The sequence below is a fragment of the Phyllopteryx taeniolatus genome, chromosome 1 (assembly GCF_024500385.1).
Source record: "Phyllopteryx taeniolatus isolate TA_2022b chromosome 1, UOR_Ptae_1.2, whole genome shotgun sequence".
NCBI classification, from domain to species: Eukaryota; Metazoa; Chordata; class Actinopteri; order Syngnathiformes; family Syngnathidae; genus Phyllopteryx; species Phyllopteryx taeniolatus.
Window position 1 is genome coordinate 45,580,566 of NC_084502.1, and position 72,089 is coordinate 45,652,654.

Genomic DNA, 72,089 nt, shown 5'->3' on the forward strand with positions numbered 1-72,089 from the left:
GTTTGTATGTGCCCTGCGATTGGCTGGTAACCAGTTCAGGGTGTACTCCACCTCCTGCCCAATGATACTTGGGATAGGCTCCAGCATGCCCACAACCCTAGTGAGGAGAAGCGGCTCAGAAAATGGATGGATGGATGGATCTTGTTGCAAATCATATGAGCAATATGAATTTTTTAACAAACAGTTACATTGATTGAAACATCTTCTCCATATCCACGGGCCAGATTGGACCCCTAACGAGCCGGTTTATAAGTTTAGCCGCTCTCAGAATACAGTCAAGTAGTGGTAGATAAACCTTTTTTTCCGGGCTAACTTGGGGCTAACATTTCAACCAAGCACTATATGGTTCTTAAACCTTTCGAGCTTGTAAAAAAATGACAGAGTGGAAAAAAACTACTGTAAAGATATCTAAAATTTTGGCGGTGCTTTTGTTCACTTTAAGGGTCTGTCAGTACCCCAAAAAAGGGGCTAGACACGCCACTGCAGTGTGTACAGACGCTCCGGTCAACCGGCAGCCGCTTGGTGCAGCGACAGGCTGCCCTAGCCGGGGAGAGCGGAGCTGGGGCCGCAAGGTGCGTTCTAAGTGTTGATGTTCAGTGTTTTCTGCAATTCACATTAGTTCTTGGAGCGAGGTGTGTTCTTCATAGACACACAAGCCGAGTGATCACCTCCAAATGTTGTTACAGTTTGGTTGGGTTGGGCCTGCCGTCATTGGCTGGGTCCCCTTTTTTGGACGATCATTTTTGGTTTGTGTAGCAGTTTTGAGAAGCAGTTTTGTATTTTTTTTTATTCACTTTATTTACAGCTCAGCACACAGAGTTAACATGGTATTCATTAATTAATTAATTTCCTGCTCCATTCGCACCTGCAGCAAAAGTGAGCGAACAGAAAAACTTGAACACTTTTACAGCCAGAAAAATTTGTAAATATAATGAGGGATAGAGGCACAGTGGACGACGATGAGCACCTTAAGATCTTGTTGCAAAGGCAGCACGGTGGGCGACTGGTTAGAGCGTCTGCCTCACAGTTCTGAGGACCCGGGTTAAAATCCGGCCTCGCCTGTGTGGAGTTTGCATGTTCTCCCCTTGCCTGTGTGGGTTTTCTCTGGGTACTCTGGTCTCCTCCCATATCCCAAAAACATGCACGGTCGGTTAACTGAGGACTCTAAATTGTCCGTAGGTATGAATCTGAGTGCGAATGGTTGTTTGTTTCTATGTGCCCTGCGATTGGCTGGGAACCAGTTCAGGGTGTACCCCGCCTCCTGTCCGCATTTAGCTGGGATACCCGCGACCCTAGTGAGGATAAGCGGTATACAAAATGGATGGAGGATGAATATGAGGGATACTTTTCAGTTTGGTGGCTAAAATGAGCATTGCTGTGTGCCACTTTGCACCCGATCAAGTAGCTATAATACCAAAATTAGCTTCCACTGTTTTCCCTATCCTCCGCGCACAAATTTATTGTACTGCTAAGGGTAGACGGGTTGTAGTCACAAGCACCATACGATCAACTACAACAGCATCAACATCACTATGCCGTACATTTAAGAGTTCGACAGCACAAGAGAAGAATAGTTGCTTTAACAGGGGCAAGTAAGTTTCTATATCAAAAATTGAGACTGCAGCATTCCAAGCTCTGGTAGACCCCTTTTGAGAATATTTGTGTTTAGATGTTAGTGGGTATGAGAAGGGTAAGAAGAAATGACATTTAAACATCCAACATACATAATCCATGTAGGCTCAGGTTGAATAAAAGTACCTGTATGAAGATTTGACATGGCTGGGCCAAAGAGGGTCTTGAAAAATCTTGTGCCAAGTCAGCCAGGTCCTGCCACTGTTCCCACTTTATTTCAGCATGTCCAATCCTCTTCTAACCTGCCATATTGGAACTGAGAGTGGTGTGATGGTCAAGGGAGGAGGTGGAATAAATGGCTTGATTTGATTAGAAAGAATAAGGGCTTTTTATAATGGCTATTTTTGCAAAGTGGGGCTAATTTACCTGGAGCAGTCTAAACGGACGAAAAAAAATTGTCCTCCAATTTGGAGCAGACTTTCAATGTTCACAGTGGCATCAAAGGGTTTGATGTGGGCTTGTTCACTTGATGAGTCACTTCAACCTGGAAATTCAACAAAGCTTCAAGGTAATCCAATTTTTTTGTGTTACTCTAAACACTTATACCCTACAGTGTAATGATCATCAGGCATAATGTTTTTTCCATTTTTGTTCCAATAAAATTACTTAATGTTTCCCTTCATTTTCTTTATTTTTGGCTCCACTGTGGATCTTGATTGGGACCATTTCAGTTGGGGAGAAGCTGTCAAACCATTTTTGTGTACAGTAAGACCACACTGAATCCAATGATGCACACATTGTCAACAGAAATGGTTAAATCCATCCAGATGTCTGCAGAGCCTTTACTGATTGTGCACCTACATATTTAAGTTCACATTGCTTCCTTTGACAAGGTGAGGCATTAATCAATTGACTCATTTAGAGTTATTTGGTTTGATTTTAAAGGAGGTATGTGGCTGTGTGCATATGTGCGAACGTATGTTTTTTTTTGTTCTTTTGTTTTGTTTTTCAGTAGTATTAGCGGTATTGTTTACCTCAGACATCACTAAAATCCGCAACTCTCTACCTAGAAATGGGCCTCCACAGGGCTACACATTGTATGCCCTACGTAACAATTCAGACGGGCAGTATTTCCATTACTAAACTGAGCCAAGCAAGTGAGGGTATCATTTCTGCATCAAAGCACTTGCTGGATAGAATTGTGCATTCCGTCTGCATTAATTCCACAGCATACCTCACGATGTTACATCTAAATCTCATCCGCATTTCAATGTTGCAATGAAAAAGTGGCAAATAAATGAGATTGTCCTCCATGTTGGAATAACCTTATCAACATCAATACAGTTTTTTTTCCCATAGACAATAAACATAGACATAAACATCACATATACAGTACTTACGAACAACTCTTAGACTCGACATCACACTGGCATACTTTTCAGTGCTGTTGTGGTTGAGCAAAACAATGCCAAATTAAACTGTTGTTTAATTATGGATTTACATTTACAATTAGAGAAGTATATTTTATTCTAAAACAATTTCATTATTATCTTTGTGAACCAAAATACACTGTAAAAAGTAGACTTTACGCCGATCTGATCGGTTTGATCGGTATCGGCCGATAATTAGCATTTTATGCTGATCAGCTGATTGGCTTTTATGTCATAATTCACCGATCCAATCAATGACATCATCGATCGGCTCCGCACAAGACATTTAACGCCGCATCTTCGTTGTTATTTTCAGCCTTGTCACGTGTCTTGTGGTGCAGTATTGTAACTATCTGACTGCCAATAATATTTTTTCAACCTTGTCAGTGAAAAAACATCGTCGGTGTGGTACTATTTTGCGGTGTCTCAGACAAACAACACGTAAGTTATTTCCAGTCTGTGCACAACTGAAGTACGTCGTGGGGAACATCATCTAAATGCTTCAACACAACTAATTTGATCGGGCACCTGAAGAATGTACTCAAGGAGGCGCATGCCGCGTTCAAGCAACATAGCGTGGGGAAAAAAACAAAACAAAACAAAACAGGACAAGTCAAACAGACGCAAACTCTGGACAACACCATGGACAGTGAGAAAGTTAGAGTAAGCATGTCATTAACAGTATTTGTTAAAGTAATTTTATTACAGTAATTTAGCACCCATTATTTCTGTCATGTTGTAATTTTGATTTGACCTACACTTATGTCAGTGGCCAATCCTTTAATGCCCCCTAGTGGTCATGGATGTTTTAAATTTTGTCTAAAATGCTAGAGAATAATTTTGAAGGTACAATACTCAGTATACAGTACACAAGTATATACAATAAATGAACAAGTCATACAGCACACAAGTATATACAATAAATGAACAAGCCATGTAAATAGACACATTGCTTGCACACACTTGTTGGTCAATGACCATTGATCCATTGTTGTGTTGTAACAACCGGTCTCGAGATCACATTTCTAAAAGTCTTAAGGCCTCTTTCTACTCCCGCGCTCGCGCGGCCAACAACGCCCGCATTGCATCACGTGACTGACGAATTGGCCCGCGTGGCCCCCTCTGCTTGACATGCACATGGCAAAAATTGTTGCTGCGCGTAGAACACCGCAGAGATCATCTCTCGTGATTGGTCCGTTTTCGTCCCATGCTGTGATTACGTACTCAGCATGCTCCTTGGTTATACCATCTACGCCGCCGCCTTCTTGATTGATTTTGCAGCATAATTAAACGTATCGTCTGGTCATCTAGATCCATTTGTTCTAGCAGACTCTGTTCCACGGTCGCCATTGTTGTTGCTTTGCTCCTTGTTACGGAAAGAAAAGCAACGGCTACCGGAAATGGCCAAAAAATGCAGAGGAAACTCCACCGTGGTGTCCTAGTATTCAGACCTGAAATTTTTCACTCTTTGTTATATTGCAGGCGGGACGGTGGGCGACTGGTTAGAGCGTCTGCCTCACAGTTCTGAGGACCGGGGTTCAATCCCCGGCCCCGCCTGTGTAGAGTTTGCATGTTCTCCCCGTGCCTGTGTGGGTTTTCTCCGGGCACTCCAGTTTCCTACCACATCCCAAAAACATGCATGGTAGGTTAATTGACAACTCTAAATTACCCGTAGGTGTGAATGTGAGTGCAAATGGTTGTTTGTTTATATGTTCCCTGCGATTGACTGGCAACCAGTTCAGGGTGTTCCCCGCCTCCTGCCCGATGATAGCTGGGATAGGCTCCAGCACGCCCGCAACCCTAGTGAGGATAAACGTCTCAGAAAATGGATGGATGGATGTTATATTGCAGCCATTTGCTAAAAGCATTTAAGTTATTTTTTTCCTCATTAATGCACCCCATATTGACAGAAGAAAACGGAATTTTGGATATTTTTGCAGATTTATTAAAAAAGAAAAACTGAAATATCACACAGCCATAAGTATTCAGACCCTTTCCTCAGTATTTAGTAGAAGCACCCTTTTGAGCTAAGACAGCCATAAGTCTTTTTGGGAATGATGCAACAATTTTTTCACACCTGGATTTGAGAACCCTCTGCCATTCCTGCTTGCAGATACTCTCCAGTTCTGTCAGGTTGGATGGTGAACGTTGGTGCACAGCCATTTTCAGGTCTCTCCAGAGATGCTCAATTGGGTTTAAGTCAGCCACTGTGCTCTTAGGAACCTTAAGTGCAGCAGAATTTTTTTTGTAACCTTGGCCAGATCTGTGCCTTGCCACAATTCTGTCTCTGAGCTCTTCAGGCAGTTCCTTTGACCTCATGATTCTTATTTGACAGGCACTGTGAGCTGTAAGGTCTTATATAGACAGAGGTGTGGCTTTCCTAATCAAGTCCAATCAATATAAACAAACACAGCTGGACTCCAATGAAGGTGTAGAACCATCTTAAGGATGAAGAAATGGACGACACCCGAGTTAAATATAGTGTCACAGCAAAGTCTATGAATACTTATGGCTGTGTGATATTTCAGTTTTTCTTTTTTAATAAATCTGAAAAAATATCAACAATTCCACTTTTTTTCTGTCAATATGGGGTGCTGTGTGTACATTAATGAGGAAAAAATGAATGTAAATTATTTTAGCAAATGGCTGGCGGCACGGTGGACGACTGGTGAGAGCGTCAGCCTCACAGTTCTGAGGACCCGGGTTCAATTCCCGGCCCCGACTGTGTGGAGTTTGCATGTTCTCCCCGTGCCTGCGTGGGTTTTCTCCGGGCACTCCGGTTTCCTCCCACATCCCAAAAACATGCATTAATTGGAGACTCTAAATTGCCCGTAGGTGTGACTGTGAGTGCGAATGGTTGTTTGTTTGTATGTGCCCTGCGATTGGCTGGCAACCAGTTCAGGGTGTACCCCACCTCCTGCCCGATGACAGCTGGGATAGGCGCCAGCACGCCCGCGACCCTAGTGAGGAGAAGCGGCTCAGAAAATGGATGGATGAATGGATGGATAGCAAATGGCTGCAATATAACAAAGAGTGAAAAATGTAAGTTGGTGTGAATACTTTCCATCCCCACTCTATATTGTAAATAATCCTGAATTGAGCTGCATCTTATCCACAGGACATCATGCAATGCAACTTATTTATAATTATTAATATTTATTATTATTCATTTATCAGCTATTTATGAATGATATGGATCAGTATCCACTGGGCTACATATTGGTCTTGGTCTTGTCTCGGTCTTGGCTTGTGTTGGTTTTGGTCTTGACTCGGTCTCGACTCCCAAAATGTGTGTTTCTTCTTGTTGTTGTTGTTATTGTTGTCGTCATCGGAAAAGGATCTTTATAGGTTTGCTGAAACTGTTGGCAAAGACGTACACTAAATAAGGGAAGAGAAGAAAAACAATTACGCCTTGAAGCTTTTTTTTAAGTGGTGAAGTTTGTAAGATCTCAGCTGAAATTTCAATAAAGTAAAAGGAAAAGAGGCAAAACAAGAACTGTCTTTTAATGTTTTAAATTGCAAATCCAATTATAGTCAGTGGCAAACATTTAAATGCATCACTCAGTTATGTTCTGTCAGCACACATTTCCTCCGCAGAATTATGCTGTTGCTACAAATAAGCTCGGAATACTTTGTTTTACAGCCAAATGTACTGTGATTTGTTGAATTGGAGTGTAATGCGCTCTTCCCTAAATGCCTTAAATCTGGCATGGCAGTGTTTCAGAAGTTTATTGCAAAGATTGTTGGCTTCAAACACACAAACGCAAATGGATACATGCATGGAAGCAAAGCACAGCGGCAGGAACATTACTAGTCAAGGTGTAGCCAGTGTATTTACAGCATTCCCTCAAGCAGTTGATGTTCCATGCCAAAATGCAGTTTATAGAATAACTCAGGCTTCGTCTCCAGTGTTAAAAAGGAAACTGAGATTTATGTACTGAAAATGTGGGATGATTTGGGTAAAAAAGGGGCTTGGAGTAGGATCAGTGTGATGGCAAAAATCTCCACCTTGGGCGGCCTCTGTTGGAACAAGAAAGAAGTGGGTGGAGGAAGCTTGGCAAGCTGTTGCATGCCAGAGACAGGCAAATGGTCCCAAGCATCTTGTTTTCCATTGTCTTTTGTTGCCATTGTTGGTTGAATGTCATGTAGGAGCTCCCAGCTCTCAGTGGGCAGAGGAGGGGGAATAGGTGGCTGCTGGATCTGAGTACTACGACAGAGACTCACATGTGTAAATATGGACCTTTCAGCTTCATTAAATGCTGATAAGGGCTGGCTAAGTAACAGCCATTGTTTGCAAAGACTCAACTAAAATGTGGATATTGCTCTCTGCTGGTCAAACTGTGGAAACTGCAGCAGTTCAACAGCCAAGGATATCTGGACTTTAATACATACAGAATGTTAGTGAAAGAGTAGCTCAAAGTCGTAATGCATCTAAAACTCTTCTCAGATGACACATTTACATTTCTAAAAGTAGATTCTATAAAAGATGAAAGCAAATTATAAGGCATCTTAAGCCTTCAAAGATTTTTTTTATTTTATTATTATTATTTTTTGTACTTTTCATGTATGTACAGTATATTTGTTACATTTTAATGAAAAAAGGAAATATATAAAATAATATAAATTGGATCGTGGCAGGATCCTGTTTGTTAATGGTAATGTTAGTGGTCAAAGATGTGATCTTAGACACTGAACGAATTTTGGTATGTCGTTAATTCAATTAATCAATATGCAAGTAGGGTGGGACAGTGGACAACTGGTTAGCACATCTGCCTCACAGTTCTGAGGACCCATGTTCAAATCCGGCCACGCCTGTGTGGAATTTGCATGTTCCCCCCGTGCTCCAGTGTCCTCCCACAATTCAAAAACATGCACGGTTGGCTAATTGAAGACTCTAAATTGCCCGGAGGTGTGAATATGAGTGTGAATGGTATATGGGCCTTGCAATTGCCTGGGGACCAGTTCAGGGTGTACGTTTCAGAAAATGGATGGATGGAATTATGCAAGTAGCAAAAATGTAACAACTACTATTCTGTTTAGTGTGAGAAAGAGCTGTCCCCATCTCTCGTAACACACTGGAGACCACAGTTTTCTATTTTTATTACACACTTTTCTTGCTACACAGTCTTTGCTGGTTACTCTTGGTGACAACTATATGATTTGCAAATAAATGATAGTTCACCTTCAGTGGATAAAATTGTAATTTGATGCTTGTTTCCTAGATAATATCCACAGCTCCATCGATTTCACCATAATGTTTAGAACACATTAAATTGCGAAATCCCTTACTTCGAGCCTATAAAATAATAAATGTGATTTATTTAGAAATCCATACAGTTGCAGTTAAATCTAAGTGAACAAAAGTGCTCAATAATGAAAGATTCATTGTCATAAGAGTGCATTTTTGTCAAGCTCTTATATATTACATGCCAACAGTATCACGCACTGTAAGTCAGAAATGTGACTTACCGTATTTTCACGACCATAAGGCGCACTGTACTAAAAGACGCAGCCTCAGTCACGGAGTCTATTTCTGTATTTAACACATGCATAAGGCGCACCATATTATTGGGCGCAGGCATGGTAAAACATACGCTAGCTTAAAACATACAGTAGCATCCATGCACGCTAAAACAATGTTTTAAAAAAGGCAGCGGGAGCAAAGCTGAGTTCGGTTGTACTTTATTGAAGTATTTAACAATGTACTCACGTTATTTTTTGATGAATCCTCATCCACAAATCCATCAAAGTCCTTATCTTCTGTATCCGAAATGAACAGCTGGGCAACTTCTCCATCAAGGTTCCCTCTTGTCATTGTCAGAGTCAATCTCGTTGCCGTGCGGCTCCTCAGAAATGATGCCGGCTTTTACGAAAGCTCGAACAACAGTGCAAGCAGACACTTTAGCCCAAGCATCCACAATCCATTCACAAATTGCGGCGTAACTTGCCCGGCGCTGCCTCCTCGTCTTAGTAAAGATGTGTTCGCCATCTGTCATCCATGGCTCCCACGCCGCTCACAACTTCACTTTGAACGCTGCTCGATTTCCATGTTCCTCTGCGTAACTGATAGCTTGCAGTTTAAACTGTGCTTCGTAAGCGTGTCTCTTCATTGGTGCCATTTTCGGGGTCCTTAGCCAAACCGATGCACATACCGGAACTATATACCTACTGAGGCGTGTCTTTAGCGTCCTCTGTCACGCGCACCCTTCCCTCTTTACGTCCGCATGCTGTCCTCAGTCACGTCCACCTTCCTCTATATAAGCAGCGTGTCGGCAGCAAATGCTCCCAGTCAGTCAAGCGGAGCGCTCATTAAAGTCACACAACAACATTTACAGATTTTGGAACTCGGTGCACACATAAGGCGCGCCACATTATAAGGTGCCCCGTCCATTTTGGAGAAAATGTATGACTTTTAATTGCGCCTTATGGTCGTGAAACTACGGTAATATTACATGAGCAATTTCTTTATTGATTTAACTGAAACCGTAATTAACATTTGTTGTAATATTTTAGCCTCCTTTCTTTATTTAGACTTCGGATGATAACCGTACAATAGCTACTAACTACAGAATGAGGGATGGCTTGTAATACAACATTTGAACTGTGGGATAACCCATCCATCCATCCATTTTCTGAGCCGCTTCTCCTCACTAGGGTCGCGGGCGTGCTGGAGCCTATCCCAGCTGTCATCGGGCAGGAGGCGGGGTACACCCTGAACTGGTTGCCAGCCAATCGCAGGGCACATCGAAACAAACAACCATTCGCACTCACAGTCATGCCTACGGGCAATTTAGAGTCTCCAATTAATGCATGTTTTTTGGGATGTGGGAGGAAACCGGAGTGCCCGGAGAAAACCTGTGGGATAACCTCCACTAGAATTTTACGTTTGTCATTTGCTTCCCTATCTCACCTCGCAGTTCAGGGGTATTTATCTGAGGCCAATCAGTTATCGACAAAGTACTTGCAAGAGGACATATTTTACTACCAAATCAATAACTGTCCCAGGGGATCGAGATCTTTCCTCTATTTTTACACCACACTTTCTTCAAGCTGTACTTTTATTGCATCAAAAAACATTTAAATCTACAGTATGACCTCGACACAGTATTCTTAAACTGGTGAGAGTGAAAATTGCTGTTGTCAGTAACTGTCATTGTTTGACACTTGCTATGAATCACAATAGGAGCTTAGGTTTTTAGTCACAATTCTATTGCGTTATATTTATACCGGTCAATGATATTCATTAAACTTAGGAACTATCCAATAATAAACGTAAGGACAGTTTTGAATATCCAATACAAGAGTCTAAGATCCAATAGCTTACCACTCACTACGAGTCAAATTTCAGTGATATTTTATTATTTTACTATACTAATGTTTTGAAGGAAATAAACATCTTCACTCTGTATATACAGTATATGCCAGTGCTTGGCAACAAATCCAGGGTGTCACCTGCCTCTCGTCCAAGGTCAGCTGGGATAGGGTCCAGTTATCCGGAATCCTAATCCAGACAAGCGGTATAGATAGATTTACAGTATATATTTGTGTTGCGTGCTTGAAACCACAGAGAGAACCAGAACGCTCAAATGAAGACAGTGATGGAGTACATAAAGATCTGAGTGTGGCTTTGCTCAAGGGCACCTCAAAAGTACTGTAGTCCAAATTAAGCAGACTAGCATTACTCCAACAGCTAGGTGATTTTTATTTATTTATTTATTTTTCAGCCAGACTTCAACATTGACTCCCTGGTTCAAAACCATCCATCCATCCATTTTCTGAGCCGCTTCTCCTCACTAGGGTCGCGGGCGTGCTGGAGCCTATCCCAGCTGTCATCGGGCAGGAGGCGGGGTACACCCTGAACTGGTTGCCAGCCAATCGCAGGGCACATAGAAACAAACAACCATTCGCACTCACAGTCATGCCTACGGGCAATTTAGAGTCTCCAATTAATGCATGTTTTTAGGATGTGGGAGGAAACCGGAGTACCCGGAGAAAACCCACGCAGGCACGGGGAGAACATGCAAACTCCACACAGGCGGGGCCGGGGATTGAACTGTGAGGCTGACGCTCTAACCAGTCACCCACCGTGCCGCTGGTTCAAAACCAGTCAATATCAAAATAAAGAGGGATATTTGTCTGCTATCAATAAACCTTTTGATCTTGAATGTGACCTGGCACAAAAAGGCAGATGCAGCTAATGTCAAGTGATCTGAGCAAGTGAACGTGTAAACCAAGGGTGTCATTTGCATCTTTTTGTTCTCCATGGAATTTACACAGTTCTTCCATAAGCATCTATTATGATGACAGACACCTGTTCCAGATTATCCTCAAGTTGTTTTTCAGCAGCCCAGGCAAGCCTTTCCAAGTTTATTCTTGTTTGTGACAATTCAACAACAACCAAAGAATGTAGACTGACCGGAATACTTTATATTTGTCGCAGAACATAATAAAAAAGGATGTTGCAAAAGAAAGCGATACTCGTTAGAAACGTGACTAAATATTGTTTGTGTTTGAAATTTTGTTGTTCAAAGTTCCAGTGAGCAGACTGTAGTAGAACCTTTTCTAAATCAAAAATCGTTAGGATATTGTTACTCCCATTGGCCTTAATTATAGCCTCACCATGATCAATACTTTAAATTGTTAATCAGAAAAGCTGAGTGCACCGGTGGAGAAAAAAAAAAATCACATTTTGGATTGAGATTGATTAAGATAAAACAGAAATTAACAGTATCTTTGCAAAAAGAAAAATACATTTCAAGTCATGGACCAGGAAAAGGAAAGAACAATACTATTTTATAAATGTCTTTTACAGTGGCAATGTACTGAACCATAGTGACAAAATTGAACTTAAAACAAAAACCAAAAAATCGAGCAATTTACAAAGTTGCCAATTTAACAACTTTCCAGACCCCTGTAGTGTTAAAAAAAGCCTAGGAAGAAGTCTTTTCTTTCCGAATGTTGAAGGGAATAATGAAGAGACAACAACGGAATACGTGCATCTAACCTGCAATTAACACGGCAGTGTGAAGGCTAATTGCAGGTTAACAAAGTCGACAGCCCTGCTGTTGCCTTTAGAAGCCTGCCGGCAGTCTGTGTTAATTCTCTTCAGATAGATTTTACATGTTCGACTCTCCCTTTGTGCTTACAGAATTGCCAACCTTTTTTCTCATAAACACAAACAGAGCCAGCTTAGCAATTGAGTCCCTGAAATAAACACTGAGGGGGGGCATTAGAAGAGAGGTTGAGCGAGCGACCTACTCGTCCAAGACCAGTGACCTCTGACATTGACTGGTTATGTTCCTTGGACAAAGTCTTCTCAGATCAGTAGAAGCTGTTAACTGCAAAGAAAGGAACAAAACCATGTATTCTTCCATTTATTTTAATGTATAAATAAATGGAATATATATGTTTGTATGCACTTCACTGCACTTCTTGATGAATAATGTATTATAGGTAAAGGTGAAGGGTTAGGAATCGTAGGATCTAAATAAGTTCTAAATAAATAACTTCTTCCTACTCCTTTTCAGACTAGCAGTACATGGTGCTTCAGTTTGGGATATTTATATTGTAGATTTTTTTATTTTATTTTGTTTTGTACTGCATGTTTGATATACGTCAATCATATATCATATGTATGTACTTTATTATTTGTTTTTAATTAAATCCAACTTTCTGTTGGCCAGGTTTGTCATGACTTTATAGTAACACTATATAGTGTGTATGCTGATTTTTGCTGTTTTTTTTTTTTTTTTTTAATGTCAGAAGTCAGCTTGTTTATTCTCAAAAGTGGGAGCTCACATGTATTGTCTTGAGATTTAACAGTGACATCTGCTGGACATTTGTGGTCTCAATATTACAAGGCATTAAAGCAATGTACAAACCGGTGGGTGGGTCCATTGTTTGCCTGGAGGACAAAGATCGAGGTGGTCTTGCGGATTAAGGTCAATTGTTCAAGATCCAATATCCGCAGGACGTGAGGAATCAAGTGGGCTACAGCCTCATGACCTGCACAAACTTCCACTCAAGGTCCCCTTGAAGCCAAACAAGGCTGTTGTATGATACTGTGAGCTGCCTCCTGTCCATTTTAAAATACTAATACAGTACAGAGGACTACAGCTGTGTGTCATTGTGTGCGCCGCAAGTGAAAAAAGGTCGAGCTGCATGGAATGAAAAAAATAAATTTTTAAAAATGAAGAGGATGAATTTTCATCTGTATTGATTAATTACAAGTTTGCCAGAAAGTCTTCAGAGGGAAGGAAGTGGGCTGGTAAGCACATTTAATTGCAGGGTTTCACTACAATTCAAATAAATGCAGAATTGTTATTATAGAGAACCTTACACACATACTGGAGTATATTTACAGTGGTTTGGCCTTTTGTTAGATTCAGCGAGCCTTGAGAAGAAAAAAGTAAAACCTTCACTGGGAAAAAAATAAGTAATCATGTTCCATGTGCAAATTATTATTTATTTTTGAACTTCTTAAAGATACTTCTCTGAGTACAAGTGAACAAGTGAGACTACACTCTCTAACCCATTTTTCCACCAATGTCCACGTGGGCAGAACACATCAGAGTACGGTCATAGAGCCATGGTGGTATACAGTGTGTGTGTGTGTGTGTGTGTGTGTGTGTATATATATATATATATATATATATATATATATATATATATATATATATATATATATATATATATATATATATATATATATAGCTAGAACAGAATTAATTAATTCCCATCGAAACAGAATCCACACACCTTAAAATGGGGGTTTCACAACAAAACAGTATCATCAGGAAATACAACCAAATCGTTCTATTTACACCGAGAAGCTCCAGTTGATGACTCTCAAAAGTAAATGAAGGGTTTTTAAATCTAAAAGTGTCACTCTTCTTCTTTGGAATTTAACTATGTCCTGTCAAACACATTTTCCAAAAATGTAAAACATATTTACATTACATATGGAAAGTAAAATTGTATTTTATGTATCCATCCATCCATCAATTTTCTACACCGCTTATCCTCACTAGGGTCGCGGGCATGCTGGAGCCTATCCCAGCTAACTGCAGACAGGAGGCGGGGTACACCCTGAACTGGTTTATTTTATTTGTTCTTCGAATATTTACAAAATTGCAGTAAATACAGATTAATTCGGCGTTGAATTTGGTGGTCATTGTTGGCCACAACATTGTCTGTACAACCTGTGTGAAAACAGAATCTTAAAGTATGTGCAGTATTTTAACTGCCCAACAACAGCTCGGTTTGAATAAACTGTGAGAAGAAAATGTGGATTACACCATACCAACAGGAAGTATTACTGCCAGCAACAGAAATACAAGACTCCAAAGTTCACGTCAGAAGCACCAAATGAAACAGCGCAACACACATTTATTGTATTATCCTGCGTTGAGAGATTGTAAAGAGATCTGGACAGATTGCAACATCGACTTCGATCCTTTTCTTTTGTCATGAACAGCAGTAACGGTAACTCAATTTACAAAATCTCCTTATAGCATGTTAGTGTGAAATTGACAGCTGCTATAAACAAAATCATTACATTCTCCTCTTTTCCCTGTTGTTCAAACTCCTGTTAATTTTGGGAATGTTTGCAGTTGACCATCCATCCAGTTTAGGATTCTTACTGAGGCAAAAATAACATACAGTATCAACTCTAACAAGCTGACTTTTAGGGAGGTGTGCAAGGAAATACCAAGAAGAAAAATGAAATATCATGTGGAGGACAAGTCTTGTTTAAGTATGTGTGGTTATGTTTATTCTTGAGGCTCGAGTCCCTCCAGGTGGTCAGGAATGGGGAGGCCCGAGAGGATTGTCAGACACTTGTTCCACACGTTGAACACGGGGCACACGGGTTGGGCGAAGGAGACGTGGAAGGTGTGCAGGTGCTGTGAGCCCACAGCGTCGTAGAAGGTCAGGTAGCCAGCGTCGTAGTCCAAGAGGATGCCAATTCTGCGCAGATGGGGCGAAGGCTCAATGGCCAGCTCCTTGCTGTTGTGGCGGACCACCCAGGAGTTGTTGCAGCGGCAGAGCACCCATGAGGATGAGTTCTTGCCGATCCATTCATGCTTAGGCGCTGACTTGTATGCTATACCCACGGCATACCTGGAAAGGAGGTGAGGGATGTTATTGTATGCTGACACAACAATGACCTAGTAAAAAATGTGGTCAAAAAAAAACCAACTCACCATGTGCTCCCCCCAATCATGGCCTCCCAGTAGTGCCGCCCGCTGTCAATGTAAACATTCCCCACCACACCGTAGCTGCTCTGGCTGGTGAACCGATCTTGGCTGTGGCCTTTTTTAGATGTGCTCTCATCGCGTTCCACCGTCAAGTTGTCGTGTGAGATTTTCAGCTTTTTGTGAGCAGATTTGGGGTCCAGCTTGAAGGGCTGGCCTGGTGGGGAGAAGGGGCGGGATGACCACATTGAGATTTATAATAGGCAAGATTCCTCAGAGCAGGTTATTTATGTATTTTCACTTAAATTCCTTGAATGTTGGCCAAGGGGAAGAGAAATAAAACCATCTATATCTAAGTGGACAAAAGAAAAGAAAAAACTATGATTTGAATATGCCATGTCTGTGTGGACACATTGTGTATCAGGTTTCAGTAAAGGTGGGACCATGTTCATGTGCGTTTACTTGGTTGGCAACTTACTGTTCGTCTTCAGAGTACCCGGTTCACTGCTTCGACTCCCCGCTTGGTTAATCGCCTTCACAACAAAGATATACTTGGTGCCACTCTGCAGGCCGTGCACAGTGTAGTGGTTCTGTTTGATGTTGGGCACAATCATCCAGCTCTCTAATGAATTGCACAGACCTGAGAGGGAAGTTTTTTTTTTTTTAACGTACAAAATATACAGTAGCAAGAGATAAAAATGGTAAAATACTAGAGTGCCGACCTCTGCCAAAACTGAAATATCCTTTGAGCAGCACCAATTACATAGATGCCAACCTTTTGCATATTTCTAATTAAGTTATTTAGATTAATGCAAATACAGAGCAACATTGTCAAAAGACAAAACAATTCTGGAACCACACCAACTTTAAATGGGTTGTTCCTTGTCTTATCCTCCAACCACAACAACGTTTCTGGGAAAGGATTAATGATTTGTGTGTGTGTGCGTGTGTGCGTGTGTCTGTGCGTGTGTGCATAACCCTTAAAATAGAATTAACTGTAAAATAATTTCACTGACTAGGTATTAATAGCAGGGGGCACGGAGTCGACTGGTTAGACCGTTTGCCTCACAGTTCTGAGGACCGGGGTTCAATCCCCGGCCCCACCTGTGTGGAGTTTGCATGTTCTCCCCGTGCCTGCGTGGGTTTTCTCCGGGCACTCCGGTTTCCTCCCACATCCCAAAAACATGCATGGTAGGTTAATTGAAGACTCTAAATTGCCCATAAGTGTGACTGTGTGTGAATGGCTGTTTGTTTATGTGTGCCCTGCGATTGGCTGGCAACCAGTTCAGGTTGTACCCCGCCTCGTGCCCTGATAGCTGGGATAGGCTCCAGCGCTCCTGTGACCCTTGTGAGGATAAGAGGCTCAGATAATGGTTGGATGGATGATGGCATTCTAGGCAACAAACCAGTATATACTGTATTTAATGTGTTGCTTAGTTTTCCAATTTTTTTTAAATTTTGAAAAGTAAATACACTATAGGCCTGCTGCTAGATCCCTTTTGAAGTCATCAACCGACAGAATAATCCATCCATCCATTTTCTGTACCATTTTCTGTATCCTCACAAGGGTCGTGCTGGAGCCTATCCCAGCTATCTTCGGGCGAGAGGCGGGGTATACCCTGAACTGGTCGCCAGCCTTTCGCAGGGCACATTGAAACAAACAACCATTCGCGCACACATTCACATCTACGGGCAATTTAGAGTCTTCACTCAACCTACCACACGTGTTTTTGGGATGTGGGAGGAAACCGGAGTGCCCAGAGAAAACTCCACACAGGCGGGGCCGGGATTTGAAACCCGATCCTTAGAACTTCGTCTTCAGACTTTGGGCTGTTTTGAGAACAAGTAGTCACTCGCCTAGTCGTAACACCCTAGTCCTATGGTTGGCATTGTAACAAAAGCCATATTGGGGAATGGCTCTAAAGTACAGGCGGGAGGAGTGGCTCATTTGCTTAAGACAGAACCGGTCCCCCCAAAACAAGTCATTTGTCCCGAAAAACAGTAATTTCAACCAGAGTGTTGAGTGTGCTGTAACTGTTTATCCTTGGTGTATTTTTACCACAAAATGTCAGAGACCTTTTACTAAGACACCTGGGAAATCTTCTAAATCATGAAAGAAAATGCATAGTGCAGTGTATGTCCCCTTAAGAAAATGCAACTTTCTTCTTGAAAATTGCGAAAGTTGGATTTAAGACCACAATGAGGCTCATTAATTTGAGTCAGCATACCTTTTGAATGATGTTCTTTTAAAGTGGTGGCTGCAGGGCAGATGTTTTTTTTTTTTTTCTGTCACACACAGGACTTACTGGTAATGTTGGACTGTCCAGTGAAGATGGCATATTGGAGCTCGTACGACACTACAGTGAACTCGTCATCCGATGTCCAGTGGACTGAGATAGTGTCGTAGGATGCCGTGCAGAGCTCTTCCCTAATGCTCGGAGCAGAAGGAGCTATAGAGGTAAGAAAGGAAAAGTTTTGTTGTTTGACTTGGCGATGATTAGAAATTATACTCCTGCCTAAAGGTAATAGCTAAGTAAGTTAATACCTTTCTTTATAGTCAAGTGGAACAATGTGGGGATAGTAGAAAAGTAACATTTTTGCACTGGGAAGCATAAATAATCTTTTTTTTGTGTAACAAATGGTGATCATTGTATTAAGTTAGAGCAGGGGTCTCCAACCTTTTACCCTATGAGAGCTAATTCAACCAAATTAGAGATACATGTTTTATCTATATGACTTGAGTGGTCGCATGTACATCCATTCATTCATTTTCTACCTATCGCATTCAGTGTCACTTGTGAGCTGGATTCTAGCCCATGCTGAATTTGGACGTGGGGCAGGGTTCGCCCTGGACTGTACTTGCAGCTCTTGTTGTTAAATACCATTTGTCCACCCGCCCACTAAATGTAGTTTTACTTGGTATTTGGTACTAACTTATTATGGAAAAAAAGAGGCAAGAAGTCTGACTTCATTGGTAATGAATACACCAACAGACTTTATTTAGCTACTTGAAGCTTGCAAGCTGCCTGTTTCTGGCCATACCCACAAGTATAATTAAAATGCAGACACAAATTATTTAGCAAAAATGAATAAGAATTAATTAATAGGATGTTGCATTCAGTTTTTTTTTTTTTTTGCTTAAAGACAGTTCTAATGAATTTGAAATTAAAAACTATGAGCAAAACTGCTTTAATTTATGGAAACCTTTAAAGCTACTTGAAGGGTTTTGAGAGTAGTGAGAATGAGTTTGTTGAATATCAACCCAAAGAAACAGCCTTTTGGACCTCTTGAATTGAAAGGTTAAGGCTCATTAAAGTGTTGCAAATTGGATACGAGTTTCTCCATATGAAGAAATGAGGTTCATGGTTTACCAGTGAGGTAATCGAGATTTTCCAGCAATTTCTTCTCTCTGGAGAAGTCCAGGGCAAAGTTGTCAAACGTGTCTGTCAGGTGTATCTCAGGAATAAGCACTTGGGTTGATGCAGTTGCCATGGAAACCCTAAAACAGAGCAAACCAAATCCTGACCAAACCAAATATATACAAGTTTGTAAAAGGCAAAGTATGCATTTAAAATTCATGAGAAACAAGCTGTTGTGATTTTTTTTTTTTTATTATTATTATTTTTTAGGGTGGCACGTGTTTGCCGTTTGCTTGCCAAAATCAATTGAACGGTTTAAGTGAATCTTAAGCAGACAAGTGAGATAAGATTAGGTTAAAAAGTAAATGTAATCCCGACATGGAAAAATCAAGTACACACAAAAGTTTTCAAATTGACTCCCATTGTCTCTCGTTGTACGCTCCTCAGTTCTTAGCTTGAACCGTGTTTAACTAGGTCAGTCCGATGTGTGCGGTTAGTGCGAGGGCTGCCTGACCTCTCATTGATGCTCTTCGCGGTCTGCAGAAAGCAGGCATGGTCGCTCTCTTTCAGTGTCTGGTCGGCTTGTGTGATTAGAACAGAGGACCCCTCGATACACTGCTGGCAGTTGGAGATCTGCTGGGCCAGCTTGCGTAGCCTTTGCGACTGAGTAGGAAGGGGGAAAAAAGATAAAGTAAGAAGTGGAAATCACAGGCTGTCGGAGTTCACATACAGTTGATGGATGTTCATTTTCAAAAGCCCCTCAATCCCGATCACATCCATGGTTGCTTTAGACCCTGTTTAGCACAACTGTCAAAGTGGTGGCCCGGGGGCCACATTCGGCCCGCCACAAAAAATTTTTGTGGCCCGCGAAACCAAGTCATGCACATCTCCTTCGTGTTTCCAGCTAAAATACCAAAATTGCAAATTGCCTTCACTTTTAAAAATATTACGATATTGCAAGCATTTTGTTTGTTTCCGATGCTCTTTTTAAAATAAATTAAATAATACTGTAGTCAAACTAAGTTTTTACTACCTTCTGATTTTAAAAGTAGCTATCCATCAATTTGTGTATAGGTAATAATATGAAGCGATCATTCATTCATATGGGTTCACAGCCATAACGGCCCTCCAAGAGAAACCATAACTACGATGTGGCCCGCGATAAAAATTAGTTTGACACCCCTGTTGTTTAGGGAAGTCCAAGCCTCTCTAATTTTCGTTTTAGCTCCCCTAAAATACCTATTACTGTATTCAGTAGTACTCATAATGGATTCTGATTGTTTCCTAACATTCCTAACCGTAAGGAAAGAATGAAGGACGATCCACTTTTTTTCTTCTTTTCTTTTTTTCCCCCCCTTTCTTTTAATTACAGTATATGTTGTATGCATTATTTCACAACAATTTTTGTAACTGTCTCAAAAATCTCAAAAAGGTATTTACTTAACAATATGTTTATTATTTATACATTATGCTGAGAAATGTTTCTAATATTCTGATCCTGTCGTCACTCTGGCAGCTAAATTAGGGAAGCAACATATTTCAAACAACTCTCAGTATGATGCAGTGGGCAGCTGCAGACTACACCTAAAATAATTAATACATTGTTAAATCAATACCATTTTGACAGTCTCATGCAAAACTAAGCAATATTATCTTTGTGAAGGCAATTTTTTTTGATACAACTGTTTGATACTTTGCATAAAATTAGACTGTACAGGTGGTCATATAGTTGCGCCCAACCTCTATGCAAGAAGAAACCAAATCAGTTTTGTTCAGCAACTTTTATGATACGTGTATTCTACATATAAATAACTCCAGTTAAACACAACCTCAGTGAGAACAAGTGGTAAATAAAAAAACGGATGGATGAATTGTTACCATACAATCTTAAACAATTGGACAATGCTTAGTAAGAGACAACATGCTTGTCTAGAATCATCTAGTTTTTTTTAAAGCCATTTCTCTTGATGCAATCGACTGTCAAAGATGAGCCTATAAGCAATTTTCGCCATTCTAGTCTGTGAATATCTGGTACGAAAATATGGCCTTTAAATAAGCACAATTCCACTCGCTGCCACTACAGACGAGATTTTAAGAGACAGATTGAGGTCATGCTGAAATTAAGTCAAAGGACATTTTGTCAGCAATCTGGCATGCACATTGTAATCCCTGCTCAAATCTAGTGCTTTACAAAGTCATTCAACCATTGCTGACTATTTTAAGCCCTATTGGTCCTGCCTGGTGCTGCATCCAATAAAAATGCATTGATGGAAAAAGGTTGTTACTTTAATGCGATCCCACATGCTAAAATGGTGCTGTATATTGTGAAAGTCTCATTAAATGCATCATGAAAAGTTTACAGTACACGTATAGTCACTCTCCTGGATGCAACAGGACCTATTTTGGGGCAGTCAGTCTGAATGCTGTGCCGTAAATATAGTAAATAGGCCAAGGGATAGGTAGGTAAGAAAGTACTGCATTTGACTCAAAACAAGGACTGAGAGCCACTAGCGTTTGAATGATCAATACTGCTCTCTCCTTACCTTCCCCTCCTTAATCTTGTTGCCAATTATCTGTCTCCTCTGCTGGATGATGTCGATCAGAGTGTCGCACTCATCCAAGAGCTTGCCCTCCTGGCGGGTTGCATTCACCTGCAAGGGAATCCAAATTCTGAAACAGTTCCAAGTGGTTCTTTGACCTCGGTGAGAATACTGCAGAGTAAACTTTTACAAAACGCTTGCGCCTTGCAGTTGATTGGTCACCAAAAAAATAAAAAATAAAAGAAAAAGCAAAAAACACCTCCAGTAGGATGCAGTATCATTTTATGCTACTGGAAAGTACAACCACAGTAATAAGCACATTGATAGATTGCAGATCTACAATGATTGAGAGCATTGTTGTATCCAACAATACTGTGTTTACCTGAAATTTCAAGACAGAGTAAAAATCACAACTCTGATTTTAATTTTGATGAAGTTATGGTGTTTTATCTGAACAGCTTCAATGTCAATAAAAAATAAGCGTTTTATTTGCACAGCCCTTAAATGTGAAATTTTTTTTGAATAGATCTCACGGTAAATATACTGTGTTGTGCATAGACCAGGGGTGTCCAAACCTTTTCTTGTAAGGGCCGCATACAGTAGGTATGTACTGTGTGTGTGTGTGTGTGTGTGTGTGTGTGTGTGTGTGTGTGTGTGTATGTATGTATATATATATATATATATATATATATATATATATATATATATATACACTATTCAGTGGTTCTGGAGAGGAGGGTCCATCAGAAAGTCAAATGTCAAATTATGGAAGCGCAGTGTGGTGGCAGTGGAACAGTGAACCAGCTTTACACCCTCAGCAAGGTCCTCCAGGGTGCATGGGAATTTGCCCGACCAATTTATTTTGTGAAATTGGAGAAGCCATTTGAAGACCTCCCTCAGGGATTCCTGTGGAGGGCACTCTGGGAGTATGGAGCACCGGACCCCCTGACACGGTCTGTTTGGTCCCTGTACGACTGGTGTCAGAGTTTGGTCCAAATTGCCGGCAGTAAGTCAAACACCTTTCCAGTGAGGGTTGGACTTCGCCAAGGCTGCCCTTCGTCACCGATTCTGTTCATAATATTTATGGACAGAATTTCCAAGCACAGCCAGGGCATAGAGCGGGTCTGATTTGGTGGCCCCAATATTGCATCTCTGTTTTTTGTCGATGATGTGGTCCTGTTGGCTTCATCAAGCTGTGATCTCCAACTCTCACTGGAGCAGTTCACAGCCAAGTGTGAAGCAGTTGTGATGAAAAGCAGCATCTCCAAATCTGAGAGCATGGTCCTCAGTTGGAAAAGGGTGGAGTGCCCTCTCTGGGTCGAGGAAGAGATCCTGACCCTAGTGGAGGAGTTCAAGTATCTTGGGGTCTTGTTCACGAGTGAGGGAAGAATGGAGCGGGCGATCGACAGCAGGATCATTGCAGCGTCTGCAGTGATGCGGACTGTCAGTCTGTCGTGGTGAAGAAGGAGCTAAGCCAAAAGGCAAAACTTTACCGGTCAGTCTATGTTCCTACCTTTACCTATGGTAACTAGCTGTGGGTTATGACCGAAAGAAAAAGATCGCAGATAAAAGCGGCCGAAATGAGTTTCGACCGCATGGTGTCCAGGCTCTCCCTTCGAGATGGAGTGAGAAGCTTGGTCATCTGGGTGGGGTTCAGAGTCGAGCCGCTGGTCCTCGAGTGGAGCCAGATGAGGTGGCTCGGGCATTTGCTTAGGATGCCTCCCGGATGCCCCCCATCGGGAGGAGGCCCAGGGGACAACCCAGGACACGTTGGAAAGACTTTGTCTCTCGACTGGGCTGGGAATGCCTCAGGATCCTCCCGGAAGAGCTGTATGAAGTGGCTGGGGTGAGGTAAGTTCCCCGTGACCCAACCTCGGATAAGCAGAAGTAAATGGATGGATGGATATAAAAGTTGTGTTCAAATTAATAGCAGTCCCACATCACTAGCAAGATAAATTACATTTTTTGTTGCAATTTCAACTTCTACACTGCAAGTAAGTTTCTGGAAGGTTTAGTAAAGGTATAGAAAACCAACAGACCCAACAGGCATGACGTGCATGATGCTAATTCTGTGACACTAAATCATGAACTGAAGGGGGGGTGTTCAAAAAAACAGCAGCGGTGAGTGAGGTAATTGATTCTGTGAAAAGAATTGTTGTTAAAAGAGTGGGCCTTATTTAAGGATCAAGCCAACTGACGCTGCATATACTGGCTGTGCATTTGTCCTTGAAAAACAGAGTCAAATGGGTCGTTCAAGACACTGCAAAAGAAAAGTGTTCTTTGATAAGACATTAATAAGAGGGGAAAACCTATAAAGAAATGCAGAAAATGATAGGCTGTTCAGCTAAAATGATATCAAACGATTTTAAATGGATTGGAGAATAGCCAAACTGGTAAAGGTTCAGCCAATGAGGATCAAAGAAGGTCTAAGGTTGCCCTTTGAGTACTGTAACAATCAGACGACGTCTATGTGAAGCCAAGCTACCAACAAGAAGCCACCGCAAAGTCCCGTTGTTAATAAAAAGACGTGCTGAGGTGGTTACAATTTGCCAAAGAACACATTGACTGGCCAAAAAAGAAATGGCGTAATTTTTGTTTTGGACTGTAAGAGGGCAACACACAGATTATTAGACGTCTTGCAAACACTGAATTCAACCCACAGTACACAGTGAAGACCGTGATGCACGGTGGTGCAAGCATCATGATACGGGGATGTTTCTCGTACTATGGTGTTGCTGTTTATCACATACCAGGGATCATGGATCAGTTTGAGTACATCAGAATACTGGAAGAAGTCATGTTGTCGTATGCTGAAGAGGAAATGCCTTTGAAATGGGTGTTTCAACAAGACAATGACCCCAAACACACCAGCAAGCGAGCAAAATCATGGTTCCAAACAAGCAGCATTCAAGTAATGCAGTGTCCAGAAAAATCCCCGGACCTAAATCCCATAGAAAACATGTGGCCTGACATAAGAAATACTGTTCATGAGGCAAAACCAATAAATGCAGAGGAATTGTGGAATGTAGTAAAATTGTCCTGGGCTGCAATACCTGTTGACTGGTGTACCACAGATCCATCCATCCATTCTCTACCGCTTATCCGGGTCGGGTCGCGGGGGCAGTAGCTTTAGCAGGAATGCCCAAACTTTCCTCTCCCCAGCCACTTCATCCAGCTCTTCCGGGGGGATCCCGAGGCGTTCCCAGGCCAACCGAAGGATGTAGTCTCTCCAGCGTGTCCTGGGTCGTCCCCGTGGTCTCCTCCCGGTGGGACGTGCCCGGAACACCTCACCAGGGAGGCGTCCGGGAGGCATCCAAATCAGATGCCCCAGCCACCTCATATGGCTTCTCTCGATGTGAAGGAGCAGCGGCTCTACTCTGAGATGACCAAGCTTCTCACCCTATCTCTAAGGGAGAGCCCAGACACCCTGCGGAGGAAACTCATTTCGGCTACTTGTATCCTGGATCTTGTTCTTTCGGTAATGACCCACAGCTCGTGACCATAGGTAAGGGTAGGAACGTAGATCGACCGGTAAATTGAGAGCTTCGCCTTTCGGCTTAGCTGCTTCTTTACCACAGCGGATCGATACAAAGTCCGCATCACTGCAGACGCTGCACCGATCCACCTGTCGATCTCCCATTCCATTCTTCCCTCACTCGTGAAAAAGACCCCAAGATACTTGAACTCCTCCACCTGGGGCAGGATCTCATCCCCGACCTGGAGAGGGCACGCCACCCTTTTCCGACTGAGGACCATGATCTCAGATTTGGAGGAGCTGATTCTCATCCCAGCCGCTTCACACTCGGCTGCGAACTGCTCCAGTGAGAGTTGGAGGTCATGGCTTGATGAAGCCAACAGAACCACATCATCTGCAAAAAGCAGAGATGCAACACTGAGGCCACCAAACCGGATCCCCTCTACGCCTCAGTTGCACCTAGAAATTCTGTCCATAAAAGTTATGAACAGAATCAGTGACAAAGGGCAGCCTTGGCAGAGTCCAACCCTCACCGGAAACGAGTCCGACTTACTGCCGGATATGCGGACCAAACTCTGACTCCGATCGTACAGGGACCGAACAGCCCGTATCAGGGAGTTCGGTACCCCATACTCCCAAAGCACACCCCACCGGACCCCCCGAGGGACACGGTCAAACGCCTTCTCCAAGTCCACAAAAAACATGTAGACTGGTTGGGTGAACTCCCATGCACCCTCGAGGACCCTGCCAAGGGTGTAGAGCTAGTCCACTGTTCCACGACCAGGATGAAAACCACACTGCTCCTCCAGAAACTGAGATTCGACTTCCCGATGGACCCTCCTCTCCAGCACCCCTGAATAGACCGTACCAGGGAGGCTGAGGAGTGTGATCCCCCTGTAGTTGGAACACACCCTCCGGTCCCCCTTCTTAAAAAGGGGGACCACCACCCCAGTCTGCCAATCCAGAGGCACTGTCCCCGATGTCCACGCGATGTTGCAGAGGCGTGTCAACCAGGACAGTTCTACAACATCCAGAGCCTTGAGGAACTCCGGGCGAATCTCATCCACCCCCGGGGCCTTGCCAACGAGGAGCTTTTTAACCACCTCGGTGACCTCAACCCCAGAGATAGGAGAGCCCACCTCAGAGAACCCTGGCTCTGCTCCCTCATGGGAAGGCGTGTCGGTGGAATTGAGGAGGTCTTCAAAGTATTCTCCCCACCTGCTCACAACGTCCCGAGTTGAGGTCAGCAGAGCCCCATCCCCACTATACACAGTGTTGGTGGTGCACTGCTTCCCCCTCCTGAGACGCCGGATGGTGGACCAGAATTTCCTCGAAGCCATCTGGAAGTCTTTCTCCATGGGCTCACCGAACTCCTCCCATGCCCGAGTTTTTGCTTCAGTGACCACCAAAGCTGCATTCCGCTTGGCCAGCCAGTACCCATCAGCTGCCTGAGGAGTCCCACAGGCCAAAAAGGCCCGATAGGACTCCTTCTTCAGCTTGACGGCATCTCTCACCGTTGCTGTCCACCAATGGGTTCAGGGATTGCCGCCACGACAGGCACCGACTACCTTACGGCCACAGCTCCGGTCGGCCGCCTCGGCAATGGAGGCGCGGGACATGCTCCACTCGGACTCAATGTCCCCCGCCTCTTCTGAGACGTGGGTGAATTTCTGCCACAGGTGGGAGTTGAAACGCCTCCTGACAGGGGATTCTGCCAGACGTTACCAGCATACCCTCACAATACGTTTGGGGCTGCCAGGTCGGACCGGCATCTTCCCCCACCGTCGGAGCCTACTCACCACCAGGTGGTGATCAGTTGACACCTCTGCCCATCTCTTCGCCCGAGTGTCCAAGACATCCGGCCGTAAGTCCGATGACACGACCACAAAGTCGATCATCGAACTGCGACCTTGGGTGGCCAGGTGCCAAGTCCACGTGTGGACACCCTCATGCTTGAACATGGTGTTCGTTATGGACCATCCGTGACGAGCACAGAAGTCCAATAACAGAACACCGCTCGGGTTCTGATCGGGGGGGCCGTTCCTCCCAATCACGCCCTTCCAGGTCTCACTGTCATTGCCCATGTGAGCATTGAAGTCCCCCAGCAGAACGATGGAGTCACCAGCGGGACCGCTCTCCAGCACCCCCTCCAAAAGCACGATAAAGGGTGGGTACTCTGAACTGCTGTTGGATGCATAGGCACAACCAACAGTCAGGACCCGTCCCCCCCACCCGAAGGCGGAGGGAGGCTACACTCTCGTCCACCGGGGGGGAACCCCAATGTACAGGCACCGAGCCGGGGAGCAATAAGTATACCCACACCTGCTCACCACCTCTCACCGTGGGCAACTCCAGAGTGGAAGAGAGTCCATCCCCTCTCAAGAGGACTCACAGGTGGTGAGCCCACGGGAAGGGGGACCCACATTATCCTTTCGGGCTGTGCCCGGCCAGGCTCTATGGGTGCAGGCCTGGCCACCAGTCGGTCGCCTTCGAGCCCCACCTCCAGGGGGGCCCCGGTGACCCTCGTCCGGGCAAGGGAAACCTACATCCATTTGTTTTAATCATCATAGGGGTTTTTGGAGCCATGCTTTGTCTGGTCCCTCACCTCGGACCCACAAACCCCTCCACCACGATAAGGTGACGGGTCAAGGAGGGGATATATATATATATATATATATATTATATATATATATATATATATATATATATATATATGGGATGGGTGGACCAGACAGGGTAATGCAATTGCCTTGAAGGTGTGCATTAACATTATTAATATTAATATTTACAATCATACATGTGTCACATAATATTGTACTATTAATATTTTTATCATTAGTATTATTTTTTTGTGTTATATAAAAAGTGCAACTGATGTGAATGTAACCCTTTCTTCTTTGAAAGGTAATTTTGGTATTTGTTGTGTGATTAAAGATGACATTCACAGATTGCTCATCTGATCCTTGACCGGGATACTTGCAACAGCAGCGCTGGGTTTACAAAGCGCCAATCCTGATGCTGAAATCGAGTCTAAAAGTGGAGTTAAATCGTTAGATATTAGAAATGCTACAGCCCCACAGCAAGGGAGATAGTTGCTCTCACACAATTGGTATGCAAAGCCCATTGTGTGCAACGCAGAGAAGTGGAGTATTTAATGACTGTTGGCAAAGCCTACTGGACCATATGACAGAATATAACATGGGATGGTGAAAAAGCTGGAGAGCGTTCAACCATTTTACAATGCGACTTAATTGAGCGTAGTAATAAAACCGATGAGAAAGCCGAAAGGAGCTGGAGGGACTGTCAGTGCGTTGTATTTCCTGTGTGACCCAGCATGTCATTTCCAACCCACATCAAAGCACACTCCCACCACCACAGAATTCAGATTGACTCTCCTCAAGCTATTTTAGGAGTCTGGAGTGTGAGAACAATAATGCACAGGGGCGGTTGGAGGGGATGGGAAGTACTTTTTCAGCCCTTGTTTTGTGCATCATTTATTCATGGGTGTTTTTCTTTTTTTTTTGGGTTAAATTTCAAATTCCTGCATCATCAAAACTCGCTCCAGCTCACCACAAAGCACAGAGCGCTGTCTTCACAAACAACACTCACACACATACACACACTGAAGCATTATAGCATCTTGATGAAGCACAATAATTGCTCTTTGCGGTTTCTAAAGGCCATGTCAGGCAAAGATGCAGCTCTCTATTAACTCCAAAGAGATGCCGCTGCAGTTTTAACCCACAGGCGTTGCTTTTTTAAAAGCGTATTTGAGCGCTAGTGTATGTAATGTCAGTATGGAGGCTTAAAACAGACCTGCCTTCAATATCACAGTTTTTTTTTTAGCTAGACCGATGTGCTGCCCTCAGTTTTGTGTGTGCATGTTAGCCCTTAATACTATTGCAAAGCATACAGTAATTTCTGTAAGTCACCAGATATCTGTACCTGAGGAACACTGACCAAATTGTTGCACATTCATCCATCCATCCATTTTCTGAGCCGCTTCTCCTCACTAGCGTCGCGGGCGTGCTGGAGCCTATCCCAGCTATCATCGGGCAGGGTACACCCTGAGCTGGTTGCCAGCCAATTGCAGGGCACATACAAACAAACAACCATTCGCACTCACATTCACACCTACAGGCAATTTAGAGTTTCCAATTCATGCATGTGTTTGGGATGTGGGAGGAAACCGGAGTGTCCGGAGAAAACCCACGCAGGTACGGGGAGAACATGCAAACTCCACACAGGCGGGGCCGGGGATTGAACCCGGGTTCTCAGAACTGTGAGCCTGACGCACTAACCAGTCCCCCACCCTGCCGCCTGTTGCCCTTTCAATATAAGTTAAACAATAATTTTATTACTTCTCATTTTAGTTTGCCTCCACTGTTGGCCTGATTCTACTCCTAAAGGTTGGTAAAGTAACAAAAAGAAATTAACCGAGGAGAATGTCCAAAAACCATGCAAATACACATCCTATGTGTTCTGAAGAATATGAGGATTATATAAAACAATCTAATTGAGCACTCAGTGAGTGCAGTGAGGCTTTAATGCTATTGAAGCATTCTCACTTTCTATCTATGATACCACATTTAATTTTCTTGGGCTGAGAAAAGTAAAAAATTATCAACTGGAAAGAATCACATTTTGCTGTTATGCACAATAACAAGTGGGAAAATGATTCACCCTCAGCATTTACATAATTAATCCTATGGTCCAGTGAATCTAAATATATGTGGCTGATCACTGATTATGTAGATCCCTGGAAAGCCTCAGGAGACCACTCACCTCCACATGTTGACAAGTCTGAATCAGTTTCCCCATTAGCGACTCCAGCTCGTTGTTCCTCTTGATCAGATTACTCAGGTTTGAATCCAAGGCTTGCTGGTAGAAAAAGACATTGAGTCGACATGAATGAGAAGGAATCTACACAACAAAAACAAGAGCAAAGCCCCGAATGAAAGCAAAAGATCAGATTCTCCCTTTGGGTTTTCACAAGCCACGGAAGTTTTGAGACAACCTCAGGTGCTTCACAAACTAAAAACAGAGACTATGAAAGGAGTGTGTAATCCTTTCATTCTGTAAAAAGAGGATGTTAAGTTTTGATTTTTAAAAGCACGCCTGTAAGTTTCCAAGTGAATTTCCATACCTCTGCACGAGGGTGATAACCCTCATCCCTGCACTGCCTCCTCATCCTGTCCCGTCCGAGCCTCAAACACAGTCCTGCACTAACAGAGGATATGAGTGGGACACGCACTCCACTGAGCACCAAGCCATGCGCACATCCGGCCAAGCGGCAAATTAGACATCAAAAGCTTTTTCACCCTCCTATGAGAGCATGCAGCGCTTGCGGCTAACGAAGGCAAACAGGTGACAGCACCTCAGCGGTGTCCTCCTCCCTCCTTTTTCTTCTACTATCCCACCCCACTTCTTTTTTTCCAGATCATCTCCATACTTGTCATCAGAAAGGGCACAGGCTGTCTCCTTTACTTCCAAGAGCTTCACCGAATTGCCAAATCGAGCATGCTTAAGATAATCTGATGCTTTGTCTGTCCCATGCAGAACTCCTTTTCCCTTCCAGAATGAATCCAAACTGAGCATTGATCTGTGCCTTTTTCAAATAGTTACAACTGGGCACATGTTTTGTCAATGCAGCTAAGTTGCATAAACTGTATCTTGGGAAAAGTTAAAACTGATAAATGATATCACATTCCTCATGTTTTTTATTCAATAGCCTACTTCATCTGTATAGAGCAGTTTTAATCCGAAAATCAGTTAACACAGAACTACATTTGCGGGATTCGTGTAGTTGTGTTTATGGGTGATCCTCGTCGTGGCATAGGGAGCTTAAGGGATGGCCTTAATACGATGCTAGCAAACAATAGTAAAAGCAGTACGAAGGTCTCCTTTGGAAGCCATATGACATGGTTGCATACTGCCTTACCAATGTGTACTTTGTGCACCTGAGTTTCATGGACATGATGAGGTTTAACTCACATGCCATACCTTGTAGTATGAATCCTCAGGGGCTGAAGGCTTGCTTGCTTATTGCTTGTTTACATCATTCTCTGGTTTTGCACACGCATACGCATATATATATATATATATATATATATAGTATGTGTACAGCATGTGGAAACCAAGATACCATGTTGACCTAATAGCAAATATGCACAATTTAGACAATATTGCCTCATATGACAAACCAGATAGGTGAATGCTCCATCCAAGGATCAAACTTTAAAAGTCAATGTTCTTTTGCATGTTCAAATGTTAACTATGGAAGGGTTTACATGGAGCCTTCTGTGCTGATTATAACCAGTTTAGAAGTCCAAACCGAATGAAAATCCCCATAAACACATCATTCAGAATAAACAGGCTCAATCCAAATGGAATTTCATTTGGTTTCACATGGGGGGAATATTGCCCTGTTGTTTTAATATAAGTATAAAAACAAGCTACTGTGCTAAATAGATGAGGGACCTTCATCTTGATAAATGATGTGTTGTTTATGTCAATATGCGCATGTCACACAGCTGTTCTGTTTAAATGTTATGCACATGTATACACCCAATCAGAATAGATCACATCACATGTGAACAGTTGACCAGACCTCTTCAGTCAGAATGAATTCCATCAGAATGACAAAAAAACTCTGCATGCAAACACGGAAGAAGAACAAATGTTGAACTTTTGCGGCTATTTATCAAATGTAACAAAAATTATAGTCATGGAAATTTCCAAAAGCAGCTTGAGTTTAACTACACATTTTCCCCAGTACTGTAATGGATTACAATTGTGTATTTTTTAAATTAAATGACATAATCATGTTCCATGTAATTAGTTACTTCCCAATATTGCTTATGCACAAATGCTTATTCGTATGCATGCACACGCACAAAATGCATGCTAAAAGGAAGCACATCAACTGTCCTTCCTGTTTTACAATTAGAGTTGACCAATTAAATGATGGTGTCATCACTCAAGAGCAGTTGGTTAAAGATCATGGATAATTGAAAAATGCAATAAAGCTTGAAGGCTGAAGCCAGTGTGCTCGCACGGCAGCCACCATCTTCTATCCTGGAGGTGCTCCCTTTCTCACCCAACGTCCAGGACTTCATCCAAGCGCCTCTGGGTAATTTTATCTCGGAAATAAGGATGGGTAATCCCACAATAACATCTATAACTCTTATCAGACTCTCATTGAAAAAGGAAACTATTCTAGTATTTTTTCATTCTGTGTGTGTGTGTGTGTGTGTGTGTGTGTGCGTGCGTGCGTGTGTGTGTGCGTGGGTGGGTGGGGTGTGGAAGAGAGCAAAAGAGAGAGAATGAGTGAGACTTTAGGATATCTCAAATTCACACCACATCAGCACAAAATGTCAGAGCTGTGAAATGGGTCACAATATTTCTTGTCAGAGTCCAAAATGGTAGGGGGGAAAAAAATCAGAGTGAGAGGACATTTTTAAGATTTAATTATACATGTTTGCTGACATGTGAGAGGCATTTGGGACAGTTCTAATTAAGTTCAGTAAAGTCTTGATGGACAAAAATAAAGAAAATCACACATCTTGCATTAAGGAAATGGTAACTGATTTATCTTCACCTGAATGGATGTGAATGTGCACAGTATGGGTTCCGTTTCCCACTCAGTGGTGGTGTGAATGTAACTGACAAAAAGGTGGTCTATCTCTCTATGCGCCTATCGTGATTAATTGGCAATCAGTCCAGGGTGTAGTCTGTAGGGTAAAGTTTTCGGGTGGTGAAATGACTAGTGGATGACACATAATACTTTGACCTCCAGATAATCTCTTTTGCTTCTATTGCAGTTGTACACCAGAGTAAACTCCAACCACCACAGTACATATATGATTAAATGAAGCTCTCTGTAAAAAGTGAGCTTTATCATCATTGTGAAAGAAGGACTTTCAATCAGCTGTCAGATTAGCAATTCCTTCCTTCCAAATACACACGTACTCGATAGCAGCACACTCATACAGTATAGTCATAAACCCACCTGACACACAGAAATGTACAGTAATTGGCGCTCATTAACCTGCACCCTCATTGAAAATTGCCATGTCTCTCCATTAATTAAGGGCCCCCGTACACGCATCAATATTGGCACTGTATAATACATGGCTCTGTGAACACACCCCGCACACCAGCAGGGCTCAGTGATCATGCTAATTATCTAATAATTATGGCGATGTAATTATCATGAAATGATAGATTCTCACTTGATAATTCATTTGTGAAAATGCCTTATTTTGAGAGAGGTTAGATTACTGCTCAAAACTTGTTGGGTTATTTATGAAAAAGGGGAAATATTTTTCTTTAATACTTAAACAAGGTTATGGCTTCAATATTTTTGTATTTTTCTTAACAAGAAATTGCAATCTGGGTGTGACGGGAGAGATTGTAATGTGCTCCAAATAGCCCAAAAAATACAAATGAGAGATGAATTGAGGACAATAATGATAGTTCTAGTTAGCACAATTTATCAGAGCAAATCCCAGATACCTTGCGAAAATGCCCTCAGGTGACAAGAATCTGTTCAGTCAAACTTAAGTGTTTTGAGGAAATACCATGGCATAGTTGCTTTCCCGGCTCTAATTTGGCCTTTGATTTTCTTCCAGAAAAAAATCTAATCATATCTGATGAGTGTTCAAGCAGAAAAGCCTGCACATTTTGTTCCTAAATTTGGTTTCAAAACTGTTGAGCAATGACACTGCTATTTAGCCTGCTTAAATAAGGCAAACACCTTTATTGATTAAAAACAGGAACGTATTTGGTGTGTGTCTTGAACATTTTAAGTTTTAAGTATAGATAATAACGTGGTCAAAATTTAAAAAAAAAAAATTTACACTGACCTTCAAAAATGAGAGAAAACACTATAATTTGCATGCCAGGCCCGTTTGTAAAGAAACACTATACGCACTAACGTACACCTTGCCTTCCAGGATTTTACCCTAACTAGATTTTTATACCATTCAGGAAGGGTATCTATGAGTTGAAAATGTGTCACATATGAAATGGTTGCATTAAGTGTACACTTTACTGGATTAACATATCAAACAATCACGATCTTGACCATCTGAAATGAAAAAACAGTGCTGATACTTCTATTGTTTTTTTGGTTGTGACTTACTGTCCAAACTGAATACTCAATGTGTTTTCTCAGACAACCATTTTCAGCATTTTGACAGAAACAAACAAAAAAAGGTGTTGTTTCCAAAAATGTCATTCTTTTATGGGCTACAAATTGCTTGTGTAACTTGATAAATGTCTCTCAACTCAGTGATTCGGTCATTAATGTGCTGTGAAGATCATCATATATGTTGTTATGTATGTTATGCATGAAGGTATTCAATGTCATTAACTTGGTTGGAAAAGTTTTTTTTTTTTTTTTTTTTTTTACAAATAATGTATCTATGTTCATCTATCAATGACAGCATCGTATAGTGACAGGCAGAACAATTAAATGCTGTTCGACTAGATGGCACTTAACCTGTGTATGCAGTTTTTGTGACATTTTTGTTTAGTGATCTGCGATTGGCTGGCGACCAGGGTGTACTGCGCCTCTCGCCCGAAGATAGCTGGGATAGGCTCCAGCACGCCCGCGACCCTAGTGAGGATAAGAAGTACGGCCAATGGATGGATGGATGGATGGATGTTTAGTCATGTGCCGTGAGATTTTTTTTCAAATGTAAAGTATGTGCCTTAGCTCAGTAAAGGTTGGAAAACAGTGATGTAAATTACTTCACATCTATAGGCTCAATCATTAACAGATAAGACAGCTATAAGTAAAAGAAAAATAATGCTCACCCGGAGTTTGTCAACGCGATCACTCAGTGCTGCCACCTGGTGGTCTCTGTGCCTTCCTACCAGCTTGCAGAGGGAGCAGATGAGCTGGTCGTCAGTTACACAGTACATGTTGACCTTCTCCTCCTCGTGCTCCAAGCACTGGAGCCCACGCAGGTGGGAGCCTGGCATTGGCTCAATGAGCCGATGTCCAGTAAATGGCTTCTTGTTGGGGTGAGTTGCCCTGAGGCACTCCTCACAGTACGACACTTCACACGTCACACACGTCTTGATCGCCTCCTGTGGCGGATCCTGCTCGCAGAACTGGCACTGGACCGGTTCTGAAGGGGTGCCTGGGCTGGACATGGCAGCGCTGACGGGGACCAGGGCCAACCGCTCGTGCTCTTCCTCACCTGGAGAGTTAGGCCCGCTTTGGGGGGCAGGCAGGGGCAGCGGCAGTGGAAATCCAGCTGAAGATGAGGCCTGCTGAACCCTGTCGATTATGTTCTGCAAGGTCACGTTTCTCTTGAGTCCTTTTAGTCCACGCTCAGGGCTCAGGGAAATGACATATCTGCACGTGGGACACTGGAAGGCGGAGATACTTTGAACCGATTCGTTGGTGGCACAGTGCGAGACGAGGATGCGGTGAGCACAGCCGAAACATAGGCTGTGGGCACAGGGGAGCAGCAGTGGGTCCGCAAAGAGCTCCAAGCAGATTGGGCAGGTCAACTCTGACTCCAGAGTGTCCATCCTGCTCAGGGGAAACCAGGCGGGAAGAGGTGCAATGTCTGAAAAATGCAGGGGAACCACTCAAATATCTGCGGGCCAGAAAGAGAGGAATCAGGTAAAAAGAAAAAGAAACAAATACAAAACAACCTTCATCTGTAAGGGCGAGTGTCAAAACAACGAAATGTAAAGATGAAATCATGCATCGGTGCCTCGTGGCCTCTTGGGGGCAGCAGAATATAGCTTGAGCAGAACACTTCTGAGACAATGTTACCTTTTAAAAGTCCTATTGCATTAGCAAACGTGGCAGGCCTTTAAAAATAAAATAATATTGTATGTTGACATCAAAATTAGCAACCACAAATAATGTCAGAAAATGTATCAATAATGTACTGTACAGAAGTGATAAAATGCTGCAAACACTCAAGTTAACTAAATGTTGAAGGAAATTTGAAACCCTCCTGAAATGAGTTTTTGCTTTATGTTGCCTTTTTTTGTCTGAAGCACTAATGCACGTTTGGATAGTTGTGTCATCAATTGCAGTAAGTGGTCCGGTCTGTGACTGGTGGGTGGAAATGCATTGTGCATGCATTGTGACACAAGAGGTGACAGTATGAAATGAAGCACTAGACAGAGAAGGTGGAAAAGGGAGTACTAGGAGGGATCTGACTGCTTTCAGTACCAATACTCGACACTAAGAGGCAACATGAAGCTGAATGAATCATCGGAAAGTGTCTTTTTTTTCAATCTTTTCCCTGCACCTACTCCCTTGACTCTGTAAAAAGATGAACACTTTCCTTCATCTTCTCAGTCAAATAATTTTGAATAAATTCACCTGAAAGTAAGAACTTATTGTACTGAAAAGAAACACAATTTGGGGAAGGCGGGGCGCCCACCATTCGGTAAGCGGCTGTTTTAGAACCCAGAAGTGGGTCATCCCCGCTGACCTGGCACACATAATCAGCCCCCAGTGTGTGTATGTGTGTGTCACTCGGGACGCTGCAAACACGCAAATATGACAAACAGGCCCAGAGGGCACATAGCAGCTTTCAGGCCGAAGATGAAGCTGCAGTATTTTGGCTTCCATATTGTCACATCTTGCACTTATTTTTTTTCCAGATCATAGTGGTATAGTTATCAATGTGAAATGTACAGTATACACATTTTTCACTTTATACAGTACCGGTATTGTCCACTCTGATTGTTGTAGTATTTTCAAACTCGACAGCTGCATGTGCAGTAAGGGCCATATTCTCCTGTTGGTGTGTCATTGACATCTGCTTGAAGGTAGAATTCCTGGAAAGTGTTGTTTTCTTGATACATGTGAATGCCATTGCAATTCTTTTTGGAAAATATTCAACACTTTAAATGTGAAATTAACCCCCGTGCGGATATCCAGAACTTAGGCGTCCGTCCCCAGTTAGACGTGGGCACCGCTTGTCAAACGGGCTACATAGAAGGAGCATATGTTTTCTGTATTCTCTCATCTCTATTACATGCATATTGTACAATATATGTAATTCAAACAGTGTTTTATAAGACCATCAACAATAAAGCGAGTGAGGAAGCTGTTGATCAGTGTTGCTCAGCAACCATTCCAGACCAACACACGCTGGCGCTTCACTTAGACGGATTTTACGACTGACGATGACCAAATATGAACAAACTTATTCCAAATCTAACACGCCATCGTGCCATAAGATGACTGCAGATGTGCAGTACTTTCAGACATTAAACTGCCAAGCCGCCATGCAGCATGTTTGGAACAAAAGTGCCGCTCGCAGCTCATGCATTTAATATGACATATGTCGACGTGTGTCCGTGTGTCAAACAGCCGTTGGGCAGTCGGTGAGTGTATATGGGCCAGGCAGGGGCGTCGCTAGGATTGATCGATTGGGCAGGATCTGCCGATCGAACTTTTCCAACCCAAGAAGCAAGGGGTGTAGGGTTATAGCTTTTCCATCCCCAAAACCAATCGTCGACTGGAGGGGGGATGGGGGGGGGGGGGGGGGGGTGTAGAGTGAAATTTTCTATCCGTGATTAAGGCTATTGTGTGGGCGGTACTGTTTGTCGACAGAGTGATTTTTGGGGAACTACAAAATAGTTTAGGGGGTTTAAAGTTGGTTTTAGGGGGGCTGAGGCACTAAAACTTGGGCATAACCACATAAAAGTACCCTAATTTCTCGTCTATAATGTGCATTTTGTCCCCCAAAAAATTGTCAAATGTCAATAGTGCAATAGGTAAAGGGGAAAATGGGAAAAACCTTCACATTTTATAAATGTATGCCGCCATCTAGTGGTTATAAAAAAGCTGTACACTTTCATTCCAAAATGCCACCGCCCCCTAGAGGTTATGAGAAAGGTGTACACTTTCATTCTGATATGCCACCGCCACCTAGTGGTTATAAAAAGGCGTAGCCTTCATTCCAATATGACAGGGGTACGTATGAGTGCATATATGTACAGTTGTGCTCATAAGTTTACATACCTTGGCAGAATTTGTAAAATATTGTTGTTGTTTTTTTAATATGACTGATGACTGAACAACACCCATCATTAATTTCTTCATGGTTATGTTTTGTTTAATGATAATGCTTTTCTGAAATGCTTGAAAGTTTAATTTAAATCACATTAAAATAAAATTAAATGTATTTTACCTGGTCCTTCATATTTTCTTTAAAGAATTGTACCCATCTTACAAATTCTGCCTGGATAATCAAATGTATGAATGAGCACAACTGTGTGTTTTCTAATTTACTAAATAAAAGTAGGGCTGTGAATTTCAAAATAAGAGCATCCATCCATCCATCCATTTTCTTTACCGCTTTAAAAAAAGTATTACGTGTTCAAATAAAGTGCTTAACTTCATAACAATTATTTGAAAAAAAACTAACAAAATACAGATCATACTTCATGTTTTGATCATATGGGTAGAAGCAAAATCATGCATTGTAAAAATGCATTATACATAGGTTGAAGGGTTTTCCAGAACTTTGAGGTCAACTTTGGGGGTGCGTATTATACATGGGTGCGCATTTTACACGAGAAATTACGGTCATGTAATTTCATGTACAAACCATCATGTAATCAACCTGTAGTTTTGCTTGCTATCGCAGCCTACAGGGGGAGCCCGATTTCCCATTTTCAGGTTTGGTCACATGACATTCGCGAGGGCACCTGTCACATTAATTTCAGTCGACAGCAGTGTGCGATATTGACGCTTCCTGGAATAGGTGAAAATTTATAAATGTACCTCTTAAATTCTTCGACAAATGCAATATTATTCAGAATACCTTGTTTATACTAGTGGTGGCACATACAACATATTCTTGCCCAAAATTGTTTTGCCTTCCTGCCCCTTTAAAGGTCCCTTCTATCAGAATCCATTTTTCTTTACTGTTTTATGCATAATGTAGGTCAAAATGAGTCGTGGTTTAAATTTGACATCTATCCGGGTTGTCGATTGAATGTAAAAAGTCAATAAGGCTGGATAAAGGCTTGCAAAATGGGTGGATTTGAAATCACTGACATTGTGATGTATTTTCGTCAGTTAATACTCACTTCTTGTTTGGTACCCACTCACCCACTCAACTCGGCTGAACGGCATTTATGGGTTTTAAGCGAGCGGGTCTCAGTCGCTGCCAAGCCACAAAAATGCAGTCTAGAACGAAGACATATGTTGTCTTTTACAGCAATAGTTAACTGTATTCATAATTTATGATATAACAGTGGATGAAATAGCAGAGCTTGCAGTCATTTTCTTCAGCGATGATTATCGCGGCAGGTTCAATTCCAATGAATGGGAGCGGATTGCAAGCATAACCTCAAAATATCCCCTTTTAATTTTCATCCAAGTTCCCTTTCAGATCACGTTCCCTATTAGTGGGCCAACAATCCAACCCTCGGTGAGTTGTGCTTCACAATGATAGCAAGAAATCGAAGGACTCGATGTCACATAAAGACTTGGCTGCCCCAAGCTTTGTGGCAGGTTCAGTTTGAATGAATGGGAGCAGATGACATACTGTACCTTACCTCAACACAGCCCCCACTCTTTTTATTTTCATGTTCCCTTATAGTGGGCCAACAATCCAACGCTTGGTGAATTGTGCTTCACAATGATAGTCACGAGGGACAGGCGTCCCACTGGCCATCATGGCCACTTATCATCGGCCGCAAAGGTTGTGGGGCGGAGGAGCTGGAATGGGCAGTAGAACTGGAAAAAAAAATAGAAGGAATCACCCAGGGTGACTTGTCGCACTGACTGCGGCTGCTCACAGGACACCGTCTTCAGCGCGCACCACTTAAGAGGTCCGAGGTGGGAGGAGCATATCATTGTGGTGCAAATGAAGCGAATGCGAGTTCAGTGTGTATAAATAATCCTGCAATCAAACTCTTGTGAGGGACACGACGAGTCTGTAGCATCGAAGGACCCAACGTTACTATGAATGCTTGGCCCCCCTAAGCCTCCCTTGACATGAAATGGACGAGTCAGAGCCAAGCTGTTTTCCAAATTTAAATTGGGGAAGATGAATGATCCAATAAGAGCAAAGCTCATTTGCGTGTCACACAATAAGGGGAAATCTGACTGTCTCAAATGCCAGGTGAAAAAGACCAACTAGAATAGCTTCAAAAAGGACATTTGGGGTATTTCCAACTGAACCTATCATACAGACCCAATAAAAGGAAATTATATAAACATTATAAAAATTAAATGGAAAATAAAGATGGAAGGGGACCTTTAAGTAAATGTTATCTATCAACTTTAATGAAATATTGATAGATTTGATGGATATCGGGACTTAGACCACTGCTGCACTAAACTTTTATTGGCAACCATTAGGTAGCAGCCATTAAACTTTAAATCACTGTCCTGCAAAATGACAAAAAAGGAGCCAGTCCTCTCTGGTTCTCAGTGGCTCTATTGTCTTTAATTTTAAAACGTTGTGATATTCCAAGCCACCCCATCCATCCATCCATCCATTTTCTGAGCCACTTCTCCTCACTCGGGTCGCGGGCGAGCTGGAGCCTATCCCAGCTGTCATCGGGCAGGAGGCGGGGTACACCCTGAACTGGTTGCCAGCCAATCGCAGGGCACATTGAAACTAACGACCATTCGCACTCACAGTCATGCCTACGGGCAATTTAGAGTCTCCAATTCATGCATGTTTTTGGGATGTGGGAGGAAACCGGAGTGCCCGGAGAAAACCCACGCGGGCACGGGGAGAACATGCAAACTCCACACAGGCGGGGACAGGGATTGAACCCCGCACCTCAGAACTGTGAGGCTGACGCTCTAACCAGTCACCCACCGTGCCGCGCAAGCCACCCCCTTTTTAAAAAATAAATGGATATTGTTGAACAAAGTATTGATTTTTTTACTTCTGATTTCAAATCAATCAAGAAATAACTTTTTTGTCTATGTAATATTAAGAAGAGGCAATTATACATCTTTATCATTTCAGTCATAACGGCCCTTTGAGGAAAAAAAAAAGTACCTACAGTGGGGCCTCCGACAAAAATGAGTTAAACAAGCTTGGTCTAGGCTCTTTAACTCACTTCTGCAACATGGTTCTTTGGCACCACGATGCCACAAGATTGTGGAAAAGCAGTGCTTTTATTTATTTTTTTGCTTTGCTTGGCCTGATTTACAAAAACAGCAGATGAATGAGATTTTTTGGGCAAATAACAGACGATAGGTTGCACCCAAAAATATGTGAATTTGCGAATGCCAAACTGCAAATATGCTGGCCTTCACTGTACATACAAAAGGTTATATTCCTAGGATGTGAGAACATATTACATAACATGACAAAATTGTTTTTTTTCCCCTGAGTGGATAGAAGATGGCGGCACGGTGAACGACTGGTTAGAGCTTCTGCCTCACAGTTCTGAGGACCGGGGTTCAATCCCCGGCCCCACCTGTGTGGAGTTAGCATGTTCTCCCCGTGCCTGCATGGGTTTTCTCCGGGCACTCCGGTTTCCTCCCACATCCCGAAAACATGCATGGTAGGTTAATTGACAACTCTAAATTGCCCGTAGGTGTGAATGTGAGTGCGAATGGTTGTTTGTTTGTATGTGCTCTGCGATTGGCTGGTAACCAGTTCAGGATGTACCCCGCCTCCTGCCCGATGATAGCTGGGATTGGCTCCAGCGAGCCCGCGACCCTAGTGAGGAGAAGCGGCTCAGAAAATGGATGGATGGATGGATAGAAGATGAAACTGAGTGTTCATGTTCAGCTATTCCATGAGTTTGCAGTTTAAATGTCTCATGCAAGAAAACAGGATTCAGTGCAGGGCCTGTTCGAGGCATGCATACTTGAGGGCGGAGGCAGAAATGTTAAGACGGCATCATGTGATTTTTTTCTATTATTTATTATCCCGCTAACTTAGCGATTGCTGCATGGCATCTTTCACTACTCTCATAACACACTCGTGTACACCAGGTAATGGCTATTGTTAAAAGGGCACTTATAGACGTGTACTTGTGTGTCGCTACTTGTCATTAAAGCACACAGCCCAACAAATGTATAATCCTGTAAACACACTATCTTCCACAAACTGCATCAAAAGCTTCACTCCTCTAGAGACTGTGAAGTTACCACCCACACACAAATCACATAAACCGAACCGTGCGAGTAAAAATAATATCCAAAAGAACACGTGACCAAAAAAATGCTTAAGGTACATAAATATAATACATTAAGCTTTTATAGGGCACTCATGAAAATGCTTGCAAATTCAAAATTTGTGTGACTTTTTCTACTTTACTTCGCTCATTTTTTTCCCCCTTGATTACAATTCCTCTCTCTTCTTGTATATGTTTAATTGTGTGGGTGTGGTTTTCTCAGCGAGAAGGACAAAAAAGTACAAATACGCAAGCACACATATCTTAGGATCAATAAGTACATTTTACAAAGCAAATCTTTCAAAACAATGTTAAGCCGGCAACATTCAAGCAGGCAACACAGCACTTTAAATTTTCGCTCTTATTATAAAACTCAAAATTGCACCACTGGTGGTGGATTGATGCTAGCTTGACGACCGCCACATGGCAAGATCACAGATAGCCGGCACACAGTACAAAGCTGAGGAAACAGACGGGGCACGGCGGTTGTTTTGGGGGGCCGTTCCCCCTCTTGCCCCAGCTGATAGCTGACCCTGACTCATTGTTTGGCAAATTGACCCACACCTTGACCATCTCAGGATCTCACCACTCAACCACTTGTAGTATTTATGAATGAGACATACAGTAACGCAGTCAGAAAAGAGATTGTTCATGATAAACAATATTAGGTCTTTTTCAGGAAAAAGTAACAGGCACATTACAGATGCCAGTCTTCCTATTTTGCTGCGCACAGAAATGTAGGAAAGGTGATACATTTTGCAGAGCAGACGTGCTGCCTAATCTGGGCCAAAGTGCCAGGGTTAATCGCTAAGTGATGTCAAATAGCTTAACCTACTTCCTTTTCTCCTTCCTTCTCCACTTCGTCTTCCTCTCCATAAAATACTGCAAGGCAGTGTCTGATTATTCAATACACACACACACACGCACGCAAACACACACACACACACACACACACACGCACGTCGTCTTTGTGTAATTCCAGACACCATGTGGATCCATAATCCGCTTCCACCCACGCTGGACTGTGACCAATCACAGCCTTTCATATTGTGAGGTGGTCAGCCACAGGATTTGCCAGTACTGTATACGATTCCACAATATGATAGAGGGTGACGTGTGTGTTTGTGTGTGTGCATGTTAAAATGATCCAAATTAGATTTGACATTAAGAGGAAATAAGGGAGGGGAATGAAAAATACAAGTTTGGTGTTGAGGATGTTGATGAGAGTCGGAAAGAGATGCTGATGCTGGTTTATTGTCTACATAAATGGACCTGAACCACAAAAAGGTTGATTGGGGGTGACATACACTTCCCAGCCACTTTAACTTAAATATCTTCACAAACAATAAGACTAGAATACTAGAGTTGTATCTTGAATTTTGCTTTTACAAAGATAACAATGCTGAGTGTTGAGTGACAATAATGTGTCAATCAATCATTGTTGTCTTTTGTAATGAGCAATGATTTCGTTCATCACTATCAGACTTTAGAAGATTGGTCAGGTGAGTAACATTTTTTGGGAGGCATCGAGTTCAAATTAACTTGTTCAGTTAGCTTGCTTGCAGTCCGAGCTTCGTATCAAGCATTTATTTATGACAGAGGGATACTTCAGTTTTTGGTTCAAATTGGAGAAAACAGTTCAACAGGTTGATGATACAAAGTATCATCTGTTGAACCTTCTTTGTAACCTGAGACTAACCTTGCTAATTTATAAGCAGTGTTGGGAAGATTCCTTTGGAAATGTAGTTGGTTACAATTACAAGTTACCCTGTTGAAAATATAATGTTTGATTACATTTGGAATACTTTTCTACATTTTGAATGAATGCATCAACAGGCGCCTTGGATGTTTAAAACCATAGATAATTATTTGGAATTACCCACATATTTGTTCTTTATAAAAATAATAAACAGATAACTAAACATAATGAAATGTAAATACATACCGGTAATAACAATGTGTTTATTGCCTTATATGTGTACGGCATGTGGACAACCACCATACCATATCAAGTGGATCTACTGACAAATGTAAACAATTTAGACAATATTGTTTTATGACAAACCATAACTGAATGTTCCTTAAAAAAAAGTCCAAAATCATAAAGATGAAACTCTTCAAAAGTCAATATTCTTTTATGCGTTCAATAGTGTAACTAACAGTATAACTTTTTCAAACTCTTGCAACACAAGGTGGCATAGTTGGAAAAGTGTCATTTTTGAGACAACTGCAGAATGGCACATGACCAGAGAGAGTCAATCATCGAAGTGATATGAAAAAACAAAAAATCAGAGCTTTTGTAGCAAGTTTTCCAAACTATAATTGTAATATTGGAAATTTCCAAAGGCAACTGTAATTTAATTTAATACAATGTAGTTACTCCCCAACCCTGCCTATAAGTTATCAAATGTCACAATGACACACACATTGACTGATTTGTAGCAAGCACATTTTTGCAAGACTATGAGCCCTTGTAAAGAAATTCTTGAACAATCCCTTATGATCACCACGACTGTGCAAGCTGCTAAAAGTGATCATGGTCAGGGTCACAATTTTTTATGGTTCCAACATTTTTATCTTCTGACTGAAGAATACACTCTTACTGTTGATGGCAGCACAAGGAAATATTTTTTCTTAAAAATCAAATGCAATTATTTGAAAACAAACCCTGAGAAAGCAATTGTGCAGGAAGAGGTATCATAATACTATCTTGGCTAGAGTTATCTTTCATGTTTTACACGCCAGCTTCCGGGTGTCTGACAGCTGGGATGCTTTTCCCCCAGAACTGGCGTGCTTGACAATGGCACCGTAACATGTCATGCATGGGAAACAGGAAACTGCAACAACAACACTGGCGCTATATTGGTCACAGACAAATGTTGCACAAAACACTAAAGCCCTCCCTCTATAAGTCACATTACATTTCGCATCATGGTCCATATCCCATCGCTGATTTCCTCGTTGCCACATGACCTGACCAGGTTGAGCCCAGGGGTGGATCAGCCCAGCCTTCTCACACATGCCTCAGTACACACGAAACACGTGCAAACATGCAGTATTTGCTTGCAATACTCTTCTCCACCTTCTGTCGTGTTTTTATATCCACAGACAAAGATGAAACATGTAAGGAAAGATAAAAGATGTTAAATCGGCATCCTCAGACTTCCTTTAAGCACCCATCAAGGCACTGTCTGTTTCATTAGGTGATGCCTTCAAGCACCAAGAAAAACACAGTTGATCAGTTAAAAAGGGTCACACACGACTAAGCGTCCCGACAACTGTTCCCCAAGCTCACTCTGAAATGATGCACACATCTAACTTAATATTTTAAAAAGTTCTATTTACTGCTGCGGCTGTTGTGAGATTAACTACTGCAAATGTGCCTCTTAGTCCTGGACACAGATGGCCCGTCAGTGTTCATTGGTTAGACCCCAAGATCCGCAGCTCTGTCATTATCATGACTGCACTGTACATTACTGTTGTGTACGAGCAGTACTGTCATTATCATTCCAGTACTGCTGGTACACACTGCTCCTACCCTTCATTCCCATTGTCCCTGAGCCAAAATTCAGAACTTCATGGACAAATGAAACATCTATTATTAATTAATTAATTACCCAGGGGGTTGAGCTAGAGTCATCATAGCCCCCTTAAATCTGAATTCTTCTTGATTAAAACCATGACATTTTGGACGGCTGTGTGCTTCCAACTTTGTGGCAACAGTTTGGGGAAGGCCCTCCTTTTCTGTTCCAGCATGACTGTGCCCCACTAGGTTCATAAAGGCTTACTTTGACGAATGTAGTGTGCGAGAACTTGAGAGCTGACCTCACCCTCGTCGAACACCTTTGGGATGAACTTGCACAGAGACTGTGAGCCAACATCTGTGACCTCTGACCCTACAAATACTCTTCTGGATGAAAGGAGAAAACTTCCCCCCCAGACACAATGGAAATTATTACCAAAAGACTGAAAGCTGTTAGAGCTACAGAGGTCGGAGCGACACTATATTTTTGTCTGCTTTCTCCTTCCTGTCGGTGGTTGCAGGTGTTGCAATATTTGTGTCTATATAGTCAGGATTCCCCCAGAGACTTACAGTTTGGAGTAAACTAAGAGAAGAGCAAACTCCTAGCAAGACAGCAAAAGAAGAAGCAAATGAAGAAAACAACAAACCCTCCTCCCTTCCCTCCTCTTACCTTCCACATGGTTAAAATCCCATCATCCACAAGCAAACTGAAAAAAAAGAGAACAAGAGAGCTTAAGTTAGGCTATCTTTGTCTCTCTCTCTCCTCCGGTGGACACAGCGAGAGGAGACGGCAAAAAGCAGTCGCCAGTAGCCAAAACAAGAGTCGGTGAGGATGTGGCCACGGCTCCGTGACTGTGTCATCACCTCTCATGACATGCTTCCTAGCCTGCCTGTAGAAGCTAGTGCATCCTGACACTGGAGAGAGAGACAGAGAGAGAGAGACACAGAGAGAGAGAGAGAGAGAGAGAGAGAGAGAGAGAGAGCAAGCACAAAGTGCAACGCCCCCATCCCTCCTCCTCCCACCCTGCTTCCCCATTCAAATCTGCCAGTGGGCTGCCCTGCCTCTATGTAGGCCAATCACTTGACCACTCGGGGCGGAGTCTGGGACAGCTCTACGAGTTCCTGTCAGATGTGTCAGAGCCAAGCATGCCATGTAAATATGTGAGCCTGTGCGCCCTTGTACATACTATACATGATCTCCTGCAACCTCACAATTCCATCTCACAAACCTCACAAACTCCATCCAGAAGCTGCAAAGTTTGACACATACTAATAAAGAATTCACCCTATGTCATGTAGCAGTTCTCTTGTGTCATATTTGAATTGCAGCTGTGGAGGGAAAAAACAATGCCTTTTTCACACATCCCTAAAGGAAAGAGTTAAATCTCCAAGTTGCAAGTCAGCCCTTTAATCACCCACACAAATACCACAATAACTGCAAATGTCATTGTGAATGTTTAGCATTCACTAGACTCATGCAAGCAATGAGGCTGGGCTTTGGTGAAGAAAAGCAGTAGAAAAATAAGAGTATAAATGTGATTTTTCACAGTTGTAAAGCCTATCCTAAACTTTGAGAGGTCTGATCAGTTCCAGACAAAATGTACCTCAGGAATGCAGACCACTTCCATATTCATTTTGTATAATGTGATTTTTGTACTTCTTCTTCTTTTCCTTTCGGCTTGTCCCGTTAGGGGTCGCCACAGCGCGTCATCATTTTCCATGAGAGCCTATCTCCTGCATCCTTCTCTCGAACACCAACTGCCATCATGTCTTCCCTCACGACATCCATCAACCTTCTCTTTGGTCTTCCTCTAGCTCTCTTGCCTGGCAGCTCCATCCTCATCATCCTTCTACCAATATACTCACTCTCTCTCCTCTGGACGTGTCCAAACCATTGAAGTCTGTGGCTCATCAACTTTATTCCTCTATAGTTGCCACAGCTCTGCACATCACCTTTGTTCTTACAAATGGGCACCAGTATACTTTTCCCAACATTCAAAGTCCCCACATTCAGTTCTAGGCTCTGTGTTTTCCTCTTCTCTTTCTGCCGAAGAACCCGCTTTCCACCTCTTCTTCTTCTTCTTTGACTTCGACCCACAGTAGCTGAATTTCCAACAGCGCCCTGCAGGTTGACGGCGCCGGTGGCGGACGTTGTTAACCCGGAACACGACCGATCCGGTATGGAATTCTTTGGATGAACGCTCATATTTGTTTGGCAAGGTTTTAAGCCGGATGCCCTTCCTGACGCAACCCTCTGCATTTATCCGGGCTTGGGACCGGCCTACAGTTTGCACTGACTTGTGCCCCCCATAGGGCTGCATTATAATGTGATTTTTGTACTCCTAAGTGTAAATTCCAATGTTTTCTCTATGGGTTCACACCCCGAGTCTCTGTGTACTAGTCATGGCATGACGTTTTCTCTATAGTGAGGACATCTGGACCATGCACAGCTGGGTGCTGCTGCTTAATAATGAAACACAAAACCAGCTGAGAACATCCAGTAGAACACAAATTCCTACTAAGGCTAAATAATCCAAATTTGATTCAGCACTTTATAGTACACCTCTTGCCATCAATCTTGCTCACAGTCGCTGGTGGGCTGGTGCCAATTCCAGATGGTTTACTGCTGCAAGAGGGGGGTTAGATCAGATGCACATACTGCATGTGAACCACTACACAACAATTGACTCCCAGAAGAAAAATGCCCTCTTGTAATGTCATATACAGGTATGTGGGGAAAAAAAACTTTGTCACAGTTTTGTGGAAATTGGTTAACAGTTGTGGAATAACCCTACTCACTCAAATAATGATGGAAATTAAAACATAAATCACTTGGTCCAGCTAACAAGGCCATCTTGTATTGATATTGCTGTGCCTTAATTTACTTTGTGCCACAGCTGTTCAAAATTGAGAATTGGTAATTATCAAAATCCTCTTATAGAATTTCTATAACGGCTAACACTGGAGGAACGGTGTACAACTGGTTAGCACATCTGCCTCACAGTTCTGAGGACCAAGGTTCAAATTCGGCCTCGCCTGTGTGGAGTTGTGCATGTTCTCCCCGGGCCTGCATGGGTTTTCTCCGGGTACTCCGGTTTCCTCCCACATCCCATAAACATGCATGGTAGGTTAATTGAAGACTCTAAATTACTCGTGCACTCACTGTAGTTGTCTCGCCGTGCTGCACTATTTGCATATAGTGGCCACTCATGCCAGAGTAGCATCTGCTCCATTTGCACACTGATTGAGGAGTATCTGTAACATTTGCACAACCATTGTCCCAGATTATCGCAGTACTCGTCACTTTAAACCGCATACACTCCTTGAAGTCTCAGTGCCCTTTGCACAATGGTCATTGCACCGGACTATTGCGATATTAGCCATTCGAACTGAGGACTCTGCATCTTTTTGCACAATTGTTGTTTGTTGTTGTTTTTTGTCAATGTCTTTATGTCTCCAAAGTGTTCTGTAAATTGACTGTCTGTTGTACTAGAGCGGCTCCAACTACCGGAGACAAATTCCTTGTGTGTTTTGGACATACTTGGCAAATAAAGATGATTCTGATTCTGATTCTGATTCTGATAGTTGTGAATGTAAGCGTGAATAATTGTTTGTCTGTATTTGGCCTGCGATTGGCTGGCGTCCAGTTCAGGATGTACCCCGCCTCTCGGTCAAAGTCAGCTGAGATAGGTGCCAGCAGGCCCGTGCGAGCCCTGGTGAGTATAATCGGTTCGGAAAATGGATGGATAGCTATGTAAATGGTCTTCAACTGGGATTATATTTTTTATGATAAAATATTGTATATTGGGTGGCACCGTGGTCGACTGGTTAGAGCGTCTACCTCACAGTTCTGAGGACAGGGGTACAATCCCCGGCCCAGCCTGTCTGGAGTTTGCATGTTCTCCCCGTGCCTGCGTGGGCACTCCGGTTTCCTCCCACATCCCAAAAACATGCATGGTAGGTGAATTGAAGACTCTAAATTGCCCGTAGGTGGGAATCTGAGTGCAAATGGTTGTTTGTTTATGTGTGCCCTGCGATTGGCTGGCTACCAGTTCAGGGTGTACCCCGCCTCCTGCCCGAAGATAGCTGGGATGGGCTCCAGCGCTCCCGTGACCCTTGTGAGGATAAGCGTCTCAGAAAATGGATGGATGAATGGATAAAATATGTGGGTAGACAACAAGGATGTTATCTATTAACTAAGGAACCTGACATTGTCTATCAATGCTATTATTGTGGGTCCTGTTGCTGGTTCATTCAAAATGAATAGAGGCCTTGCTTTGACATTGAACAATAATTCCTTAAAAGTTTCTAGAACATGATTTGAACATTACGGCTGATGGAGCACTGACACGGAACAGGTCAAATCCAGTTCAGTCTCAGCCTTGTAAAGTAGAATTTTATCCATCCATCCATCCATTTTCTGAGCCGCTTATCCTCACTAGGGTCGCGGGCGTCCTGGAGCCTAGCCCAGCTGTCATCGGGCAGGAGGCGGGGTACACCCTGAACTGGTTGCCAGCCAAACAGACAACCATTCGCACTCACAGTCACACCTACGGGCAATTTAGAGTCTCCAATTTATGCATGTTTTTGGGATGTGGGAGGAAACCGGAGTGCCCGGAGAAAACCCACGCAGGCACGGGGAGAACATGCAAACTCCACACAGTAGGGGCCGGGGATTGAACCCGGGTCCTCAGAACTGTGAGGCTGACGCTCTAACCAGTCGGCCACCGTGCCGCCAGTAGAATTTTAATTTAGTCAAAACTAGTTTTGAAGAGAAGTTTAAATAATCGTAGCGAATGTACTGTCAGCTTTCAATTTGTGTTCGTTTGCAATACCAAACAGTGTAGCCCTTGAAATTGGTTTCTCACTTTATTCTCCATGCCTGGTTTAAAGAAAACAGTGATGAGCTCTTGTGAATTTGGGAAAACGGGCCTCCACTTTCAGTTGCATGAGGTCTCCTTGTCTAGAAAACAGGAATGAGTGGAATGTGGTTGAATCTAACTGGGTGAGACCAGTAACAGGTTGGGGTTATGACCTGAGATCTGGGATTGACAGGTTGCATACCTCTCTTTATGCACAATCGACACTTATAATAAAGTTATGGTAAGCAGAGACTGTAACAAGACAAAACAAGCAATTGTCGATGTACCCTTGAGCACGGCACTGAACCCCCACGAAACCAAGTTTAAGGTGCTGTCAGCATTTGCCTGGCCCGTCACTCTGACAGACTCTCTCCTTGCACTCTTGCATGTGTGTGGTCTGCTTCTCTGTGTGATGTGCAACAAAAATAGACAGCAGAGTGTAAATGTTGAAATAATTTGTTGAATAAATTCAAAATAAATGTTGATTATGAATGTATTAAGTGCAAGGTAGTTTATGCTTCCAATCCTAAAATTGCCACTGGTTGTGAATATTGCACTGAAAGGTCAAAAGGAAGGGCAGACTGATGGAAGGAAGGAAGCTGGCTTTGAGATCTCTGTCTTGGCCCTGCCAGGTGATCACGTGACACCTTTAGTGTGACATTGTCATTTGTTGCTTCAAACGGAGGATGGTCTGTGTGAGTTCCACAAAATAACTGCCAAATGCAGCCAGTTTAGATGAGTAACCCAGCTTTGAAAAATACATATTTTTTCTCCTGGCGTGCAAAGTGGGGACATGAATAAATTATAGGAGAAAGTCAGGCTCTTGGACTGCATCTGCTCTCGCTTGAGCAAGGCAGTGAAGGTATTGCGATGGCAATGGCAATGTGCCAGGGCGCACCTGGCATTTGGGAAAAAAAAAATATTATGAGCTCGCGTTTACCTGCGCCACAGAGTAAGATAAAAACTGAGGACGTCATAATACAAAAGCTATGTACTGTATTCGCTTTGGCCATTAGATGAATCAGAGAGGACCATGAGCTGCTGTCGGCAAAGGCAGTAATCAAACTATATGTATATTTTATGAAGGGAGGAAGGTGTACAATGTAATTCAGCCATTAATTATAAATTGAATAAATGATGGTCCCGAAATGAGGTGGACTAGCAGTTAACACTCCTGCAATGGGTGCCAAAGTGGGGGGACAAATGTGAAGATTTTCCCAGGGCTGCGCATAGGGGGCCCCTGAGTATTAGGCAATGCCCCTGACCCCCTATTTAGAAACTCCTCCCTCCCCCTGTCAAGAAACATATTTTGATCGTGACAGTTCTTTATCAACCCGCCCCCCCCACCGTGTCGACAAATAGTCAATTGAAAAACATTTGCACAAACCGTCCTCCCAACACCCATTTTCGATCGGGACTCTTGCCCCCTCACCCCCCTAGACAAAATTATTTCTGTGGCGGGAGCCCATCACAAGGTTTATGTATGGGGTCCTAGATTATCTACTACTGTAATTTTTCGTGTATAATCCGTGTTTTTTTTACCCCCAAAAAATATTTAAAATAGTGCGCATTATACATAGGTACAAGAAAGGTTGAAAAATTCCTACACAATCAAATAAGTTATATTTGTGGATATATATTCTGTAAATGGTATACATTTGTTATAATGCAATATATTTTATATTTTTCTCTTTTTTTTGAATATTTAAAGCTGTCTTTTATTTTCTTTGTGTTTATTTTTTAAATGCTTTTAATGATGTAAAGCACATTGACACATTAACTTGTGTTGGAAATGTGCTAAATAAATACATTTGCTTTGCTTTTAAAACAATCGGTAGTTGCAATGTTATATACAATATTATTCAGTCATTTTAAATTCAGTTGAGGATTAACCTATCCTCCAGTCGTGAATCATATTACAGTAAGAAGTACTGTGGCTTTATTGAAGAAACACTCCACTTCAATGAGTCATTGACTTTAGCAGTTTTTATCAAGTTGTTGCCTCAATTAACATTTAAAAACATCTGCAACTAATATACTAAATAGATGACTGACCTCCATCTTGATACTGTACATGGGGCGGCGTGGCTCGAGTGCTGGGCAAGCCGGCCTAAATTTGATATCACATTTTTTACCCCCTAATGTCGATATTCGATATGACATGATATTTATTGTATTAACATTTATATATGTATAAAACCGGACCAGAAAAAAATGATTTACATTATAATGCACATGGTTTGTTTAACAAATCTAATTATAGAAATACATTACTTTTACCTGCAGGTATTTCAAAGTATAATGATCTCAAAATTAGCGATGCACCGAAATTAAAATTGTTGACCAAAACCAAAAAAAGGAAAATGAACGCCAAAATAACACCAGAAATGATTATGCTAATTATTAGTAAAATTGCATTCAAGGCTATGATTGCTGACCTGCCAACCTATAGAAATTTACTTCCAGAACAATTTTTCTGAATTTCCATATTTTGTAAATTATGTCAAGAACATTACCGTCGGACAGTTGTTGCAGTATATTATGTAATAGGAAAAATAATTCTGCACACTGTTTAATTGTGCAACATATTCATTAGTGTATAATTGTAATTGTTAATAAATGATGGTTTCAGTATTTGTTATTTTAATGTATTTCTTAGGGGTTGGCTCTGTTGGAGGTGTTCATCACTTAACCCTTAGGTGGCAGAAGTGAACTTCAACATGCCTGGTCTCCCAAAAATCAAGAGGAAGAAGAGATGAAGAAGAAATTGATGTAATGTGGAATTAATACAATGCGGTGATCTGCAAATAAAACGAATAAAAAAACAAATACAAGACCGATTCTTGAGAATGCCACACTGTACAAACCCAACTGCCTGGAATAGTTAGCTCAGACAGCGACAGCAGCCCTTTGTGAAACTATTTGCTTGATGACTCATGCAACGGAGCTAGCTGCTAAATGCTAACGTAAACAAGTTCCTCCGTGATCTGCAAACTACTATCTTGTTATCGTCCTGTCCCGTTCACGGAGCGAACACAAAAGCACAAGCACTTCACCTGCCACCACGATCGCTACGCGGTCCATGGCGTTGTTGTTTTTTTACGTTAGAGGAGCGGCACGGACTCACGGCTCTTTTTTAACAGGATACAGGATTTCCCTCGATAGCATGCTTCATCTTCAGCTGATTTTACACGGATATGCCTGTCTTCGTCGTAACATTTTTTCGTACACGTTTTGCTGATTACTGTGTTTTCAAATGATAGACGTGCCATTTTTTTGGGACTATTTATTGCCCCTTCAAAACTGATTGATAGTAGGTTTTCAATTATTCTATCACAATGCTATGCTATGACTTACTTTTTCTCAGTTTATTTCTGAAGTGACATTAAAGAGACCTGTCACAAATAAGAATTTGCATCCAGTAGTGCTGCAATTAGTAATCGATTATTCTACTGACAATTCCATCAGAATAATCAGCTATACGGAGAAAATATATTTTTCCTTGGTTAAAGAGCAATTTTGAATAGACGAGAAAATTAGACATTTCACTTAACGAACGACCAATTGGTTTGCCCTTTTAGACAATCAACAGTATTTTTCTTAAATTCACATTGTGCATATAGCAGGAAACGGCATTTTTAAAAAATCTACAAACATTTCTCGTGAGGAAATTTCAAACACAAATATGAATAGATTTCAGTTTAAACTTGGTAAATAGAGTGAATAAAAAAGAAATACAGTGTAAGACTGATTCTTGAGAACACTACACTGACTAAACCAGACTATGATGAACAGGAAGCCCGCCGTGTAACTATTTGCGTGATCGCTCACAACGCTATCTGCTAATGCTAACGAAAACAAGCATACGTGACGTCAAGCTGCGACATTCTCACAATGCAATGTGGATTATTTTTTTTTCAATAATTGACGTTCTTATTGTTATATTAAATGTCATTGTCGTTTCTGTGCATGTTAACAGTGGTTCTTGGAATGTGTACCTTATTTAGCTGACACATTAATTGTTGATATATGTTGTTTTATTGTTTGTTGTTGTTTTTTTTTAATGAAAGCATAACTTTAGGTAATGTGTGAAAGAATGACCTCTTGGTCAATTCCTCTACCAGAGCCTGCCGAACAGGGCATTCATTGTCTAAAGGTCATAAGAATTAAATACATGTAAGTAATAATGGTGTGCAACACTTTGACCTAATAATTTAAAATACTTAAAAACTTCGGCATTATGTTGTCACTTATCATATTTACTTGAAGTAAAACTGTGAATTGCACACATAGCTATGGAAAAACAAAGTTGCAAAGTGTTGGTTTCTCAGTGCTTTGGTCAATTTCAAGTCAGTGGGTTCAAGTTCACGTGAACTCACGAGTCCTTGCTGTTCAAGTCCAAGTCGAGTTGCAAGTCTTTTACCATATTGTCAAGTCGAATCTAAAGTCATCAAATTCACTTGACTCTGACTCAAGTCCAAGTCATGTGACTCGAGTCCACACCTCTGCAAATTCCTTCCTGTCTGGAGTCTTCATGGGTTTTATCCAGCCATACAACGAGAGATTTCAGAGTGAAAGGGGGACGTAAACAGTACTGCACCCCCTGAGCTAGAGGAATTTGGGACTGCCTTACTCAAGGGAACCTTGACAGTAGCCAGGCAACAGACAAGTCTCTCTCCAACAACTGGTTGTTATTTTTACATTTGTCCGCAGAAAGACTCGTACCTTGGCGCTCCAGCTCCAAAGCCCATGTTCTTACAGATAAGCTACTACCAACTCATTGACAAACAAGAATAAGCAGTAGAAAATGAATGGATGGATAAATAGCTCCCACTGATGAGCTACACATTAGTCCTACCTTCTGCTTAGAAACACCTCAAACAGGCAATACCCCCTCAGATATATACACAAGCATCATAGGTCAAATCAATAAACCCCCTTGGTACTCATTGGTTATTTGTGCGGCTGCTTGAGTGATTATACTTTGTTGCCACGGCAATCCGTAAGACCATTCAGGACATTAAGGTCTCCTTTGGAATGACCAGCTAAAAACACAATGTTTACCCACACTGACATTCAATATGTGTTTCTAAATGTAATCTGTAGTCATGGTAAATTTTTCATATTTGCAAATAATCTTATTGAAAAAAATGCTGAAATAGTTTTTATGTGACAATTTGCTCGTGTGGCGTCTTCAGTGGTGTAGCGGTTTCTTCACCTGACTTCCGTACAGGCAGTGTGGGTTCAGTTTCCTCTCACTGATGGTGTAAATGCAAGTGAAAATGACTGACGCCCGATTCGAATCTCGGCTCCGGCTTTCCTGTGTGGAATTTGTCTGCATGGTCTCCCTGTGCTTGTATGGCTCTCCTAGAGGTACTCCGGCTTCCTCCCACATTCCAAAAGCATGCACGTTAGCTTCATGGAAGACTAAATTGTCAATAGGTGTGAATGTTCGTATGAATTTAGTCTCTATGTTCCCTGCAGGTAAGCAGTATAGAGAATGGCTGGGTGGATGAATATGCTCATGTGAATTGTAATGATTACATACTAAACTAGACATATGCCTTCCTTAAATCCAACACTTGGAGGCGTGGTCATGACAAAACCAACAACATTACAAAGCTGCCTGTTTGTTGACCTGGACTGCCGCTTTAAGGAGCAGCTCTCCTAAGCCTATGAAATCTGATAATCGATCCACTTTTTCTCAAATGTCAACCGTTGACTCCAACCTTTGACTAATCACAGAACCAATTAACAGGGGCAACCCTACATAAGCCGAGCAGCAGGGCGAATCAATGCCCTGCTAAGCTGCTGAGGCCTTTGTCAGTAACATGGGAGCAATGATGTTGATTTATCTTTTGTTAGCACTTCAGTCTGAATTATTGAATGGAATCAGGAAAGTGTGACCTTTGAAGGAAAGATGTGCCTTCCTTCTCTGCATGACCCGAGATATTATTGCAAAAAGAAATATATTTAACTAATCATACTTGTGAAAGATGCTTGTCTTTCACATTTGTGCCCTATATACAGTAGGTTTGTATAAGGCAAACCATAGATCTATCCATCCATCCATTCATCCATCCATTTTCTGTACCGCTTATCCTTACTAGGGTCGTGGGCGTGCTGGAACCTGTCCCACCTATCTTTGGGCGAGAGGCGGGGTACACCCTGAACTGGTCGCCAGCCAATCGCAGGGCACATATAAACAAACAACCATTCACACTCACATTCACACCTACGAGCAATTTTGAGTCTCCAATTAACCTACCATGCATGTTTTTACGATGTGGGAGGAAACCGGAGTGCCCGGAGAAAACCCACGCAGGCACGGGGAAAACATGCAAACTCCACACAGGCGGGGCCAGGGATTGAACCTGGGTCCTCAGAACTGTGAGGCTGATGCTCTAACCAGTCGTCCACCGTGCCGCCGGCTCCCAAAATATTGGACTTATTTTTTTACACTCTTTAGCTCCATTGTGTTGGGGTACATACTGCCATCTGATGATGGGTTAACAGAGAATTGACACTTCTGTGCAATGAAAAGAAAAAAAAGTATTAACAATTAGGATTTGACGAAGATAATTATTGCGATTCACTTGTTTATACTGTAGATTAAGTCAGCAGAAAGGATTGTTCCATGCTGCATTTTACATTGTTTAATTCATTAGTGAGTTACACACAGTGTTGCAGCTTTGATGTCATGCTATCAACACACGGACATATATAGCTATTTCCATCCTAACCCAAAAAAAAATAAAAAATTAAACTGAATTTGAACTAAACTGAATCTGAAGAAGCTGAACTGACCCAGAGAGAATCCATACAATAACACAAAAATGTTCGAGCTGAAATTTGAAACTCCAACCTCGTTGCTGTTGGGCAGCAGTGCGAAGCATGAAGCTACACCACAATGCAGAATTTTAACGAATCATGCTTTTGATAATGTGAGAAGATTGTCCTGAATATTTGTGGCCTCTACACAAGGTTCCCAGTACATTTAACATGAATAATGCCTTGCTGGGTGGTTTATTTTATATTCTGAACACATTGTCTGTAGAAAAAAAGAACAGAAAAGAGTATACTTGATTAGTTCAAAGATTATCTCAGCGCTAAGTGCTTTGGTTCGCTCACCCTTTGTCTTGATGATGATTAGTACCATGTTCGGTCACTAGTAGAACTAATGCACCCATTTATGTAGTTCAATGCCCACAGGGCAGATAAATGGTAGATATCACATAGATAAAGCATCTGTTTTAATTCAAACTCACTCAATCCTTCCCCTTTATTCCAACTCATTTTGTGAGGTGGCAAAGAGCCAGAGTTCTTTGCTTAAAAGACTGAAATTTGAATGCCAAGCTCTTGAATCTCAAGCCGAGAGCGGGAGTCTTTGGGGAGGACTTTGGCAAGGAATGAAAAAGATTAGACCCACTGGCAGTCACAGCTTGCCAAAGCCCCAAAAGCTTTAAAAAAAAATAAATAAATAAATAAAGTTGTTGGGGTCAAAATATGGCAAAATCTGTGTTTTAAAGCAAACACAATATCCAAACTGCACAACGGGCTTAGTTAAATAATCCTTCAAGTGCATTTTGCACCTGCCCGAGAAACATCTCATGAGCAGTATTAGATGGATTTTAGACTATGTTGATTTCTTGTCTGATATGAGAACTGGTCTTTAGCAGTGTTACAGCACAAAAATATCATCGGAATGGCAACATTATTTTGCTAAATTTACAAGCACAAGTACTGTGTGAAATGGTACTGACATTTTAGAGTTATCATTGTTGTGCCTCAACTTCACAGTGACGAGTAAAACTAAATAATATACCAATTGTATGACTGGGGATGCACATATTTGTGCACACACTTACAGCAACATGTTCTTCCTACACAGACAGCTTTGCAAGGTTTTGCATAATTTATAGCAGTGTACATCCACTGTTTGTATTATTTATTGACAGTGTCAGTGGTAATTCCCATCAGTTATGTTGCACCTTCTTCCACATTAGACTTGCTTGTGGCGAAAAGCATGAATAAAACAACATAACTCTTTTTGGTCGAAATGCAACACAAATTTGGTTTCGTGACCAAATTCTTGTTCTATGCATTTTATTTAAATAGACAGAGATGCCTGGGCTTCATGTTTATCCCCAGTTTGGAATTCTCTTCAAGCTGTTGGCTCATGTAGAAGAAAAGCTGGCAAAAAGCCTCATGCAGGTACTTGCAGGCTTCAGCTAAAGAAGCTGTAAATTAAACATTCATAGTAAAAAAAGACATTTAGAACCTGTTCATTCTCAGTTGCTTGAACTATAAGAGCATAAAGTCTATCGGAGGAGACGCGGATTGAAGTTTATAAGTGAACACAATGCCGGGAACAATGACAGCAGCGTGCACATGCTTGCGAATGTAATGGTCAAACTACATCCCGCAAAAAAAGCCCCCTCCATCCTGCCGATGGATGACAGCACATAATGCATGTGACCCTCTCTCTATTGCCTCTAAAGGAATGTTCACAATGAAAGTGACTTAAACAACAAAGAACAAAGAAGGCGCTTACGTTCAAGAGCCTCCCATGGTCCACCAACACAAAAGAAAGAGGCATGCAGTTGTGCCGTCTGGAGAAACAATAGACGTAAGCTTAATAAAGAAGGAGATGGTGAGTTGGTAGGAGAGGAGTCGTGCATCCACACATCCATCTTACGGACAAATCTAAACATTGAGGACCTTTACTTGCTCATCTCCTGCTGTTCACAGCTTTGCATACACTCGCTCCCACCTCCCCTTCAAGCCTTCGGGTGTTATCAAGTGCAACTGTCATGTGTTTAGGCTCGGGCAAGCGTGAAGCGGGCGGGTGCTCCCAAGTGCTTTGTCTAACAGTTGGGAAACTCTTCACTTCCATTATGTCAAACATTCAGCTTCTTTGGTCCCTCCTGTGTCCTTGATGTACTGTAGTATAGCATCACTTCCCAACAACTACATTTGGGGGCGGATCTGCCATCCCACATATAAGGATGTACCTGAGCTCAGTTATTACCCTATTTGTTGTCTCCCCCATTCATTTCTAATGACTAGTCATTTAAAACTCACAAAATTAAATGCACATCATGTCATGGGTGTGTGTGTTCCGGTTTTTGTTTTTCCCCTGTTTCACACACACCTGCTCCTGTGAGCATCTTCACCACCTGTGCCTCGTTCACCCTAAATACCCCTTGTATTTAACCTCGTGTCTCATTCCCTCTCGTCGCTAGTTCGTTGTACCTTGTTGTCGCGTTCCAGCAGTCCTTGTTTCCACGTCACAGACTCACAGTAAGACTTGACCCTGTTCCGATTATCGACCTTGCCTCCTTGCCTCATGTTTTTGGATACTGTTGCCTTTCTTAGATTGCCTGCCTGTGTACCGACCTATGCCCGTATATTAAACCTCTCTTTTTGGAAACTGTCCATTTGTTTTGGAGTCGTGCATTTTTGGGTCCTATCCTCTGTTCCGTTCATGACAGAACGAACTGGCCATAACATGGACCCAGCAGACTCAGATCCGGTGCGCAAAGCCCTTCAAGCGCAGGGTCAACGCCTCTCGAAGCAGGATGAGCAGCTTGCTGCCCTCCACCTTCATCTAGAGGGACTGTCAAGGCATCAGGACAATATGATGAGACAGGTGGCCTCGCAGTTTGAACTTCTTATGAAAATGATTCAAGAGAAGGAACCAGTTGGCACCACACCCGATACCGCAGTTGGCACCACACCCGATACCGCCACGGTTCCATGTGAAGCAGTCACCATGCAGCCACCTGCCACCTCCGCTGCTATCTGCCCACAGCTCTCTCGACCGGAGAGGTTCTCTGGAGATTCTGGGAACATTAAGCCGTTCATCACGCAGTGCGAACTCCACTTTGAGCTGCAGGCAGCTGCCTTCCCCACCGAGCGGGCAAAAATCGCTTTCGTCATTTCCCACCTGACTGGTCGTGCGGAGGCGTGGGCTACTGCTGAATGGAGCCGCAATTCCGCCGCGTGTCATTCATGGGCTTTTTTCGTAAAGACTATGGAGCAAATTTTTCAATTTTCCACACCATATCGTGAGGCAGCTCGCTCCCTTGTCACCTTACAACAAGGCATGCGCAGGGTGTCAGATTACGCGATTGAGTTTCGCATTCTAGCAGCTGAGAGTCATTGGAATAATCGGGCGCTACTCGATGCCTTTTTTCAAGGACTATCCCCCGCCGTCAAGGATCATTTAGTCCCGCTAGACCTGCCGACTGACTTGGACACTCTCATCGCTCTCGCCGTAAAAATCGACAAGAGGCTTTTGGATCGCGAGCTGGATGGAGACCGGCGGAGGGCTGCGTCACCGCGCACTTGGAGGATGAGCCTCGGTGACCAGCCAAACCAAGGCAGATCCCCTGTTTCCAGTCTCAACCCACTGGCTAGCGTCCCCACGGATGAACCCATGCAACTGGGCAGGTTCCGTCTCTCCCCTGAGGAACGTCAATGCCAGCTGAGGGAAGGGCGGTGCGTCTACTGCGGTCAGTTGGGTCATTCCATGAGCAACTGTCACATCAAAGTTGCCGGTGCCGGTAGCAAGGGTACGGGAGCGGTGAGTCTAAATTTCATTAAGGAAGACCCTACCCGGGTTCTTCCTAAAGTGACACTATGCTCTCCGGATCAAGAAATTCATACACCTGTATTTATTGACTCTGAACCTGACTTGTCTCAAGTGCCCACCTGTTACCATGACATTAAAGAATTAAAGACGTTTTTTCCAAGTCCAAGGCCAAATCCCTTCCACCCCACAGACCTTATGACTGTGCTGTTGACTTGCTGCCTGGAACCACACCCCCACGAGGGAGGTTGTTCTCTCTTTCAGGGCCGGAACACAAGGCCATGAAGGAGTAAGTGGAAGAATCACTGGCAGCCGGGATCATTCGCCCATCTTCATCCCCACCGGGAGCAGGATTTTTCTTTGTGGACAAAAAGGACAAGACCCTGCGTCCCTGTATCGATTACCGGGGTCTCAACGAGATAACTGTAAAAAAAACAGGTACCCTCTTCCTCTCATCTCAACCGCCTTTGAGTTCCTAGAGGGAGGCAAGATTTTCACCAAACTAGACTTAAGAAATGTGTCTCATCTAGTCTTGATAAGGGAGGGAGATGAATGGAAAACAGCCTTCAACACACCAACGGGACATTATGAGTATTTGGTAATGCCTTTTGGACTTACTAACGCTCCAGCTGTTTTCCAAAACCTTGTCGATGATGTCCTGCGTGACATGTTGAATGTGTATGTTTTTGTTTATTTGGATGACATTTTGATATTCTCCCCGGATGAGGAGACTCGCATTATTCATGTCCGCTCTGTATTGCAGCGGTTACTGCAGAATCAACTATATGTCAAGGCTGAGAAATGTGAGTTCCACAAGGCGTGCCTCATGTTTTTGGATACTGTTGCCTTTCTTGGATTGCCTGCCTGTGTACCGACCTATGCCCATATATTAAACCTCTTTTTGGAAACTGTCCATTTGTTTTGGAGTCGTGCATTTTTGGGTCCTATCCTTTGCTCCGTTCATGACACATCAATAAAATCTATTTTGTGCATTGGAATTATGTTTGTACCCAAGCCATGAATTCTTAGGTAAATGTGACAAATGGACTGCTATTTTCAGAGATAAAACTTTTAAACTGTTCAAATATACATATATACACACACACTTAAGTATTTAACACATCACCATTTTTCTCACTAAAAATACTTCCAAAGGTGCTATTGACCTGAAAATTTCACCAGATGTTGGGAACAACCCAAGTAATCCATACATCCAAAAAAGTGGAACAAATAAACTCAGAAATGAAGTTGTGTGTAATAATTCAAAATGACAGGGAAAAAGTATTGAACACAAGAACTGGTATTTAGGTCAATAGCGCTTTTGGAAGTATATTTAGTGGGAAAAATAGTGATGTGTTAAACACGTATTTCAGCGGCTGTATGTGTGTGTGTGTGTGTGTGTGTGTGTATATATACACACACACACAGTATATGTACACTATTTTGCCAAAAGTATTCGCTCACATGCATTGACTCACACATGAATTTAAGTGACATCCCATTCCTAAGCATTTATAATTTGAAAGTAAACAGGTCATGGATGAAACATTCCAATTTTTGTTTCCTCTTCCCTGCTGGGTCTCCACACGCAGAAGGTCAACTTGGTACCAGAAAGGAATTGTTGACACACATCTGCTGTTAATGACCCGTTTACCCCATCTGCACATCAGAGAAAGACAAGTTACAATATTTAAATTCTGTACTAAAATTATACTCAATAACATGTGAGGTCATTTCAAGATTATAACCTTTAAGTGAAGACCCTCAACTTAAAAAGTATATTATACAAATACAGAGTGAAAGGGGATTCAAAATTAGTACCAGTCTAAGTTTGTAAAAGATGCATCACACAATACATCAATGAAATGGAACAATAAATATCTGCTTATTTTACCACTACAATAAATCTGCAGTGTGAGGAGGCAATGCTGATAAGTGGTTGTAATGTCCTTCGGGGTGAACTGTGGGAAGTACATCACAGCAGATGCTTTGCCAGATATTCAAGTGACTGCATCGCTTGTAGAGCACATAACAGAAACACGCTTGACCTATTTTGCCCCTGTTAGCGCAACGCTGTTCATGACTTTCCAGTCTGTTGGCGAGCCTAATCCAGTTGCACAATATTTGGTGATAGCGGCACTGACAGTCCCGTTGCTTCAGATCAGGAAGAACGTGATGTTTGAATCCCAGGTTATTTGTAGTGTTTTCCCTCCCATTGCCAGAATGCCATAAGTGGCTTCCACTCTCTGTGTTACCAAGTGTGCATCTGTCACTTCTGCAAGCCTTCATAACGCCAGGGGATGCTTCCAGGCTTTGGCATATGCATGGAGGGAAGGGCAGGCATGTCATGATGGTGAACTCATACGCGTCAGCTTTTTCTGTCCATCTGCCTCAACTCTTGAACCGCGTTTAATGATATCTACATTATAAGTATACATTTGGTCGACCCAGCTGTGAAGCACAAGCGAGAGCATGAGAGATGACCTGGAACTGAATATATTTACTGTGACGGGCCCAGAGGGTTTCAAGGGTGCTATAGGTAGTTTGTTCACACTTTTACAGCCACATTGCTGCCGTTTGCACTGTTTGCTCATAATTTTGCAATAAATACTGTCAAGGTACAGGTATATGTGAATGACACTTGATGACCTTCAAGCATCTCATCAGCTTTCAAAACTAATGGTCAAGACTAAACCTTCATGTCCTGTTTTACAAAGTTATTCCTGAAACTCTTTCTCTGAGCATGCTTAGCCAAGAGAGTTTGAGAGTAATCCGACAAAACTGATTCCTAAGCACATGCGCTACAAAATGTTGTTCTAGATGTTGTAAACAGACAATGTTAACATAATGTGTGCAAGTGAATCGACAGACATATTTTAAATAATGTGTGTACGTGAATTAACAGTAGTTTTTTAACAGTAGATGTACATGTGAATAGACGGAAATAATAAATAATTTACACTGTATCTCCTAAAAGTCTTACAGTTTAAAATTTAGAGTCACTACCTCTCTGATAGACTATTATTCATTTATTTGTATGCTTTTACTATTTAGAGAATGCTAAATCTCAGATTATTATACCATGGACACAAGGTCATTGTGATCACATAATGGCACACTAAAGTGTGACATTAAACAATCTATATTCCGACATGGGGAGCCAAACATAAAATGAGGATTTCAGTTATAATGGAAGGCATTTCCAGGTTTTCAACTAAAATGCACAGTTCATTACAACAGCTCTTGATCGAACACCTCACTAATGTCTTCTAAGCAGTCTACAAGTAGTTTAACCAAAGTAGCAGTGTGAGAACGTTTCAGTAGTGTGTGTGAGAGTGTTTCTGTAATATTTGGGAGAGCATCACGGTGGTGTACATGAGAGCAGATCAGTAATGTGTGTGGGTAAATCATTTTTAATAGTGTATGTGGTAGTATTCCAGTAGTGTATGCGGAAGTGTTGCTTTAATGTGTGTGAAAGCTTTTCCATAGTGTGTCTGAGAGTATTTCAGTAGTGTGTGAGCAATATTGTTTAGTAGTGTGTGTGTGAAAGCATTTCAGCAGTGTACACAATGTGAGAGTGTTTCAGAAGTTCATGTGACATTGTTTCAGTCGTGCATCTGAGTAAATAATTATTAAGTGGTGTGTATGAGCTAGGGCTGTCAAAGTTAAAGCATTAACTCATGATTAATAAGATTAATCACAATTTATTTGGACCACACACACTCCTTAACTGCAATGGATATCTGAAATGTGCCGTAGGTTGCTAGGTCAGTGATCAATCAGGTCAATGCTTCTGCCAGTGCAAAGATTAGTGAGGAAACTTCGACTGGTGTCTTCAAAAGTCACGCAAATGGGACTTTTGAAAAGCAAAGGCAATTTGGATATAGTGCATGTCATGAACGGAACAGAGGATAGGACCCAAAAATGCACGACTCCAAAACAAATGGACAGTTTCCAAAAGAGAGGTTTAATATACGGGCAGAGGTCGGTACACAGGCAGGCAGTCCAAAAAAGGCAACAGGAACCAAAAACGTGAGGCAAAAAGGCAAGGTCAATAATCGGAACAGGGTCTAGTCTTACTGTGAGTCTGTGACGTGGAAACAAGGAATGCTGGAACGCGACGACAAGGTACATCGAACTGGCGACTAGAAAGATTGAGACACGAGGTCAAATGCAAGGGGTTATTAGGGTGAACGAGGCTCAGATGTGTATGAAAACAGGGGGAAGACAACAACCAGAACACACACCCATGACAGTACCCCCAACACCCCCCCCCCCTTAACGGCCGGCCCCGGAGCCCCTGGATGCGCAACATGGAAGTCCCAAATGAGCGAGTCATCCACGATAAATGCAGACGGCACCCATGAACGTTCCTCAGGCCTGTAGCCCTCCCAGTCCACCAGATATTGAAAGCCCCTCCCCCTCCGACGAGACGACAACAGCCGCCTCAAAGTGAAAACAGGGCCCCCATCCGTGAACCGGGGGGGAGGAGGAGGCCTGGAAGGTGGTGGGACCAGTGGGGACTCCCGGGCGGGCTTGAGCAGGCTGACGTGAAAAGCAGGGTGGACCTGCATCGACCTCGGGAGCCTAAGCTTCACGGTGACAGGGTTGATGATCTTTGTGATGGGGAAGGGCCCAACGAACCTGGGAGCGAGCTTCCTGGACTCCACCCGGAGTGGAATATGTTTGGTAGAGAGCCAAACTCGCTGACCCACTTTGTAGTTCGAGGCCGGTGTCCTCCGACGGTCAGCAGCGATTTGTAGGACCGTCCCTGGCGCAGCAGCATCTGGCGGGCTCGCTCCCAGGCCCTCCTGCAGCGTCTCACCAAGGTCAATGCCGCTGGAACTGTGGAATCTGGGGCTATGGCAGGAAATAGAGATGGTTGGTAAACATGCACAACCTGAAAAGGCGATAGACCAGTGGATGCAGAGAGGAGGGAATTGTGAGAGAATTCGACCTCAACCCGTTTCTGAGACCAGGATCGTGGCTCCTGTGAAGCGGGACATCGGAGCCCAGTCTCCAGGTCCTGGTTCAGCCTCTCGGTTTGTCCGTTGGTTTCAGGGTGAAACCCAGATGACAGACTGACGGTAGCACCTATGAAATTGCAAAACTCCTTCCAAAATTGCGAAATGAATTGGGGACCCCTATTGGATACCACATTCTTGGGGAAACCATGGAATTTGAATACCTGGTGTGTCATTAACTCTGCAGTGTCTTTAGCTAAGGGGAGTTTCAGGAGTGCAATGAAGTGTGCCATTTTAGAGAACCTGTCCACGACTGTGAGAATTGTGGTATTTCCTTTCGAGGCCGGTAATCCCATCACAAAGTCTACGGAGATGTCTGACCAAGGATGTTGTGGTATTGGCAGGGGTCGCAACTCACCAGAAGGATGTTTCCGAGAGGACTTGTTAGCAGCACATACCTGGCAAGCATTGACATAATTGGTAACATCCCTTCTAACATTGGGCCACCAAAAGCGCTATTTGACCACAGATTGAGTCTAGGCAATGCCTGGGTGACATAGAGTCCGGTTAGTGTGAGCCCAGTGGATGACTCTAAAGCCTGTTTTCAGGGCAATCTTCAGGGCTAAAAGTGTTCTTCAGAGCCTCTTTAACCGCAGTTTCAACGTCCCAAACAAAAGCAGAAATGAAACATGACTTGGGCAAAATGGTTTTAGGGTCGGACAAAGAATTCTCTGCACAGAAAATGCGCGATAAAGCATCTGACTTACCATTTTTAGAACCAGTTCGGTAGGATAACGTGAAATTGAATCTAGTGAAAAACAGAGCCCATCAAGCCTGCCTCGCATTTAATCACTTAGCAGACTTAAGATATTCTAGGTTCTTGTGATCTGTCCATACTAAAAACGGAGTATGTGCCCCCTCTAGCCAGTGCCTCCACTCCACCAAAGCCACCTTGACTGCCAGCAGTTCATGGTCATCAATGTCATAATTTCTCTCGGCTGGGGTCAGTTCTTTTGAGAGATAAGCACAAGGATGTAATTTACCATCCTTGAGACATTTCTGGGAGAGCATTGCTCCTATACTCCTATGCACTCACTGTAGTTGTCTCGCCACGCTGCACTATTTGCATTTCTGTTGTTGACCAATACTGGCCACTCATGCCAGAGTAGCATCTGCCCCATTTGCACACTGATTGAGGAGTATCTGCAACATTTGCACAACCAACATTGTCCCAGATTATCGCACGACTCGTCACTTTAAACCGCATACACTCCTTGAAGTCTCTGCGCCCTTTCTACAATGGTCATTGCACCGGACTATTGCAATATTAGTCATTGGAACTGCTCTAAGTGCTAGAGGACTCTGCATCTTTTTGCACAATTGTCAAAAAAAATAAAAATAATAATGTACCGGCATTACGAGATAACTAGCAACCCTTTATTGTTCAGTGTCTTTTTTTTTTTTTTTTTTTTGTCAATGTCTTTATGTCTCAAAAGTGTTCTCTGTCAATTGACTGTCTGTTGTCGTACTATAGCGGCTCCAACTACCGGGGACAAATTCCTTGTGTGTTTTTTGGACAAATAAAGATGATACTGATTCTGATTATACCGGCATCAGAGGCATCAACTTCTACCACAAACTGCTGTTTGTGATCTGGCAAAGTGAGGATGGGAGTGGAGGTAAAGCTCGATATAAGTTTCTGAAAAGCTTCCTGACAAAGCGGGTTCCATATGAAAGGTCTGTGTGGGGAGGTAAGATCATGCAAAGGCGAGGCTATAGAACTGAAATTTCTAATGAACTTTCTGTAGAAATTAGCGAACCCTAAGAACGTTTGTACGTCTTTGCGTGACGTGGGTGTGGGCCAATTAGTCACGGCATCAACCTTGCAAGGGTCCATTTTGATTTCACCTGGAGCCAGCACAAACCCCAGAGAAGAAACGGACGCCTTGTGGAACTCACATTTCTCAGCCTTGACATATAGTTCATTCTGCAGTAACTGCTGCAACACAGAGCGGACATGAATGATGTGAGTCTCCTCATCCAAAATATTGTCCAAATAAACAAAAACATAAACATTCAACATGTTACGCAGGACATCATTGACAAAGTTCGAGAACACAGCTGGAGCGTTTGTTAGTCCAAAAGGCATCACCAAATACTCGTAATGTCCCGTTGGTGTGTTGAATGCTGTTTTCCATTCATCCCCCTCCCTTATCCTGACTAGATGATATGCATTTCTTAAGTCTAGTTTGGTGAAAACCTTGGCTCCCTCCGGGAACTCAAAGGCGGTGGAGATGAGAGGAAGAGGGAACCTGTTTTTCACAATTATTGCGTTGAGACCCCGGTAATCGATACAGGGTCGCAGAGTCTTGTTCTTCTTGTCCACAAAGAAAAATCCGGCTCCCGCAGGGGATGAAGATGGGCGAATAATCCCGGCTGCCAGTGATTCCTCCACATACACTTTCATAGCCTTGTGTTCCGGCCCTGAAAGAGAGAATAACCTCCCTCGTGGGGGTGTGGTTCCAGGCAGCAAGTCAACTGCACAGTCATACGGTCTGTGGAGGCGGAAGGGATTTGGCCTTGGACTTGGAAAATACTTATTTAATGTCATGGTAACAGGTGGGCACTTGAGATAAGTCAGGATCCCCAGATGGGGTCTGTGGATTGTCATTTGAAACATAGCCCTGAACATTACATGGAGGCTTGAAACAGTTCTGGGCGCAATTGCTGCCCCATGACATAACCTGCCCAGAAGACCAGTCAATGTGGGGATTATGTAATTTCAACCATGGGTTCCCTGAAATAAGGTCATGATTCATGGCGTCAAAAACATGAAAACTAATGCGTTCCGAGTGAGAATCAGGAAATGTCAATGTGAGAGTTTGGGTGCGGTGAGTGATCTTGCCCATAAAACTGCCATCTGTAGAAAAGGTGTTGCGGTGGCATTTTATTTGAAAGGTTCTAAGGTGCATACGTCTAACGAGGAGGGAGTTGAGTAAGTTTGCGTCATAACCAGAGTCAATTAATACAGATGTATGAATTTCTTGATCACGAGAGTATAGTGTCACTTTAGGAAGAACCCGGGCAGGGTCTTCCATAATGAAATCTAGATTCACCGCTCCCGTACCCTTGCTACCGGCACCGGCAACCTTGATGTGACAGTTGCTCACGGAATAACCCAACTGCCCGCAGTAGAAGCACCGCCCTTCCCTCAGCCGGCGTTGACGTTCCTCAGGGAAGAGACGGAACATGCCCAGTTGCATGGGTTCTACCGTGGTGACGCTAGCCAGTGGATTGAAACTGGCAACAGGGGATCTGCCTTGGTTTGGCTGGTCACCGAGGCTCATCCTCCAAGTGCGCGGTGACGCAGCCCTCCGCCGAACTCCGTCCAGTTCGCGATCCAAAAGCTTCTTGTCGATCTTTACGGCAAGAGCGATGAGAGTGTCCAAGTCGGTCGGAAGGTCTAGCGGGAGCAAATGATTCTTGACGGCGGGGGATAGTCCTTGAAAAAATGCATTGAGCAGTGCCCTGTTATTCCACTGACTCTCAGCTGCTAGAATGCGAAACTCAATCGCATAATGTGACACCCTGCGCTTCCCTTGTTGTCAGGTGACAAGGGAGCGAGCTACCTCACAATCTGGTGTGGAAAACTGAAAAATTTGCTCGATGGTCTTTACGAAAAAAGCCCACGAATGACACGCGGTGGAATTGCGGCTCCATTCAGCAGTAGCCCACGCCTCCGCACGACCAGTCAGGTGGGAAATGACGAAAGCGATTTTTGCCCGCTCGGTGGCGAAGGCAGCTCAAAGTGGAGTTCGCACTGAGTAATGAACGACTTAATATTCCCAGACTCTCCAGAAAACCTCCTCCAGTCGAGAGAACTGTGGGCAGACAGCAGCAGAGGTGGCAGGTGGCTGCATGGTGACTGCTTCACCTGGAAACAGTGGTACAGTGGCGTCATCGGGTGCTGTGCCAGCTGTTTCCTTCTTCTGAAGCATATTCATTAGCACTTCAAACTGTGAGGCCACCTGTCTCATCATATTGTCCTGATGCTCTGACAGTCCCTCTAGATGAAGGTGGAGGGCAGCAAGCTTCTCATCCTGCTTCAAGAGGCGTTGACCCTGAGTCTGCTGGGTCCATGTTATGGCCAGTTGGTTCTGTCATGAACGGAACAGAGGATAGGACCCAAAAATGCATGACTCCAAAACAAATGAACAGTTTCAAAAAGAGAGGTTTAATATACGGGAAGAGGTCGGTACACAGGTAAGCAATCCAAAAAAGGCAACAGTATCCAAAAACGTGAGGCAAAAAGGCGAGGGTCAGAACAGGGTCTAGTCTTACTGTGAGTCTGTGACGTGGAAACAAGGAATGCTGGAACGTGACGACAAGGTACAACAAACTGGAGACTAGAAAGAATGAAACACGAGGTTAAATGCAAGGAGTAATTAGGGGTACGTTGGGGTTCACCCCGGTGGACGAGAGGGTAGCCTCCCTCCGCCTTCGGGTGGGGGGACGGGTCCTGACTGTTGTTTGTGCCTATGCACCAAACAGCAGTTCAGAGTACCCACCCTTTTTGGAGTCCTTGAAGGGGGTGCTGGAGAGAGCTCCCGCTGGGGACTCCATCGTTCTGCTGGGGGACTTCAATGCTCACGTGGGCAATGACAGTGAGACCTGGAAGGGCGCGATTGGGAGGAACGGCCCCCCCGATCAGAACCCGAGCGCTGTTCTGTTATTGGACTTCTGGGCTCGTCATGGATTGTCCATAACGAACACCATGTTCAAGCATAAGGGTGTCCACACGTGCACTTGGCACCAGGACACCCTAGGTCGCAGTTCGATGATCGACTTTGTGGTCGTGTCATCGGACTTGCGGCCGCATGTCTTGGACACTTGGGTGAAGAGAGGGGCGGAGCTGTCAACTGATCACCACCTGGTGGTGAGCTGGCTCCGATGGTGGGGGAAGATGCCGGTCCAACGTGGCAGGCCCAAACGTATTGTGAGGGTCTGCTGGGAACGTCTGGGAGAATCCCCTGTCAGAAGGAGTTTCAACTCCCACCTCCGACAGAACTTTGCTCATGTTCCGGGGGAGGCGGGGGACATCGAGTCCGAGTGGACCATGTTCCGCGCCTCCATTGCTGAGGCGGCCGACCGGAGCTGTGGCCGTAAGGTGGTCGGTGCCTGTCGTGGCGGCAATCCCCGAACCCGTTGGTGGACACCAACGGTGAGGGATGCCGTCAAGCTGAAGAAGGAGTCCTATCGGGCCTTTTTGGCCTGTGGGACTCCTGAGGCAGCTGATGGGTACCGGCTGGCCAAGCGGAATGCAGCTCTGGTGGTCGCTGAAGCAAAAACCCGGGCATGGGAGGAGTTCGGTAAGGCCATGGAGAAAGACTTCCGGACGTGGACCAGCTCTACACCCTCGGCAGGGTCCTCGAGGGTGCATGGGAGTTCGCCCAACCAGTCTACATGTGTTTTGTGGACTTGGAGAAGGCGTTCGACCGTGTCCCTCGGGGAGTCCTGTGGAGAGTGCTTCGGGAGTATGGGATACCGAACCCCCTGATACAGGCTGTTCGGTCCCTGTACGACCGGAGTCAGAGTTTGGTCCGCATATCCGGCAGTAAGTCGGACTCGTTCCCGGTGAGGGTTGGACTCCGCCAAGGCTGCCCTTTGTCGCCGATTCTGTTCATAACTTTTATGGACAGAATTTCTAGGCGCAGCCGAGGCGTAGAGGGGGTCCGGTTTGGTGGCCTCAGTATTGCATCTCTGCTTTTTGCAGATGATGTGGTTCTGTTGGCTTCAAGCCGTGACCTCCAACTCTCATTGGAGCAGTTCGCAGCCGAGTGTGAAGCGGCTGGGATGAGAATCACCACCTCCAAATCTGAGACCATGGTCCTCAGTCGGAAAAGGGTGGCATGCCATCTCCAGGTCGGGGATGAGATCCTGCCCCAAGTGGAGGAATTCAAGTATCTTGGGGTCTTGTTCACGCGTCAGGGAAGAATGGAACGGGAGATCGACAGGCGGATCAGTGCAGCGTCTGCAGTGATGCGGACTTTGTATCGGTCCGTTGTGGTAAAGAAAGAGCTAAGCCGAAAGGCGAAGCTCTCAATTTACCGGTCGATCTTCGTTCCTACCCTCACCCATGGTCATGAGCTGTGGGTCGTGACCGAAAGAACAAGATCCCGGATACAAGCGGCCGAAATGAGTTCCCTCCGCAGGGTGTCCGGGCTCTCCCTTAGAGATAGGGTGAGAAGCTCGGTCATCCGGGAGGATCTCAGAGTAGAGCCGCTGCTCCTTCGCATTGAGAGGAGCCAGATGAGGTGGCTGGGGCATCTGATTCGGATGCCTCCCGGACGCCTCCCTGGTGAGGTGTTCCGGGCATGTCCCACCGGGAGGACCCAGGACACGCTGGAGAGACTACATCCTTCGGCTGG

The 72,089-nt window shown here is 43.2% G+C and overlaps 1 protein-coding gene across 5 annotated transcripts; it reads right to left on the bottom strand.

Annotated features, from left to right (window-relative positions):
* Positions 1-14,086: 14,086 nt before the first annotated feature.
* On the bottom strand, positions 14,087-58,810 carry LOC133489198 (E3 ubiquitin-protein ligase Midline-1-like). Of its 5 annotated transcripts, none has more exons than XM_061798067.1 (10): positions 58,658-58,810; positions 34,393-35,186; positions 29,356-29,451; positions 21,099-21,206; positions 19,070-19,218; positions 18,568-18,695; positions 17,503-17,646; positions 15,675-15,836; positions 15,206-15,413; positions 14,087-15,122 (listed from the first exon to the last, which is right to left on the bottom strand). In XM_061798067.1, the coding sequence occupies exons 2-10, from the start codon at positions 35,116-35,118 to the stop codon at positions 14,774-14,776; spliced, it is 2,070 nt and encodes a 689-aa protein (XP_061654051.1). In that variant the 5' UTR covers positions 35,119-35,186; positions 58,658-58,810; the 3' UTR covers positions 14,087-14,773. The 5 variants fall into 5 exon arrangements, with proteins under 5 accessions (XP_061654051.1, XP_061654042.1, XP_061654060.1 ...); XM_061798058.1 differs by lacking the exon at positions 58,658-58,810 and adding an exon at positions 45,912-46,156; XM_061798076.1 differs by lacking the exon at positions 58,658-58,810 and adding an exon at positions 42,554-42,685.
* Between the last annotated feature and the right edge of the window lie 13,279 nt (positions 58,811-72,089).

Coding starts and splice junctions, on each gene's coding strand:
- LOC133489198 (XM_061798067.1), bottom strand. CDS start 35,118: ATGGACACTCTGGAGTCAGAGTTGACCTGCCCAATCTGCTTGGAGCTC. Junction 21,207..29,355: donor AGACTTGTCAACATGTGGAG/GTGAGTGGTCTC, acceptor ATTCCCTTGCAG/GTGAATGCAACCCGCCAGGA. Junction 15,123..15,205: donor ATGATTGGGGGGAGCACATG/GTGAGTTGGTTT, acceptor CCTCCTTTCCAG/GTATGCCGTGGGTATAGCAT.